The 70,993-nt window shown below is 37.7% G+C and overlaps 6 protein-coding genes across 8 annotated transcripts; 1 reads left to right on the forward strand and 5 right to left on the reverse strand.

The window, feature by feature from the left end:
* Positions 1-3,378: 3,378 nt before the first annotated feature.
* On the forward strand, positions 3,379-10,270 carry LOC107791147 (polyadenylate-binding protein 7-like). The gene is made up of 10 exons (XM_016613159.2): positions 3,379-3,682; positions 5,116-5,234; positions 5,347-5,540; positions 5,683-5,942; positions 6,037-6,143; positions 6,222-6,411; positions 7,692-7,969; positions 8,151-8,279; positions 9,236-9,439; positions 9,777-10,270. The coding sequence occupies exons 1-10, from the start codon at positions 3,496-3,498 to the stop codon at positions 9,954-9,956; spliced, it is 1,848 nt and encodes a 615-aa protein (XP_016468645.1). The 5' UTR covers positions 3,379-3,495; the 3' UTR covers positions 9,957-10,270.
* A 374-nt stretch (positions 10,271-10,644) lies between these two features.
* LOC107791149 (uncharacterized) lies at positions 10,645-15,944 on the reverse strand. 2 transcript variants are annotated; one of them, XM_016613162.2, is made up of 7 exons: positions 15,787-15,944; positions 15,582-15,696; positions 14,765-14,832; positions 12,598-12,810; positions 12,330-12,492; positions 11,076-11,222; positions 10,645-10,989 (listed from the first exon to the last, which is right to left on the reverse strand). In XM_016613162.2, exons 2-7 carry the CDS (start codon positions 15,654-15,656, stop codon positions 10,963-10,965), a joined length of 693 nt encoding a protein of 230 aa, XP_016468648.1. In that variant the 5' UTR covers positions 15,657-15,696; positions 15,787-15,944; the 3' UTR covers positions 10,645-10,962. The 2 variants fall into 2 exon arrangements, with proteins under 2 accessions (XP_016468648.1, XP_016468647.1); XM_016613161.2 differs by having other exon boundaries at positions 15,582-15,706; positions 15,787-15,941.
* Positions 15,945-18,675: 2,731 nt separating this feature from the next.
* LOC107791152 (wall-associated receptor kinase-like 20) lies at positions 18,676-21,167 on the reverse strand. The gene has a single exon (XM_016613163.2). It carries the CDS (start codon positions 21,079-21,081, stop codon positions 19,210-19,212), a length of 1,872 nt encoding a protein of 623 aa, XP_016468649.2. The 5' UTR covers positions 21,082-21,167; the 3' UTR covers positions 18,676-19,209.
* A 572-nt stretch (positions 21,168-21,739) lies between these two features.
* Positions 21,740-28,107, reverse strand: LOC107791153 (peptidyl-prolyl cis-trans isomerase FKBP16-4, chloroplastic). Its single transcript, XM_016613164.2, has 10 exons — positions 27,886-28,107; positions 27,637-27,783; positions 26,962-27,017; positions 26,819-26,874; positions 26,383-26,440; positions 25,772-25,846; positions 24,869-24,958; positions 23,938-24,015; positions 22,198-22,238; positions 21,740-22,065 (listed from the first exon to the last, which is right to left on the reverse strand). The coding sequence occupies exons 1-10, from the start codon at positions 27,956-27,958 to the stop codon at positions 22,038-22,040; spliced, it is 702 nt and encodes a 233-aa protein (XP_016468650.1). The 5' UTR covers positions 27,959-28,107; the 3' UTR covers positions 21,740-22,037.
* Positions 28,108-30,936: 2,829 nt separating this feature from the next.
* On the reverse strand, positions 30,937-34,241 carry LOC107791148 (protein CHUP1, chloroplastic-like). Its single transcript, XM_016613160.2, has 2 exons — positions 33,255-34,241; positions 30,937-31,443 (listed from the first exon to the last, which is right to left on the reverse strand). Exons 1-2 carry the CDS (start codon positions 34,092-34,094, stop codon positions 30,961-30,963), a joined length of 1,323 nt encoding a protein of 440 aa, XP_016468646.1. The 5' UTR covers positions 34,095-34,241; the 3' UTR covers positions 30,937-30,960.
* A 2,183-nt stretch (positions 34,242-36,424) lies between these two features.
* On the reverse strand, positions 36,425-40,950 carry LOC107791154 (uncharacterized). Of its 2 annotated transcripts, XM_016613166.2 has the most exons (7): positions 40,712-40,949; positions 40,003-40,070; positions 39,771-39,911; positions 39,090-39,131; positions 37,828-37,967; positions 37,107-37,208; positions 36,425-36,973 (listed from the first exon to the last, which is right to left on the reverse strand). In XM_016613166.2, exons 1-7 carry the CDS (start codon positions 40,786-40,788, stop codon positions 36,842-36,844), a joined length of 702 nt encoding a protein of 233 aa, XP_016468652.1. In that variant the 5' UTR covers positions 40,789-40,949; the 3' UTR covers positions 36,425-36,841. The 2 variants fall into 2 exon arrangements, with proteins under 2 accessions (XP_016468652.1, XP_075086283.1); XM_075230182.1 differs by lacking the exon at positions 39,090-39,131 and having other exon boundaries at positions 40,712-40,950.
* Between the last annotated feature and the right edge of the window lie 30,043 nt (positions 40,951-70,993).

Genomic DNA, 70,993 nt, shown 5'->3' on the forward strand with positions numbered 1-70,993 from the left:
CTGGGCTTGGTGGGTTTTTCTCCTACATGAACATGAGACTATTATCGCGAACGCGGAGCATTGGGAGGATTTCTCTACGCGAACGCGAATAGTCACACGCGAACGCGTAGCAATAGGCAGGCTAGGAAGGGAAATCAGGGGTGACTATATGCGAATGCGAGCCCTGTCTCGTGAACGCGAAGGTGTGGCGGGCTATACCTTTGCGAACGCGTTGAGTCTCCCGCGATCACATAAGTCATTAAGGCGCAACTCTTCGCGAACGCGATAGTGTTCACACGAATGCGATGAACACTGTCACCTAGTTATTCAAAACAGAACCTAAAATGGGATTTTGCCATTCTTTCAAAAATTTCAAAACTAGAAGACCTAAAGGCGATTTTCCTAAAAGATGTTCTTCCCCAATTTGTTGGTAAGTGATTCTAACCTACTTTCTTTCAATTACCCATTACATTTCATGAGTTTTTAACCTAAAATCTAGGATTTTCATGGTGAAAATTGGGGGTTTAGGTAAAATTAGGGATTTGGGTATAATTAGAATTTAGACCGCGAATTGAGGTCGGATTTCGAAAAAAATTATACAATCGGGATCGGGGGTGAATGGGTGAATGGATTTTAGTCCGAACCTCGGAGTTTGACCAAGCGGACCCGGGGTCGATTTTTGACTTTTGGGAGAAAGTTTGGGGAATCTAAATTTATGTATTTTAATTGATTTCTTTAGCAATATTTGATATTATTGGATCATTTATGGATAAATACGAGTGGTTTGGATGTGGATTCTAGAGGAAAAGCGGTAATTGAGCATTGAGTGGCCTTTGGAGCGAGGTAAGTGTTGTGTCTAACCTTGACTTGAGGAAATAGGACTTGTTTGTATATTTTCTACATGTTTAAATGTTGGGGAACAACATATATGTGAGGTGACGAGTACTTATGTGTTGTAGTTGGGTTAAAGCATGCGGACAGGGCTTAGTTTCTTGCAATTATAGCTTTCCTTGTTCATGTTATCCATGTTTAGACTAGTATTGTTAAATTGATCGTTCTTACCATGTTTATGGACCTTCTAGTGATAATTGAGTATTGATTCCGAAGTTGAGGTTGCTATTGTGGAACCAAATGTTGAAGTAAGGCTTGTACTTGTTATTCTATCTCCTTGTTGTTATTTGTTCATTGCATTGTGGTAAGGGAGAGTGTTAATGCACGAATGGTGATGCGTGCCATATTGTGAGTGTTAATGCACGAAGGGTGATGTCGTGCCATATTGTGAGTGTTAATGCACGAAGGGTGATGTCGTGCCATGTTATGAGAGTTAATGCACGAAGGGTGATGTCGTGCCGTTTCTATATTGATTTTATGGTGAGGTTGAGAGTAAAAGCACGAAGGGTAATGCCGTGCATTTTTCCGTTACTATGTTTACTGGTTCTTATTGATTCATAGTACATTAACTGTTCAAGTTGCCATTCTGCCGCAGTTCTCTATCTCGTATTTGCCTCAGTATATTTCCCCTCCCAATATTACATGTTTAGTTGTTACTATTATTTTCTTGTACATATACTGTTATCTGTACAGGTTTATTATGTGGGTGTCTTGTCATAGCCTCGTCACTACTTCGTCGAGATTATTCTCGACACTTACTAGTACATGGGGTCGGTTGTACTGATACCGCACTCTGCACTTCTTGTGTAGATTTTGGTACCGGTCCTAGCTGATCATGAGGCTTAGCAGCTTGGATTTGTTGTCAGGAGACCCAAGGTAGATCTACTGGCGTCCGCAGACCCTGGAGTCTCTTCCTAGGTTTATCATTTACTGTTTCCTTACTCCCAAACAATGTATTTTTCCTGTTCAGACTCTGTTTGTAGTAAATCATAGTAGCTCGTGAGTTGTGACTCCAGATCCCGGTGGTAGTAATTAATTAAGTTTTTATATTATTCCACACTCGTTGTATTCCATTTTAGCTTATTTGTTGTTATTTACTGAATTGAATAAAGATTGGTTTAATAATTCTCTAATGTCGGCTTGCCTAGCAAGTGGAATGTTAGGCGCCATCACGGTCCCGACGGTGAGAATTTTCAGGTCGTGACAATTAGACTTTTCGAAACCGTCCCAATCATGCCGGTTTCTCTTCGGTATCGGTACGGTTCGGTTAATTTTCGATATTTTTTTAAATAACATGTAAAATTGACCAGTAGAAGTAGGATGCAATAACATTATGTTCTTTTGTAGGACTTAGCAAATCTCTCTAGATATTTTTACTGTTTAAAGGGTGATGAATTAAAAAAATAAAAAATGGCTAGAGTATAGATCCATCAACTATTCTACAACAACGTAAAAGAAACCAAGCAAAGGCAAAAAAAATATAAATCACACGAGTGAAAAAATATTAACCAAGTTGGGACTCAAGAATAAAGTCTATAAAAGATTAAATATTCAAAAAGATAAATCTAAATTATATGAAAGGAAATATATTCAATACATTGTAGTTTGCTACTCATAATCGCTAGAATGCTTTGTGTCTTGCTAATAAAGATACTTGAAATAACTTAGTTTAAGTAGAAGTAGCATAATAGGTTTTAGGAATTAGTATTTTGAGTTTAATTACTTGTTGGCTTGTAACAATTTTCATAATTCCAAGGCTCAAAGAAAAGTTTAATGCATTATTATTTTTAAACTTACTATATAAATATATTTTTCACATGTAAAATTTATTCGGTACGGTTCGGTATTTTTTCGGTTTATTTTCATAAAATAAAAAATCTACCCTAATTATAGGTGCGGTTATAGATTTATATAAAAATCTACAGTTTCTTTAAAAGAAACCTAAAAATTGATTTGGTGCGGTACAATTCAGTCGGTTTAGTCGATTTTCGAATATCCATCGACACCCCACCTCTACTAACATCAAAGCATTTTATCTTTTGCTTTGGCTCGAGAAGAACTTAATTTGGTTTTTGTTTTTGGAAAAACACTATTTAATTTATGCTTATTTTGTTTTTGGGGTTAGTATTACTAGTGATTTATTATTTATTTGTCGGCACTCCAAACTTTGAAGAATTAACACTAAATTTCAAGGACATTATTAGAGGCTTTTATATGATACTAGTAATTACAAGAAATATAAACGTATTTATTCATTGATAAGCTAACTTTAAAGTAGGTGAAAACTGAAAAGTAAAAATTTTAACCAGCCAAAGACACAAATTTTTTATTCATTTAGTGTTTAACCGAACCAAACAATTTAATCATGAGAATTATAATTTAAAATAAAATTATATATCACCAAACAGTCAATCAACCAAAAATAATAAATTTGCCTTTCCCTTCCCTTTCCCCTTATTCATTTAAAAATCTCTAATATATAAAGTACGAATTTCCACTCCACTCACTCTCTCTTTCTCTCTCTACAGACGCTTTTTCTCTCTCTACAGTAGTTATTCAGTTGCTTCTGCTGCACTCTGTTGTAAACGTAACTGAATTTTCCAACTTATTAACGCTGCCGTGACAATGGCGATTCCTCCTCCTCCGACGGCGTCGCTGTACGTCGGCGACCTTCACCACGACGTCACCGATGGCCAACTCTTCGACGCATTCTCGGAGTTCGAAAGCTTGGTTTCCGTTCGCGTCTGTCATGACTTAACGACCGGCCGTTCCCTCTGTTACGGCTACGTTAACTTCATTTCTCCTCACGATGGTACAGTTTATACTATTTCTTCCTATTTCTTTTTCTTTTTTCATTTTCGCTTAACATGCATGTATTTTATTGTAGTGTTACTTCTTTCCGTTCGGTTTTATTCATTTGAATTTTGATGCCAAATTGATCAGTTGATTTTTATTTGCTTCGCGAGTTCTGATTAGAATTTCATTTTGAATTCGTATATGACTGATAATGTACTACGGAGTATATTTTATAAGCACAAAAAAATATATTTTATAGGTCAGCTAATTCTTCGTTTTTTTTTTCGTGTTTCTATCTCGGCCAATATGTATCCTGTATGTGTGTAAATGAATTTTCTTGATGTATGAAATATGAAGGACAATAAGGGGATTGGATTTCTAGTCATATGAAAGAAAGTTAAGATATCTTTGTCCTTTGATAGCTAAAGTATGAGCTAACCTTTTTTTAAATTGTACAAGTTGTATTATCGTTTTTTTATTGCTTGAGAAGGCTGTAGTTTTTTTGCGCTGTGAGTGGAACAGATCAGCTCATGCATGCTATTTCTTCAAGATATGCATCTACTACTATATGATAGTTCTATCTTGCGTTCGAGGGAATTAAGATATTTAGTAATTGAAAGTCAGGAGGATTTTATGATGTTGATTATAAGTAATGAATTGTTTTTCTCTGTTTGTGACTCGTCTCAGTGGGCGCTCGATGAAATTAGTTGTTAGTTGTTACTATGAATTAGTTGGTGATGTGTTAAGGGAAAATTAATTGTAATTTGAGATTTTTGTTAAAATTGATCAATTTGTTTGTTTTTGTGGTGTGAGTCGTCTGGCTAGTTCTTTTAGAGAAGTCCATCAGTGACTAGTTTGGTCTTTTGATGGACCGTTATGGCAGTAAGCCCGTTGTTTTATGGGCTACTGGTGATTCACTGATGGAGGTTATCTGAATGATTTGTCTTGGTTTATTTATCCTAGTTTGATTGATTTGTCGTCTAATTGCTGTTTTATGGAATATTGAGGACCAACAGATTACTCATTTTGTCTATTCATTAACTGTTGTTTTTTTCATTTTGCCATTTAATGTTGTGTCCATTCATGAAACATTGTCCATATCATCTGATCTATGATTTGATAGCGCAAGAATGCACTAACCTTTTTTAAAATTGTACAATTTGTATTATCGGTTTTTTTATTGCTTGAGAAGGCTGTGGTTGTTTCTGTTCTGTGAGTAGAAGAGAACAGCTCATTAAGATTTTATGCTGTTAGGATTTATTAAGTTTCATGTTTTGGACCACGATTCAAGGGACAATGATTGCAAATGCAGAGTTGGTCGATAACTTTGTCTAATTCTTTTGTTGCTTATGAGTTGTTATCGTGTATTTCTGATTATTTTTCCTGGGAATTCTGTGTGAGTTGACTTTTCACTTGGAAAGCTTCTAACATTTCATAAAACGTAAGCAGTTGTGCGTGCTATTGAGATGAAAAATCATTCCACTCTCAATGGAAAAGTTATAAGGGTTAGTTGGGCTCGTCGTGATTCTGATGTGAGAATTAGTGGAACCGGAAATGTGTTCATCAAGGTACATTTTAAGGACTGGATAGGAGTCACTTGTTTTGAGATCTTAACAGTTTCTCTTTTTTTCCTTATCGCTTTGATCCGCATGTGAAAATGCTTTTGGGATTTTGCTGCAGAATCTAAATGATACAATTGATAGTGCAAAGCTCCAAGAAATGTTCCAGAAGTTTGGAAATATCTCTTCCTGTAAAGTTGTCGTTTCTGAGGATGGAAGGAGTAAAGGATATGGCTTTGTCCAGTTTGAGACTGAGGAAAGTGCAAACGCTGCTATTGAGAAGCTCAATGGATCTGTGGTTGGAGGAAAGCAGATGTATGTGCAATTATCTCTCTGTTCTAATATATTACAATCATGATGAACTTCGATGGATTATATAGAAACAATTGTTTTTCTTGCATGCTTTTTATCTTATTTTGTCCAAATACACAAATGTTTTACATGTATCTATGGATAGGTATGTAGGTAAGTTCGCCAAAAAGAGTGACCGGATTCTGCCCAACCCTGATGAAAAGTATACAAATTTGTTTATCAAGAACTTGGATCTTGACATCTCAGAAGAGCATCTTAGAGAAAAGTGCTCTGAGTTTGGGAAAGTTAGTAGCTTGGCCATTGCAAAAGATGAGAATGGAGTTTCAAAAGGTTTTGGTCATGTGAACTTTGAGAATCCAGATGATGCTAGGAGAGCGATGGAAGCTATGAATGGATCAAAACTTGGTAAGTTATGACTTTGTCATGCCATCGTATTCTCAAATGTAACTAACAGCTGCAATGTTCAAAAGTTTGTATATGACCTGCGTGCATTTGGCAGGCTGCAAGATCTTGTATGTAGCCAGAGCACAAAAGAAAACACAACGCGAACAGATATTGAGGCATTTGTTTGAGGAGAGAAGGAAGGCACGAATTATTAAGTACCAGGTATATTTCCTTATTCAAAAGATATATGTTACTGTATTTTATTATCCACTTTTTTTATCACAATTGATGTTGTCATAGGGTTCAAATGTGTACGTCAAAAATATTGATGGCGATGTCACGGATAATGAGTTGCGTGAATTGTTTAGTCAATGTGGCAACATCACTTCTGCAAAACTTATGCTAGATGAGAAAGGAGTCAGCAAAGGCTTTGGATTTGTATGTTTTTCTACACCAGAGGAGGCCAACAAAGCGGTGAATAGTTTTCATGGTAAGTCGGAGTATATCTTTTTACACGGTCAAGATCGCGATGAATACCAAGGGACTGAACGTTGTTTCACATGAGCTAGCACATAGAATAAATTTTGGTGCTATATAACCACCTTTCACTTCTCTCTTATGACGCTTTTGAGCACAGATATCCCAGCTTAAATAAATCTGTAAACAATTTATGCTGTTTTCTAACTTTATAAAAAAGGGTAAATAACGAAGAAGCATTGCAGTGTGAACAAGTCGCTGAATGACTTTTCCAATATGGATATACTCATAAAATTCAAGGTTGAAGGATTAGAACTCTGTGGAATTTCAATGCAGAAATATATTGTACAATGCAGAAATGCAAGTTTCTGTCGAATGCCTCAAGACTTAGCCTTAGATTTCATAATGACTATATGGGTATCATGTCAGGCAAGAAATCTAAATTCTAATGATTCTCTATTGGTTGCTTATTCTAGTTGAACTGAGGCTCACCGCCCCACATACGGTGAGTTATGGTGTTTGCTGCACGTGTCAATAGACAAGGCTTCTGAATCATGTTAAATTTCTAGTCTAGTTTTTCTTTTTTCTTTTATGGTTCCTTTTTCCCTCTTTCCTCTTCATGCACACTGGATTTTTGGTATTTGCTTTCTTTTTAATGCCTCTGCACTAAAGGTTTAACCTTTGACTAAGCTCGTGGATGGTACTGTCAGAGACTCACAGGTCATCATGGCAGTCTCCATTCTCTGTTCTTTTAATTATTAAACTGAAATCCTGGAGAAAACTAGAACTATTCCAGAAAATTGCAAACAATAAACGTAAAATTTAATGACAAATCACTGCCATGCTTGCCTAGATTATTTGGTCAATTACATAGTGATCAGCAAGATGTCTTTATGTCCTGCCATGCTTGCATCAGCAACATTGTCTCTCATGAACTGCTGCAAAATTCCTTACTGCTATAGCGTGCCATTTTATGGGACTCAACATTAAGGTATTTCTTGAATGAAAACTAACAGGTGTCTTTCCATTTCGTTTTCCCTTTAGTTTTCTCTCATATTATTCATCTGCTCATCAGTTTGACGGCTTATATTCTTGTAATGTTAAAATTTAATTATCATATAATTAAGTTGGTGGCTTCATCTTTTTTAGTGCATCTACTTGCTCCTGTTGAGTCTGTACAAGATGAGATGATAGTTTTGTTGAAGTCTTGCCTCAAAATTCTCTGTACTGAAAGTTAGAAGATTCTCTCTTAAGGTCCTGTTAAGTATATTGATGTTGTTAGACATTTCACAGGATTTATGTTTGGCCAAAAGCCATTGTATGTGGCTGTTGCTCAAAGGAAAGAGGAAAGGCAAGCTCAATTGCAGCTTAAGCATGCACAAGGCATTGCAGGACTCACCGGATCTTCAGCTTTTCTTCCTGGTGGATATCCCCCTCTTTACTACCAAACCCTTCATGATCTACAAGTACCTGCACGACCCAGGCTACTGTATCAGCCTCTGAGTATGAGGCGCGGTTGGATGGTTAATGGATTCACAAACTCTATTAGACCTGCTTGTCAAATTTCCTTGGTTAGTAAACTGCAAATTGTCATAATACTCAGGCAACCCTATCATTTTGTTCAAAAGTCATTGATACAGTGCTAAACTAGATAAACAGAATCTTGAACTGTTCAGCAGTAGTAGGGAGGTACTAAATGCATTGGCATATTTCAGGTTTAAACCTATGATGAAGTTGCTTCTCGTTTTTCAGATTCCAAATACTTCACAATATAGGCAGAGTAGGGAAACAAAGAATGGACATATGCCAGTTCCATATGTGCCTCATTTGCAGCAATCGACTCAATCAGTGGCTTCATTAAAACAATCTAGCAATGCCCAGGTGGTTAAATTTCCTTGTTATCCTTTTCCATAAATTGGAATCTTGATTGATTGAGTTTCTATTTGTTGATTGATCTGCACAACAGAGTTGTTCAAAAATTCCAATTTAGAATGCTCAAGTTGAAGAAGGTTTTCCAAGACTCCTCTCTTGAAATGTGTGACTTGCCTTTACCTCAATGGAAAAAGATAATTTCTTCAAATGCCTATTTTTGTAACGATTAATCCTTTTGCTAGGATGAGGATAAAGATTTCCTTTTATTTGACTACCAATTTTGTGAACTTACTTATGTTTTCTTTTCTAGTGTTCTTCATATAATCTTTTTATCTGAATCTTATTAAGTCATTGTTCATGTATTTGAAAAACTAGGCCTTCCCTTAACTAGTGTTAAGTCCATGATTTATAGCTGGAAATTGTTTCATTGATTTGAATTGTTCTTGCAAGTGTAACCACAAGTATTGGAGTATCATAAGTCATTAATCCCATATTTGCTTTATCTTTAACTCAAGCAATATTTTGGTTTTCTTAACTTGTATGACATAAAATTGCTAATCTCACCTTTAAATTACTTAGCACTGTGCATTGATTAACCTGAGGTTGCTTAATGAATCTGCATGGTAGTTAGTGCAATTTCTCATTTCTCCTTCTGTATTCATCTGGATGAGTAAAGATGGCTGAGAACATACAACAGATATTCCTTTGTTTCACTCAATTTTATGATTAAGATCCTGTCATGGAAAAGAAATTGAACTTATATTTCAAATTGTTGTCAACTATAACTAAGTGCTTCTTTGTTCATTTACTAATTTGTGTACATTGATGAGCTTCAAGTTCCTATTTTGGTGCATGCCTTAACCTAGGTGAGAATCATTCTGAGAAAATGCAAATTGTTCTTTTGAATGATGGATCATAGTAGCATCCACAGCTTAGTAATCCCATAATTTATGTATGCTTTGCAGCAAGCTTGGCAGGTCAAATATACACCAAATGGTCGTTTGCGTGATATGAAAAAAGGATTTGTTGTATCCTCTTCTGGCACTAGTAAAGTAGGATCTTGCTCTTGGGGATCAGAAAACCTGAGTAACACGCTTGCAGCTGCTCCTCCTACGAAGCAGAAACAGATACTTGGAGAGCACCTTTATCCTCTAGTTAGTCAACACAAGGTGAACTTATTTCTTGCTTTCTCTTCAAATAATACCTACCTTTGTGTACAAGTGCAAAATAAATTTGCTGTTGCATTTGTTTTGGTTCTTCATAGAGAAACCAAGGGGGTATATAAACACTTGAAAGAGGACCTGCTCCATCTCTGACAACTTTATAGATGTTGGTGTTATGATCTGTCAAGGAGCTCTTCGAAGCCATTTCGTTGTGTTCTTCTTTATCCTGGGTTGTATAGAACTGTTCTGGCTTCTGTTAATAGACAGTGGTCATGCTCTGATTCCAGTCACCCTGAGAATTAACAAAACTAATTTGTTAATGAAACCTATGTGCTTTTTGTAGCCCAATCTTGCGGCAAAGGTCACGGGAATGCTCTTAGAAATGGACAACTCAGAGCTTTTATCATTGTTGAAGTCACCAGCATCTCTGGCAGCTATGGTGGAAGAAGCTGTTAAGGTGGTCGAGCTCTCTAAGACTGAAGTGTCAAATCAAGATTCAATTCAGAAGTTGCACTCAATTTAGCAAGGTTTCTCCGATAATTTTGTCTTCAGTAAAGATAAGAGGTTTCCGCCAAGGCTGTATCACTAGGAAATAGAGCTAACAGAAAGTTTTGTCAAAGTATCAGGCGACTGTCCTTTACCTTCGATAGAGGAACTCTTTTCAGTTTTAACATGATCTCACGTTTCATCCTAATACAAACTTATGGTACACTGTACAATCAGATTGTGCCTTTTGCATTTGTTTACTTGAAAAATTGCCCGTCCAGCTAGTTAGTCTGGATGTTCAGCATAAAAAGTTCTGTGGAAATTTTATCCTGAGCCAGGTTAACATGGTAGCTACTTGTATCTTAGTGTTGTGGCTGTTAATACTTTTCTTGACATTCTATCCTATACAGCATGAAGAAACAAAAATCTTTGTGAGTTATAATACAGCTTTCTGTCCTTCACTAAAAGGGAAACTGTGCTTTTGATATAGCAGTTGGTTGGCAATGTTCTTGGACCATTTTGATATACTCGAAATCTGACTTCAATTTGAAAACAGAAGTCTAGGAAACCACTGCTTAGGTAGTGTAGAAATAGTGTATCTAGTTTTCCTTGGTTGGTGAGGATATGCGGAATCTGGATGCTATTCCTGTTTGTCATAAACACTGCAACCATGAATGGATGTTAAGATTCTAACTTGTTTACATGTTATAGGTGTATTCAGATGATAATTGAGACACATGATTGGTTCTGAGAACAGAGTATTTTCCCACATATTTGTGAATTTATCAACTATGTTGAAGTCTAAATTACAATATTCTGGTTTAGATGCCACTTAAAATCAAAAACCCTCTTTTATATCAGACGCATGGATGATTATGAATCAACAATTCCCTTCAATTCTCCAATGCCTTCTCAAACTTGATTGCTCGTCTTTGAATTAGCTAACATTCACCTTCAACCTCCAGATAGCAGTCGCCCTACCGCTGCTGGTTTTGTTAGAAGCAATGCATAATCAGAATCAGCTTGTAACATAATACTTGGAATCAACTTGTGAGTTCTTCCATTAAACCCTGTCATTCAAGCCAACAGGTGAAGTATGAGAAAAAGGTGAATGCATTAATTTCCAACACAATCCTGTGTTGTAAAGGAAAATCACCTGAGAAATGTACTGCTCTGCATCAGTTCGTCTAATGAAAAGAATTGCATGACGAGCAAGGTTCGCTAATTGGTCGCTCAGGACAACATTACCAATGTCATCGAGGACCCTCACTTTGATATAGGGATCTTTTGGAGGCACCATATCCTGTGAAATCCGAACATAAGGAAACTACACTAAAAGAAAGTAGGAAAAAAATTGAACCTAGCTGGTCTCCCAGAGATAAAAAAATATACAAGGAAATCAGTCCCTTGCAGATACATCAGATATTCGAGAACTTTTGGCAATAAATGTTAAATGGAATTAAAGTTTCCATGAACCTTTGGGGATCAGTTTGCCTACCTCAAAAGCCCCCCAAACCCTAGGGAAAAAAAGAGCAAAAACGCAAAAGAACGATACCATTTGTGCTAGTCAATTTAGTTTTTCATCTGAGCACATTGAACATCTGATAATCTTTTCCAAGATTGTTCTAATCCAATGACTGATATAATTATCCAAAGCTTAAAGTCATGCCAATGAGCAGGAATTTGGTACTTCCTACTCACAAGAGCAACAGAAAAGGAAATATTCGCCACCCTCCTTACAGATTACCACTCACACCAATCTGAGCTGACTTCCCTTGCCTCGATGGCACAACAACATGGATGAGAGCACAACAATGGGGAAGCTGTGTGGATATTTACGGAGGGTGAGTGTCCTTTTGCACCCAGCCTAGAGCTAAAATATTTATTGGAGGGCCTCGTTGTGCCAGGACCCCTCAATGTTACAGTACTTCAAGCAATAACTTTAGCTTCTGATGGATATATCAAGTTTCAGACTTTCTGACACTTCATACAAACCAGAGATCAATGAGCTAAACAAAATAGGCACTAAATAAAGTTTTGTATCAACACAAGGAAAGAAAAAAGAACAATACACTATTTAGAAGTGAATCACACAGCTCAATGGATAGTTACCCTTTTTTCTGCTCTGTTTGGGTTCAAGTAAGAATAAATCATGACCTATAGAATTGTTCTCTTTCCAGCTGCCCCCAGATATTACAGGTTACAACAATTAACATTCTCAAGGAGGGCAGTGCAAAATGTTCTTCTAGGAGATAACACCATTTTAAGAATCCCAAGAGTACAAGTCTACTTTCTCCAATTTCAGGCATATTAGTATGACTTCTTTGGTGTGTGGATGTCTTTTCACCATAGCAATTTGAGCAATCTATTAGTATAGGAATAAGGAGTTTGTGAGAAAAGAACACTTTACCACCCCTAGATCAAGATCAAGTGCTGACATGTACGATTGGATAGTTGCAGCATGATTCTTAAAATATTCTTTCTCTGAGGTACTTAGCTTCTCTTCAATTTCTTCTGGGAGGACTCGCTCAAGGGTCCACCCCAATCTTCGAATGACTTCTGCTCGATTATATCTGAGGAACAGGAAGGAAAGTTGACAAACAACATAAGAGATGCAGGAAAAATCAGGAATATATGACCTTTTTTCAAGGACAACCCCGTATCTAATTGTTCCTCACACATAAGCCATCAGACAGCGTTTGTTGCGAATGAGAGACTGATGATGGATAAGCAGCCCATGGTAATTATCATCTTTGGGTAGCTCAGCATTTGCACTTGTATCAGCCTCAGGTGGCTCATTTTCATCAGGTGATTCGTTGTTTGAAATTCCATCATTTTGAGTTGGTCGGTTTGCATTTGAACTTTCAGCGGGAGTTTTTGAGTTCATTTTCCTGTGCCAAACTCAAGATGGATAAGATCAGGGACAACAAAACTGTACTCCATTTAGCACTTGGAGAAGAATACACATATGCATAATATCATGAAACCTCTAATAGTGATAAGTAGACTTCATGCAGATAAAATTAAGTACTTGAGATTTACTCTTTTTTTCAGGTATTTCAATTGTCTCTTCTAATTACTTTGACATATCTGCAGACGAGAAAAGAATAACTTTTGTCTTGAAATACACAGTCAACATGCTGGATTTTGATTCAGTTTCAGTAACCGAGTCCAACACCGCCACATAAAATGGGACGGAGGAGGTAATAAGTTAGGGTGTGATATTTGGTTGAATTATAGCCTTGAAGTTAGTGTACAACAAGTCGAGCAGTTCGTCATTTGGATACCCCTACAGCAAGATGTAGCCAATTTAATGGAATGTACAAGAAGCTAGGAGGACAAGCACCTAATGCTCAATACTTAGTTAGCCCAGAGGAAGCAAAGTAGAAAGCTTCAGAAAGAACTAACATAGCACCTAGGCACTATAAGACAAAAACCTTCAAAGAGCTTTGTGCCTAGGCACCAGCAGGACCAAACCTCAAGGCTTCGGTGGTTAGGTGCTGGACCACAGAGCATAGGTGCTATCAGAAAAATAGGAGCTCAGCCCCAAGTTGCTATTACACAAATGCCGGTTCTTAATCATGCTCTTACATGAAAACTATAATTAGACCCTTTCAGGGCTGAACATGGTTGCTGCAGGAGGACAAAAGGAGGGCTAGATCTATTTCAACTTGATTTTCTCTTCTACTTTCATCTTTTTTTTTTTCTTTTATCTTTTCATCTTTAAGATTTTGTTAGGATGTTCTTTGTTTTAGCTAGAACTAATTCCTCTTTCCTAGGATTGTAATGGATCTTGATGTGCAGTTTGGATTCTTAGTTACTTCTTTTTGTTTATTGTTGATGGTAATTGAGTTGTTTATTCAAACTCTTAATCTTATGCTTCTTATTGCTTGGCCATCAACTGGATTGTTAAGATGGATAAATTAAATTCTTGTTTGTCATTTAAATTTCTCTCGAAGAGCGACCCATCTTCATTTGATCTTCAAGGAAGAGGTTAAATTTCTTGGGACAGACCGATAAAGGAAAGGATGCAAATTTTACCTGGGATACAGAGAGTACTTTCTTCCTACCACTTTCCCTCTTTAATTCTTTAGACCCAATCCCTGTGTTTTCTCCTTCCACATTAGTTGGTCTTCTTAGTTCTAGTTCTTAGATAGTTTGGACTTGAAACATCAACAAGTTAAAGAACCTTTTATTTCTTTTCCTGCATTCGTTGAGATAATAAGGGAGATTATTAATTGCTCTCTGTACATTTTTCATGTGAAATAAAGAAACAAAAACTACAAAAAAGATGGCACCCTATCGAGGAATTTTTATTGTATTGTATAATTGAAATTTTTTAGGTGCTTACCATCGAATTCCCAGCATGGTTTTGAGGGATGGAAATTGGGTAGAGAATTCTTAAAGGGAAAAAAAACACAGACAAAGACCATTATAAGAGTTTAAAGAGAGTTAACTAAACAAATGTAATTGCTGCGCCAAAGCAAGAGATAACTTCCAACGAGACCATCTTGATATTAAAGCAAGAGTTTTATGGAGAAGAAAAGTATACGATAGAGCAGTGATGAAGTACTACATTCAAGGCCTAGAGCAGTGGCAAGCTGGATAAGAAAATAGGTAATTTTGGAGTATAGTACAGAGTTCAGGATATCCAGTTAACCAAATACACCAGGTGTACTTGTTCTGTAAAATATTTACAACAAAAAGACATACAAGAATCACTAAGAAGCTCCCCTAACTGTAACAAATAGCATGTTATGGGTTATTCAGCAATAAGGATCGCAGAAAAATCAGAATAACAAACAAAGAAAACTTGGAAAAACACAAGAAAACTATTAAATATACCTCACCAAAGAGTTCAGGTGAAGAAAATGGCTGTTACATTCTTCAACTACTTGTGTAAATAGGTCAGTCTGCATTGAAAAAGAGATTACTCTGTAAGCATATAAAACTCTAAGTAAATGATTAACCACATCAGCCTAAAATAAGAAGCAAAACCTGGCCACCAAAATAGATAATGAATCAAAAATGTATATAAGATTCAAGTAGCAGCTAAGAAATGACCCCGTAGAACATCTTCTCTTAAGTCTTAATGTAGGAAGCACCAACGATCAGTCATCGTCTAAGAATATTTCTTTTACAAATTGCAATTTGAACAAAGTATGTAATTATCATAATAACTGGAACTGCATTTTGAATATATGAAAACCCAATACTGCAGTATAACATGCATGATTATGACACATATCTACCCAGCTATCTTATCTCTCCCCCCCCCCCCCAAATTTTCCCAGTAGATTTCACAGTGACCCCATGAATTCTAAATGCAAGATGTTTTCATGTTTATATTAGTATTCAAAATAATTGGTGCAACAGGATAATGTTAAATCTCAGAGACTCAACACCTATCATCCATCAAATTTTCACAACCTACGCAGGAACAAAGCTAGTAAAATTTATCCTAATGTCGTCAGCTTCAAAAATTATGTACTTGTGCAGTTGTGCCAAAAAAAAAAATCTACCTCAGTGGATCTTCTATGTAATTTGATATTTTGAATAGTGCATAATGATTAAAGTATAAGCAATATAATTTATCACATAAAAAAGGACAGACACAGAAAATAAATTAAATGTTGTAACAAATAAAGAATAAGTTGCACACATTAAAAGCCGCAAGCTGCCCAGGTTCACTCTCTGCAAATTCTTGAACTAATTCGCTCCCTTTCTTCCCGTACATTTCTTACAATTCAAACGGGTCAAGCACTGATCAAAATTTCCTGCAGTCACCTGAAGCATTTCATCAAACATGTAGAGCGCATAAATCCAAGAGCTGCTTAAAATGTAAAAATGAAATCGTAACTACGCACCTATTTGCTTAGATTGGAAATAGGGTAGTTCCCACACAAGAAGTTGAAGCGTAAATTGACTTTCTGCTTCGCCAAATTGGATTTGAGTGGTTTTGGAGGGAGTTTCTTCAAAATCAGCCGCCAAATTGGAAGTTTAAAATTGGTATAAATTTAAAATATCGGGAACGTACAAAGAGGTGGGTGATATTTTACCTGGACCTCATAAGTTTAAGAAAGAGGCAATAAGACGCACTTACTTTAGAGAAATATTCATTTGGGTCCTTAGATTTAGTAAATAGATGATTCCAAGCATATTTTAAAAGATGAAAATGTTAAGTATAGTAGTAATAATTAGGAAAAACTACACAGTATAGCCCACTCTAAATAATAATAGCCCTCAAAACGCATAATTTTTTATATCAATATATGCCATACAAAAATATACATATTTTATACATAATCAGTATATATTTTTTGTATATTGGTTAGTGCATATAACTAATTTTGGTTGACCGGCCAAATATGTAATTTTCCTTTCCGGTTTCTCTTATGAGTCAGACTATAAAAAAACATTATCATAGAATATGTGGTTAACGTTCTAAAGCCTTTTTAAACTTGATTTGAGGTGTTTTAGATTAGGAGATTGATATTTTCAAAAAAAATAATAAGAATTGTGCTCCTTGTAGCGTTTGTTTTTGTTGCAGTTAGGGAATTTTGGAGAAAATTAGTTTTCTCTTGAAGATAATTTTGGAAAAATATTGTGTTCGAGAAGCTATTTTTTCGATAAAATTTGTATTTCTGAAAATCTATCTTTAGAATTGTTGTTAAAAGTTTTATTTCCATAATAGAATAGATATTTTTCAAAAACAAATTCAGTTTTCAAAAACTTTCTAAAAGTTGTACTAACTTCGTTCCAGTTTATTTGAACATATTTCCTTTTTAGTGCGTTCCAAAAAGAATGACCTTTTTTTACATTTAGAAACAATTTTGCTTAAACTTACAATTCTACCCTTAATGATAAGCTTTTATAACCACACAAATACTCTGGGGCCCCTTTTTAATTGTTTAGGACCACAAATTCCAAAAATTTTCATTTTTTCTTAAACTTCGTGTCCAATCAAACAGGTTCATATAAATGGGAATGGAATGAGTAATGGTTATTACATTAAGCAAAACCAAATCATGATTATGCCACTTAGTTAATTTATTTGCTTTTTGATTATGTCCATTCTCAAAAAGCTTATGCCTTTTTTCTACGACAAAGAGCCAAATATACCTCGTTACTTTCGAAAATGGTCTAAGAATACCTCTCGATATACTATTGGATTATTTATACTCCTGCAGTCATACTTTGAGTTCAAATATACCCCTCATTTAAACGGAGGGACACATGTCATCATCCTGTTGATCAATTCTAAATATCTCCTAATTAATTAAAAAGAACCATTACTCATACCCGAAAAATAATTTTTAAAGTAAATTTTTTTGTATAAACTGAAAAAAAACTGAAATTATTTTTACTAAAAACTGAAAAAAACAAAAAAAATTTTTTCAGTTTTTACAAAAAAACTGCTTTAGAAAAAACTGAAAATATTTTCTAAAACAATGTTTTTGTAAAAACTGAAAAACAAAAGGCTGAAAATAAATTTTTTAAAGCAATATTTTTTGTAAAAACTGGAAAAAAACTGAAATATTTTTTTACTAAAAACTGAAAAAAAATAAAAATATTTTTTTCCAGTTTTTACACAAAAACTGCTTTAAAAAAAGCTGAAAAATATTTTCTAAAATAATATTTTTGTAAAAACTGAAAAAAAAACTAAAAAGTAATTTTCTAAAGCAATGTTTTTTCAGTTTTTAGTTAAAAATATTTCAGTTTTTTTAAGTTTTTAATTGCTTTAGAAAATTGCTTTTCAGTTTTTTTTTCTAGTTTTTACAAAAATATTGTTTTAGAAAATATTTTTCAATTTTTTTAAAGCAGTTTTTTTGTAAAAACTGGAAAAAAAAAATATTTTTGTTGTTATCAGTTTTTAGTAAAAAAATAATTTAGTTTTTTCCAGTTTTTATAAAAAATAATTATTTTTCGGGTATGGGTAATGGGTCTTTTTAATTAATTAAGAGATATTTAGAATTGACCAACAGGATGATAACACGTGTCCCTCTGTTTAAATGAGGAGTATATTTGAACCCAAAGTATGATTGCAGGGGTATAAATAACCCAATAGTATAATGAGGGGTATTCTTAAACCATTTTCGAAAATAGAGAAGTATATTTGGCTCTTTGCCCTTTTTTATGTCACTCGTGATGAATGCCTTTAAATTTTTGTCAAATTGTTATGATGAATATTTTATCTATACCCTTTCCAAATTCCAATCTTCTTTATTGAGGGAAAGAGTGACTACGTGTCAAATTGCCAATGGAGAATTTCAACAAGTGGCAGTTTGTGGCCTGTGGTCCTCTTTAATTGGGACTCCACCGGTCCACCCAATAGCCTATCAAAATCTAAAAGAAGAACAATCTTGCTAAAAATATTCTAAAATAAAAGAATGTTTGATATAGAATCAAATAGAATAAGCGCTGGGAGGGTGTTGAAGATATAATAACATAATAAAAATGTATTATTTCTAACAACTTCAATTCTTAGATGAGGTGATCACATATTTTTAGCAAAAGTCAATGAGTTTTTCTAGATTAGCATTCTATTTTGAATTAAGATAATTTTGCTATTTGAGATATTGTATGATCTCCCCTTTTGTTTATACTTTGATAATTTGTTTTAGATCTGAAATTAATCTGCAGGATTGTAATTTTCTCAATAATAGATACTGAGCAGCTCGGTGCACTAAGCTCCCGCTATGGCGGGATCCGGAGAAGAGCCCGACTATAAGTATCTATTGTACACAGTCTTACTCTATCTCAATATTAGGTACTGTTATATGATAAAAGGTAGAAATTGGTACACCATGTCAAGTAAGGAGAGAAGAAAGAACCAAAGGTTTCAAATCAAAGTTTCAGTATACACTAAAATGGCAATGATTAGCCAATAGCCACTTAAAGTTATGGTTGCCAATTTGCCCGGAGAACGGGAGTCTTGGAGCAACAATAAAGTTGTCTACGTGTTACCTATAGATCACGGGTTCGAGCAGTGAAAGCAGCTCGAACTCTCCCGGACCCTGCGTGAACGCGGGATGCCTTGTGCATGGGGCTGAACAACTTTCACATAATTGGAAATCCATGACTTCATTATTATTCATGCTTTCTGGTCAAAGTAAGGATCTCATCCCAACCTCAAACCTCCTTTATATCTTCTCAACTTCTCAAGTGTAACAAAACACTATAGTCTTTTCCAGGCATCATTTTCAGTACAATCAAAAGATCAATGCCTTCTACAAATTCAACTTTACACTAACTAACCTCAATTGGAAGGCTCTTCTTGATCAACTATTTCACTTAAGCAGCGAATTAAGATGCTGAACGACATCTTTCATGCACGGTCTCTCTGCCTTTTTTTCTCTTAAACATGCAAGTGCAAGCTCCAAGAATGTATTCATACCAGTCATTACCCGAGTCAAAGGCTCCTCCTCGCCAAGCAAGCGTCTGTCCACCACTTCTGCAACGGAACCATTGTTTGCTCGCTGAATAACATAAACAACCAAGTTGACACTATCTTCGTCTCGTGAGAAGTCAACTGCCTTCTGAGAAGTAAGAAGTTCTAGTAACACAACCCCGAAACTGTAAACATCACTTTTATCAGTTAGCTGGTAGCTACGAAAATATTCAGGATCCAAGTACCCTAACGTCCCCTGAGCACAAGTGGAGACGTGACTCAACCCCGGACAAGCCAATCTTGATAGCCCAAAATCTGAAACTTTGACATCGAATTCTTTATCCAGGAGTATGTTTGTAGATTTGACATCTCTGTGGTAGATAGGAGGGTAAGCAGCTGAGTGAAGATAAGCCAATGCTTCTGCAGTTTGTGAAGCAATTTTTAACCTTGTTTTCCAGTCAAGAAAGGTCGAATACTTTCCATGTAAATGATCATGTAGGGTACCATTGGAAATGTATTCGTAAATCATCAAAGGCTGTTCAGCTTCGACACAGCAACCTAAAATCTTGACCAAGTTCCTGTGATTGACTTGAGAAAGTATCTCTACTTCATTGAGTACTTGTTCAGTGCTCTTCACATTTCCTACTTTGGCTGACTTTACTGCTACAATAGTTCCATCGCGAAGCTCTCCCTTATAAACTTCTCCAAAACCACCATGACCCAAGATTCTGTCTTTTGAGAATCCATTTGTAGCTTTCTTTATCTCCTTGAGACAAAACATCTTGGCTGGTTTTCCGCCGTTGTTTGATTTTAGTATGTCTTCTCTTGTCTTGGCAAGTCTAGCCCTGGTTGAAAATCTACCTGATCTTTTCAAGGTCACTGCAATCATCACAATAGTGAAAGCCAAAAACAAAACAATCCCTATAGACATCTTTAATACAATTCCAGAATGTTTCTTCTTCTTCTTCTTCATGCAAGTTCCTAAGGTTTGGTTCCAATAATAGTCACGATTGCAAAAGCAGCAAAAGACACCATTTTTACCAGAAGGTGAACATGTAGAAGCACCAGAGCAATCAGATTGTGATCTACAGTGTGGTTCAGGTGGTGGAGACCATTGAATTTCCAATCCTTCCTCCCATTCATTAGCCGGCTTCTCAGCATCCAAGTGTAGAATGCTTCTAAATGCTCTGCACCCTGAGCTATGAAGGCGTATCTTGTACGCCGAGGGCATACCTCCAGCGACAAAAGTGCAGCATGGATCAAGACCACTTGCACATTGAAGTTCCCTTTTAGCATCTACATGTCCAGAGCTATGCAGATATTTGTGGCACAAACTAGAAGGTGTGCAATTTAAAGGAGATATCAGAAGCCGAGGAGAACAATTAAATAAGAAGATAGTGTTAGAAGAAGTAACGTTAAAAGGAAGAGTCTGGTTCAACCATAGTCCTTCACTAATTGGCATGTCTTGTGTAACACATGTACCAGGTAGCCAGGGTGATGGTTGCACCACCATACGCCGGAATGAGGCCATAAATCTGAGGATGACATAAGAGCTTCCGTTAAGTGTATCAAGATAGAGTTTTTGAGAGTGAGGATTACAACGAATAGAATAGTCACGGTTGCCACAGTCGGGATTTATGCTCAACGGATATGGTACTTCTAGAGAACCACAGTTTGGACATGTCTTCTGGGAATAAGAGTAATGAAAGAAGTGGAGTAACAGTGAGACATACAAGTGAGTTTTCCTCATGTGAAGTATAGTCATGGTCATATTGAGAGCAATGAACAAGGTGAAAAGATTGTGGTAGAAAGGATGTCAAAGGTAGGTAAATATAGGCAAAGAAAAGAGAATAAAGTGGGTACTGCCAAATACAACAAAACAACTATGCCTCAGTCCCAAACAAGTTGAGGTCAGCGATATGAATCCTTTCATTTAGCTCAACTCATATCATCATCATTACCAAAATAAAATAAAAGTGCAAGTGAAAAAAAATATAATAATAATAGTGGAAATTTTTTACCAAGTCTAAAACTTGTTCGCAACTAGTAGGTATCACCTATATGGATTTTTCTCTTCCATTGGGCTTTATTTTTTTGGATTTTTCTCTTCCATAAAAGTAGGTATTCCCTTTTAACGCCTTCCCCAATAAAAGTTTCATACCTACGTACCGGTGTATCTATAGGTCGGCGCAGGACAAAAGAGAATAAAGTGGGTGAATGATTTTTTTCCAGAAAAGGTAGTAGAAAGAATCCAGTTAGACAAAAAGATTTTGGCAATCATTGGGCTAAGGGATTCTTATCTGAAGATGACAAAGGGCAGAATATTGATAGTATATCTGCAATTCAATTACCACTTGCGCGGAATGAGGTCTCTAATCTTTGCTTATTAAAGAAAGAACTTTGTCTAAAAAAGGAGAGTGACAGAGAAATGAATTCTAAGGATGATTTCAGTTGTTCATAAAGAATTCGTAAGTTATCAACAAATATACATGTCTAGCAGTTCACAATTACTTTATCATTGTATAATTGCAGCCTGCGAGAAGTATGTCAACAACTGTGCCAATAATAAATAATGAGTTTGAACTATACAATATAGGAGTAACATATTTAGGGACATTTTCCTGGTAAAATACCAAATCAGGAGCAGATCTCTAAGTATTCTCAAAATTTATACAATGGCTGTGCACTTCTGCAGGCGACAAATCAATTATAACATGAGTATAGTGGTTATCCTTCAACGACTTTTACAGCAGTTCTGCACCAAAAGAAGAAGAAGAAGAATGTACAGTAAATACATCAAATGCTGAGGATAATGAAGCTAACTATTGAGTTCAATCAAAGAAATAAGTCAATTAATTTTTGAATGTTCTAAAAGCTGACTACTCACCCGAATGGGCTTTGTTTAATAGATAGCAGTTCAATATCCATCTGTAGATTAAAAAATCAGTAGGTGAGAAGTAATAAAGATACAAGAGCCGTATAATAATGTTAAACAGATAAAAACGTTCATTTAGAGAATAAGAAAATAATGACAGATAAAACTTGCAAAAAGGTATATGATAAATTTTGAGACGTCCATTTGGTGTAATGGTATTTGGGGGCTTATATACGACATTACAGTCTCAGCACAAATTTAAATCGAAGTTTTCTCTACATTCGTTCGTAGCTTGAGGTTTTCATTCAAGCTACAAAGTTGCTAGTTTTATCAAGTTACTGCAATATAACCACTTCGTAGCCATATGATAAAAAACACAAAGACACACATTATCATAAGGGGGAGACGCTGTGTAAGAGAGAGCAACATTATTTCTTTGTCAAAAGAAGGATGTTATGTTTTCCATCTCTCTAAAAGGTTAAGAGTTCCAGAAATTGATCATTTGGTGCGAAAAATTGAAAATTATTGCATAAATAACATTTTGCTTCCAGTTGAGAACCTTGAAATGAAAGCGTCCTGACATTGTCCATCTTGTGCATATATTCTCACCGTCAGTGCACTTAACACTTTATAGTTTTGTTTTCACCTATGTGGTCCCAAACCTTTTTACGATACCTGGCCTAAACAAATTGGTGGCCACTTTTAGTAAAATGATTCTTTTTTTCAAAATGGACTATCCTAGCGGTATGATATCCTACTTTCTATTGAAACTTATTGTGGTTCCGTTTTCTGACAGATCTCTTCTCATCTGGAGAAGCCCGGTATTGACTAAAGTCTTCAATCTGCAAATGACCACTCTCGCTCAATCTAAAGAAAAACGTTTACAAAATAAACAGATGAAACAATATAGGCCATGGTTTATGTTCTTAAATCATGAGATGGATCCTTGTACCACTATACTTGACTAAGCGTGCAACAACAACAACAACAAACCCAGTGAAATCTCACAAGTGGGGTCTGGGGATGGTAGTATGTACGCAGACCTTACCCCTACCCTGGGGAGGTAGGGAGGCTATTTCCGAAAGACCCTCGGCTCAAGAGAAACTCGACTAAGCATGCACTTGTTATATTTCACAAGTCTGAAGAAGCGCATTAGTATATCACTTAAACCTGAAGAAAAATAGTCAGTGTGGGAAAGACTTAAAAGGATGTACATATAACATTTCTTCTGGAACATTCTTTTCCACTAAGAACAAAGCTACCCAGTGTCCCAACTGTCCATATAACAAAGAACATCTTAAAGATTAGGCTATCTTTGTTTTTGGAGGTTTACACTTTGATCCCACAAAGCCATTTTATGAGGCTGATGTAAAAAGAAACTTTTGCACACCCACATTGTTTTTCCCATAAAGTTAGAATGCTGTACATGTCGAATACGCTTTTCTGTTGATAAGAATGTTCTGCATCTGTTAGATGCCAATAAGAGTTTCTATCAGCACAACCTCTAGTTTATGGTGAAGAGACTCCCACTAGAAAGGTTTTCCGCTAGCCACATATTTGATTCTGATAAGTATTACTACTAAAGTAATGACGGTAATGATCTTTATTCTTTTGTAGCCAAAAATTATGACAGCAGTCAGCTGCATTCCGCAAACCAACTAAAAGGTAAAAAAGACCATAATAGATGCAAAAAACAGTTGAATTCAAACGGCATTCAGAAACTATTTGTAACACATGAATGCAAGAAAATACCTCAATTGTTGCATTTGGAGGAATTTCTTGCACCCCCTTTTTCCCATAAGCTAGTTCTGGAGGAACTATGAGCAGGCGCTGCAAAAACAGAATATTTTGAGTTCAAATGTTTATGGTAGCCATTAAAGTAAATAATCCATTATTATCAACGAAACTATGGAAGGGGAGCCTTGGCGTAACTGGTTAAATTGATGCCATGTGACCAGGAGGTTACGAGTTCGAGCCTTGGAAACAGCCTCTTGCAGAAATGCAGGGTAAGGCTGCGTACAATAGACCCTTGTGGACTTGTGGTCCGGCCCTTTCCCGGACCCTGCGCATAGTGGGGGCTTAGTGCATCGGGCGCCTTTTTTTATCAATGAAACTATGGTAAGTTAAATTTCATCGTCAGAAGGCATGATACACTGAGTTATGACCAAGTAGTTGTGGTCCAGGACTCTCAGCTCAGGGGAAAAACATGAACCTTAAGGACCTTCTGATAATAAAGTGCGCGATGATCACATTAATTTGACCACAGTTATACTTTCAATAAATTATGCCTCAGTTCCAAACTAACTACTTAGGGTTGGCTGTATGGATCCTCTATATCCATTTTGCTCTATTCGGCCACATTTCATTTCAATATTGAATAATGCATTCTTATAAGGCAAATAGAGTTTCTTTAAAACTAGAGATTCTCTAACTCTCACATTTATTCTTATATTGACACATAAGTCTCCATTAAGATCAGAAAAACTCGCACAAAAACCAAACTTAATGAGAGTGTAACAATAACAACTAAGCCTTATTATCAACTAAAATAAAATAGAAAACAAATTCAAGTTTTAGCATGTTCCTCTCCTCAGGGAACAGCATAAGAGAAGGTTGTGCCGTCCTCTACGAAATAAAAAAATACCCTGCATGTGATGAAAGTACAATAAGCTAAATGCCCCACCTGTCCTCCTACTCGCATCCCTTGAACACCGAGATCTAATCCTTTAAGTACTGTTCCCCTCTCTGATTGACCAACGTCAAATCCATATGGCTACAGGAAGTGAAGGATATTGTATAATAAACATGCTGATATCCCAGAAACAGAGAAAGTAAGTCATATAGCTTCATATACAATAGATGCTCAGAAAACCAATCCATGACAAAAACAAACTAATCCCCCCAGATTTTGGGATTATAATCAAATCAAGTACACAACACCATAACCATAATGTTGGCAAACACAAGCAGTTCGAATTAACGATATCGTAAATCAAAGCAGGCAAAGTAACTGTAGAGAGTAAAGTAAGAAAAGCTTCTACAGCTCTTGATCCCTCTTAGATAATGGATGTTCCCGCTAACACTTTCAACGGGATGAATACAAAGACTCCAAAAATTGGCATCGCAAAAAGGGCAATATACTTTTGGGCCCTTGCTTTACTCAATGTATTCAGAAACTCATAGTTTTCTAAGAAATGGTTGCTCCTGGAGTAGACATCATATAGAACGGGATTATGAGAATTGACAAAATTTCCAAATCAAGGACCAGAAAATAAACATGAAGTGGAAGGATTCCAATACATTGGCATTGTCTGGTGGTACGGAAATGACATGGATCTATTAACTGAGCTAACAGGAATGTCATAACACAATTATCGGTAAAGGAAGTTTTAAACAAATTATTTCAAGCGAAGGTGCATGAGTTTCTATTGTACTAATTGCTACTTTTCCAAAGTGTAACTTGACTAATCATGCAATAGTATTCATTGTTTTACACGTCCCAGGTTTCCACACATTGAAACTTGTATCTGATATTGCCATACAAATTCTGAATACAAACTGAAAAAATAAAGCGGATCAGTCTTACTGTTCCCCCACCAACTCCCATTCCTTGTCTACTTGTCATGAACGTGATGTTCCTCCATTTAGCAACATAGTGGACCTACAATTATTACATAATACAATTCAGATTTTAAGAAAGCAGTCTGTAAATCAAGATTTCTGACAAATATATTATGCTTAAGTATGAATGAAGAGACTGTAAAGCACATCGAGACTACATACACTACATTTCCAAATATATCATATAATTAAAGACTCAAATTCTAAGGTTTTGGGGGCAACATCACCATGTGACATGTCTAACTATTACGATAAACAAAGCGATTACCAACATAGTAAATAATTCATTGAAGGTCCAACGCAGTTCTGGTAAGCTATGAACTAAATAATTTATATTGATGAAGCAATCCCTGAGATGTTGTTTTTAGCTTCATTTGACCTCTTGGTAAAGGTTTGGAAGTTCTGGAACTTCTATCTGAAAGCTCAAAATAAGAAGTTACATTTTACATATACAGTGCGCTTGATGGTGGATTATTAATAATGTGATGTTGCATATTTATCCTATAGACACATGTTTTTAGAGATAAATAAAACATTGTACTTAGATAACTCAATTCAACTTTGCCACAACCGTACTGCAACTCTAGATCCCTTCACGGCTTCAGCTCCATTGCCGACCTTCAAGTCATAATACCTGAGATATTTACATCAAAGAATGAAGTGAATAATCAACACATAAGACAGTAGTGGAAAAAATCGGGCTACTTCTAGCCTCGAAACTAGACTGGATAAAGATATGTATTTCTTTTTTCTTTTTCTTTTTTTTTTTTTGGGGGGGGGGGGGGGCAATTAATGCACATAGATAGAAAACAGGAAAGGCACAATGTCTTGGCATGAGCAAATGTGTACATTATATGTTGAACTAAGATATTGCATTCCTGGACTCGAGTTAGCTACACTTATATTGTTGCAAGTCCAAGGCTTTTATATTCTGTTAACAACTAACAACCAAGTATAGGAAATCCAAATGCAGGGAAAACAGTGATTCAATGCTTCAAAATTGTATACTAACTTTAGACCATTAGGAAGGGTTGTGTATTCACTCTCTGGTATTTTTGCTCCCCTAAGCTGCAGAAAGAAAAATATAAAAAAAATCCATAAATACAGAAAAGGAGATTTCCAACAGTGAGATATAAGGTGGTAAGTTATTCTTACAGCTCTTCTGCTTGTGCTAGCAGCTTCAGCCACATCACTAAGACAAAAGGCAGCAGCTGAATAGTGAAAGAGCCCAAATAAGTAACACAATTCATTAAAAAAAGTTTAGCCAATCGCAAAAAATATGACCTTTTTTTATATTCAGAAACAATTCTTTTTAACTTCTCATTTTAATCTTAACGAGACAGTTTGTATCCACAGAAATATCTATAACTTGTTTTAGATCACAAATTTCAAAAGTATTTATTTATTTCTTAATATCCGTGCCCAATCAAATGCAACAGGTAGTATCTTGAAAAGAAACTTGAAGCAACTACCAACACTCTGAATACTAATTTCATTCAATAAATACCAATTATAACACATTATACAAAATCTAGAATGCAATGTATTAAAATGACGATTAGCAACAAATTTCAAGAAATATTGATTTTACAAGTCTATGTGCATAAATTTGAAGACATTTAACCTTAGTTATAGTCGAGGCGGAGCTATGATTTGAAGTTCATGGATTCTTATTTTGTAACCGAACTCATAGCTCGTCTTAGTTATTGGGTTTGCAATTAATTATTTATACATATTTAATGAATTTTCTTAATACAAATATAGGGTCTAAGCAAAATCTATTGGGTTCGTCCGAACCCGTAGCTAGAAATAGAAATGAAGGGAGCAAACCAGCTATAAGAAAAGAACCCATTAAGGCCCTTCTTCCTTCATTCTGCAAAGAAGGAATTTTGGGTGAAGCTTCCAATGGTGATGATGTTGAAGAGCAGACACAAGGTAAAGCTGTTCTACTCCAGTTGGTGGAAAAGGGTCTGTTTCCTGTCAATTCAAGAATCAAAATTTAGCTTCAGTTAATTAATAACATTATCATCTTCTCTTTCTTTGAGTGTGAGTGTGTGTGTGTGTGTGTGAGAGAGTTACTTGAGAGGGAAGTGGAAGGGAGAGAGTGGAGAAAAGGGGTGGATTTGAGAGGATGGTAGAGGAGAAGATCCATTGAAGAGCAAAAGAGTGTTGACAGTTGAGGAAGTAGGAACAAAATTAGTTATGGTTCATATTGAGTTTTTTTTTTTCCTTGTCATGTTTTTTTAGAGAGGGAAAATAGAGATAACATCCTTAATATGAACCACAATTTGTACACAGATCACTTGGGACAACCCCATGACAATATATTCCCGTCTTTCCTCAATATGAACTTCCAATTGTACATTTTGCTCTATTCTTTTCCCTAAGAAATACATTAAAGGTCCCTAAACTTAGAATTTCAACTGTAGCTATTCGTATCCGATCAAATCTTGATAGACAAATTTATTTGATTGTATGGAAAAGGGTCAAAAATGGCCTTTTAACTTATTGAATTTGGTTCAAAAATACTCTTCTTTCACCTATTGGATCATAAATGCCTTCAACTTTATTTTTTGGCTTAAAAATACCCTTAAGACTAACAATTGACTTGTTTTTCCGTATTCAGATGCTTCAAGTGGAAAATTGTGTAAAGTTTTAGCTGCCATTACCAAAAATACTCTTCCCTTCTCCGAAGATCTAAACAAATTTTCCGTCTTCTGCCTCATTTTTCATATTCTTGTTTCTTGTAATTAGGATTGTTCATTTCCCCCAATCTTATTAGCCAGTGGCGGACGCACATGGTGTCAAGCGGGTTCAAATGAAATCACTTGAGTACTACTATTTTACGACTAAAGTTATGTACTTTTAATATTGAACCCGCTTGCATAAAATCCTGGATCCGCCACTGCTTATTAGAATATTCTGATTTCATAGATGGATAGATCTTAAACGTTTTTTTTTTTTACTGTAATTTCAAAAAAACTCAATTTCAACTTATATTGTGATATCAATATCTTCTAGACCTCAATTTTTGGTACGACTGCAGAAAGATCGATTGATCAACTTAATTCTTATCCACTTTACCGATGTTTCTTTATTGGATTTCCGCACTTACTAGGAGAATAGAATTTGAAAACAGTAAAGGGTCAAAATGTCCTTTAACCTGTTGAATTTGGCCAAAAAATAACCCTTCACCATAAATGCCCTCAACCTTATTTTTTGGAAATGTCCCTAATACTAACGTTTGACTTGTTGGCTAGGTGGGTTTTTATAAAAATACATGTGTCGCTTCTCTAATGGTCCACATCAAAGGTTAATTTTATTTAAATTTAACATGTCGTTAGCAGGGGTGTCAAACGGACGGGTCGGGTTGGATATGAACGAGTCGAAAACGGGTAATTTAAAAAACGGATAAATTATCCGACCTGACCAGTATTTGAGACGGATAAAAAATGGATTATCCGGCGTATAATATGACTATCCATATTATCCATGGCTTCTTGAATATGATCAATTTGAGGAGAATTATTAGTCTTCCAAACTTGAGCAACCACCAATTTGAGGCTTTACAAATGTAAAAGTTAAACGCATTAGTTATCCATTTAGTTAACTATTTTCTAAGTGGATAATATGGTTATTATCCATATTCGACCCGTTTTTAAAATTTTTATTATTCTAACTTATTTTTTAATGGATAATTTGGGTGTATAACTCTATTCTTTTAACCATTTTACAATTGCTCCGGTCATCCTCTTCACCTCGTAATTCGACATAAGTAGAGTTTGGAGAGATTGATGTATTGTGAAAGATTTAACCCAATTATTGGGCGAAAGGAGACTTGGGTCACAACCGATGCCTGCTCCTCATCCGTTGGATTTTTCTTTCTTGTTTAATTTTCTTCTTGTTGTATCTGCTCTGAATATTGAGGGTATCTAAATATTAATGGTCTACTGCTTCTTCTTTTTTACTCAACAGATACTAATTGGTATTTTCAAATTCTATTCTCCGAGTAAGTGCGAAAATCCAATAAAGAAGCAAGTGGCAAAGTGGATGAGAACTAAGTTGATCAAAGGAGGCACATATGGGTAAATTTAAGACAATCGATCTTTCTGCAGTAGTACCAAAAAAAAAAAGGCCTAGAAGATATTGATATCACAATATAAGTTGAAACTGAATTTTTTTGAAATTACAGTAAAGAAAAACGTTTAAGACCTATCCATCTATGAAATCAGAATATGCTATTAAGATTGGGGGAAGTGAACAATCCTAATTACAAGAAAAAGAATAGGAAAAAAAGAAATGAGGCAGAAGACGGAGAATTTGTTTAGATCTTCGGTGAAGGGAAGAGTATTTTTGGTAATTGCAGCTAAAACTTTACACAATTTTCCACTTGAAGCATCTGAATACGGAAAAACAAGTCAATTGTTAGTCTTAAGGGCATTTTTAAGCCAAAAACTAAGGCTGAAGGCATTTATGGCCCAATAGGTGGAAGGATGATATTTTTTATTAGTAGGGTAAGGGTATTTTTGACCCTTTTTCGATTTGAAAATACCAATTAGTATATGTTGAGTAAAAGAGAAGAAGCAATAGACCATCAATATTTAGGACCATCAATATTTAGGTACCCTCAATATTCCGAGAAGAGACAAGAAGAAGAAAATTAAACAAGAAAGAAAAATCCAATGGTTGAGGAGTAGCATCGGTTGTGACCCAAAGCTCCTTTCGCCAATACTTGGGTTAAAATTTTTCACAATACATCAATCTCTCCAAACTCCATTTATGTCGAATTACGAAGTGAAGAGGATGATCGAAGCAATTGTCAACAGGATGTGTAAAGGATGATTGGAGCAATTAGAAGAAAAAAGCTACTAGTTCGATCGAATGGGTTCCAAATGTCACTGAATAACATTGACTATTTGAATTACTGGGTTCGAGATTTAGTATATATATATATATATATATATATATATATATATAGTCTTAGTAAAAAGCTACTAGTTCGATCGAATCCGTAGCTTATATACTACCTCCGCCCCTAAGATCTCACAATGCATTTATAAAGTTTTGGCTCATTTTCATTAGTTAGGAGCTACATAAATCTAACCTCCAATATTGCAAGTAGACAAATCATGAATGAATGACAAATACACATAATTAGGCACTAGAACATGATTTTCTAGCAGGAATCATTAATTCCTCAGTACAATCAGAAACAGTCTGCCTTTTAAAGCAATTGGTTTCATGTTTCATTTTATCACTTCCCTCTACCCATTTCTTGAACTTCTGTATTAATTTTCTCCTTTTGGAATGATCATTTGAATGGCCTTCATTAATAGGGGAACTTAAGCAAGATTCATTGTGTCCCATTGATGAACTCCTCCTCATAATTAATTCATGTTTTGGTACAAATTCTGTTACAATTTCTGTATTTTCTTCTCCCAAATTCAATTCTTGATCATGGTTTTTCTCTTGTTCCATTTGTTCTTGATTCCTCCTCATTAATTCATGCCTTAAACATGCATTGCACCACCTTAAGTATATTAGTTCTTTGTCTTCAGTAGCTTTATCCTTCTGCAGTTGCTCAAGTTCATTTGCCAATTCTTTGTAATCTTCTACTGTTACCACTTCCACATCATTCTGCAAAACAAGGAACTTTTCAATAATGTATTCATAATCTCATGCGAAAAAATCAGAAATAGCTTGATTTACAATTGTTAATTAAAAATTAGTCATAATTTTTTTTTAAAAATAAAAATTTAGTCACTTTTTTCATGTAAAAATAAAATCTACAAAACACCCTTAAAAATCCGAAAAAATTCCAGCATAATATACTGGAGTTTGAATTTTTTACATACGAGATTTTAGCATAATGTGTTGGAATTTCAGAATGTGCTGGAGTTCCAACATAATATGCTGGAAGTTTATACGTATGTGCTCCATAATCCAACATATTATGCTGGAATTTTCCGTATTTCAACTATGATATTTTCGTCCAGATTTTATCTCTGCATAAAATAGTGATTATTTTTCAAGGACTTTACAAATTCTGGCTATTACCCGTCTAAAAATTGGCTAGCCAATGCTATTTTGACTAATCTCATGTATATAATATATAGGCCGGTTAATTTCACGGATGGTTATGCAACTATAGATTTATTGCACTAGGTTATAAAACTAATTTTTGTAATGAAAACATAACTTAACTATGTCGATATGTCACATAAAACAAGAAATGGCGGAAAAAATGCCAAGTGAGTAGATAATATGTAAGTTGAGTTATTTTTCTAAGAGATGCCAAGTGGATATTATGTAAAGTAAGTTGCTCACATGACTACACTTACACGACAATAATATATATGTGGCAGTCTACTTGCATTTTTCGAGACCAAATTCAGTATTTTTCAGACATATTTTTATGGGGGAAAAAAGCCAAATATAGCATTTTACTTTCATATATTGTCTGTATTTAATCTTTGTTATGTTATCGGGCCGAATTTATCCCTACTGTTATATTATCGGGCCAAATTTATCCCTACAATAAGCAAACTTTTAAAAATACCAATTGATTTGTTAAGTAATCCAAAATCTCCCAAATTCCTTTTATTTAAATTACTTGTTGTTCTTCTTGGTCCACTATTTTAATTAAAAAAATTACTATTGATGTGAATGCTAAAGTTACTAGACTATACAAATTATTTATAATTTTTTTTATTACCAATGCACTCATTTCTCTTTTTGTAATAAATAATAAATAAAATTGGTTTAAAATTTATTTATTTTTCAATCATATACACATCGTAGAATTTAGTGAGTATATTTATTGTATATTATATGCAGATGATCATCATGTATGTACATATATATTCAAATATATTTTATCATTATCTGGTTAGTATAGAGTTCGATCGACTAATTTAAGAGTGCAAAATGTATAGGCATTTAATTAAAGCAAAGTTTAATTAAACAATGTAAAGTCTCCGAGTAACTTCAACTTCAATCACTAATACTTGCAAAGTCTCCGTACATTTGGTGCAACGAATTAATTAAAATTGGGATGTTGTAAATACTTTTAGAATTTAGAAAAACTACCTAATTTAAAATTTTTAATTTACTATACTTTGTTTATTCGTTTGTATTATTTAATATTTTTTCTTTAATCCAAAAAGCAGGTAAATGCCAATATTATTTCAAAAATAGCGGACCAAGAAGAACAACAAGTGATTTAAATAAAATAAATTTAAATCAAAGTTGAATTAAACAATGTAAAGTTTTCGAGGAACTTCAACTTCAATACTTGCAAAGTCTCCGTACATTTGGTGCAACGAATTCATTAAAATTGGTTCATTTACATGTAGATATTACTTAAGTTATTTTTTTCGTTACAAAATTTAGTTTTATGAGTTTGGTTCAATAAACTATGAATAGGCTTATTGCAAAAAAAGGCTTACCTTGGATGGATTTGAATTCTTTCCCACTTCTAGCTTTCTATGTAGTCCAGTCTTCTCCTCTTGCAATTGCTCAATAGCCATTTTCAACTCTTCAATATGTAATTCCATTTTCTTGATAATATGATCTTTCATTTCTAGCCCTTGTTGATTTCTTGAAATTTCTGTTTCTTTAGCTTCAAGTTGAAAGTTCTGCTCCTTCAAAACAATTGAATGTTCTTTGATCTTCTTCAAAAGCTTCTTAACCTTTTTGTGAAGCAATTTATTTTCTGATTGTGACAAGTCAAGAAGTTCCATAATTCTCAAATATTCAATTACCATATTCTGAAATCTTTGGTTTTCTCCCTCCATTAGTGTTATTTCCTTATCAAAGAACTCAATTTTATTGATCTCTAATAACAACTTGTTTTGCATATCCATAAGTGCAATTTCTTGATCTTTTAAGTGAGTATATTGTTGAAACCTGGCCTCTAATTGATGTTCCCTCTCTTCAATATCATCCGTTCGCCTTCTTAAGCTTAGCAAATCTTCTTCAAATTTGCATTTATCTTGAAAATGAAAACTTTCTGCTGAATCTTTGTAAATGGTATGTGTAGAAGAATGATCATCTTCATATTCTGAATAATCAAGATTTTGATTAAGGCCAACTTCATCTCTTGAGATATCATGTTGATCAGTTATAATTTCTTGAGAATTTTCTTGATTTGTTGAATGTGTCAAAATTGAGCTTCTTTTTGTTGTGATTTTGGCAATAATATATCCAGCCAAAGTTATGGCTATAGGAATTCCAGCTTTGAGAAATACTGGCTTTATCATTTCCACCTTTGTGCTATTGCTTTCCATGTTTTGAATTGGAATTCTATTGATGAATTCAAAAAAATTTCAAAGGCAAGAATTGAAATGGAATATCGAGATTTTATTAGTGGAGTTTTTGGTAGGTTGTAACATTGTGAAGAAATGGTGTTTATAACAATATAAAGCTATGTTTAGATTCTTTACCTATGTGTTTGCTTTAAGCTATCTTTTGTCAAGTAAAATAGTGATTTTCTTTGCTTTTTGACCACTCAATAGTCCCTTAAACCACTTACATCTCTCCTTCATTGTGCTTTTGTGGGAATCTAATTCCTTTAAGGCTATGATATTTAACATTTTCTAGCACGTGATTATATATGCAATAGCATGTTGATTTAGTGTTAAATTTTTTGGCTATATTTTTAAATGTTTGTACTTTTTCAATTGGTTTTTTTTTTTCCCGACTACTTTTCTTCTCCAACTTTGGTTCAATGTGTAAACGCGTGTACATTTTTGTAATGAAAGTAAATGGAGGGGCAACCTTTTCCTTATTATCTCCACTTTCTAAGATTGTATTGGAAGTAGTAGGGCAAAATGAGTGGCTTTTGTTTTTTCAGTAGCAAAAATTGATACTCACTCCGGTCCACACTCAGTGATTTTTTTGGTTGTTTTCAAACAGATTAAGAAATTCATCTTTTAATATTAATTAGTAATAAAATTAAACATATTAACCTTTACTATTTATTCACATATTTGACAAGAATGGATTGCTCTAGTGGTAAGCACCCTTCACTTTCAACCAAGAGGTTGTGAGTTCGATTCACCCCAAGAGCAAGGTTGGGAGTTCTTGGAGGGAGGGAGCCGAGGGTCTATCGGAAACAACCTCTCTATCCAGGGTAGGGGTAAGGTCTGCGTACAAACTACCCTCCCAGACCCCACTAGTGAGATTATACTGGGATGTTGTTGTTGTATTTATTCACATAAACACTCCTAACACATACTCCAACACTATTTATTCCAAGGACAGTGTAGGAAAAAAAGAAATAATTCATTTTGAAATCTGAAAAAATCACTTATTTTGAACCATAAAAAAAAATAAAAAAATTACTTATTGTAGACCAGAGAGTATTAACTTGTCATAGCATTTGGGGGAATGAATAAATTCTGTCTTTCCAATCAACATGTTTTTTGGGAAGCAAATTAAGTGGCAGACGTGCTGGCTCAACATGGGAAATCAAAAACAATCTTTGGCTTGGAACCTTTGGGACTTTTCATCTTTACATGCTTTGTTTAAATTTCACAAAGACTTTATCGGAATTGTTCCGATAAGATCAATTCTCGTTTGTAATAATATATTCCCTCTGTTCACTTTTACTTGACACGTTTTGATTTTTTACGCCCCTTAAAAAATAATAAATAAAGTGCATATTTTACCATGATACCCATATTAATTGATGCATATTCTATTGGATTTGAGAAAATAATTTGAAATGAGTAATAAATACCGTGGGTATAACATGAAATTTTTTTTATCATTCTTTTGATATGTGTAAAATGACAAGTAAAAATAAAAATCTATTTTTAGTATACTCTAAAATAAAATAATATATGCCAACTAAACTCCTTTTACTTTTACTTTTGCCAAGTAAAAGTGAACGGAGAGAGTATACTCTAAACTCCTTTACTGCTTTTAATAATATATGCATCTTTCAGCCCAAAAAAAAAAAAAAATCGTACGAAATGCTGATTTAATTCAACTAGTGAATTTCGAATACCATATAATCAAAAGAAAAACTTGTTATAACATACTTTCCCTTGTTACATAACAAATACGAGTTTTAAAAGATTTAAAATATTATAGCTTTCCTGGAAAAAAGGTTACCTAGAGAAGTGATAAGCGTTGAAATATTACATGAAATGAAATTTTTCTTAATTGCAAATCGGCAAAAAATTGTTTTATAATTGTTAGTCAAATTCACTTGTTTATCTGGGTACGTTGTCATACCGTGCCAATTTCCCTTTAATTGTTTAGCTCGCAGACTCAACAATTTAGGTTACAGCCCAAAATTCTTTTAACGACCCGATACTAACAAAATTTAGACCTGATTTTATTTATTTATGATTTTATTCACCATAAAGCAATTACACATCATAAATTCATAATATGGAGAATATAATAATTGTAAGATTTCATGAGAAGAATGGAATGAAGATCTTTGTTACATTTACTTAAACATGACAAATGTTAAATGACAAAAAAAGGATTGAAAGATGAATATATTGCTTGATTAATAGCAGTAAGCTATAGTAAATCTTGTCTGATACAGATAAAGCTGTTTGATGATATTTGAAGGAATGTTCCACAATCACATACTAAGAAGTAAGAACAGAAGGCAACATTTTTAAGTGAAAGTAGACAGTCACTATGTGACTTCCGAAAGACAGAAATCAAACAGAAATTCAGGACGATTCCCATAAAAAAAAAAATTAAAAAAAAAAAGAAGACGAAGAAGAAGAAGACAGAAGTCAATGTGTTGAATGTTGATTCAGTGCAATGGCAGTCATAAACATTGAACCAATAATTAACAAACAACAATACTAGAAGATTCACATATTCTTCACCCCATCCCTACTGTTCTATTTCCTTTTCCTGTCATTTTCCCTTTAGTACCAGACGAACAGCGTCTCCTATTGCTTCAAACAAATTTCCAGAACGATGCTATAGTAAAGCTTATTCGACATGGATAAAGATATTTGAGGATCTTTCACCAAAATAAGAAACAGGAAGAGAGAAAGAGTTAGCGGCCTACAAGTTTCCAAGCTTTATGCATGATTTCATCGTCTATGTAAGGGCGCAACGACCACATGCTGGAGTAGCTTTCCAGTTGTCCAGAAGATGAAGTAAGGTTAAGCGAAGAAACTATCTTTTCCTGTTACAGGAAAAATGCTTGGCTAAAGTCAGTAACCACCTAATGTCCTGATCATGTATGAATATATCCACTACCATAGACAGGCAACTAACTCTATTAACATGAATATCTTGGAACGGAAAAGGATTATTACCTGCATTGTGTAGTCATGTTTCAACATGCCGTATAATATTGCCATCATTGTTGCGATATCAATGACTTCATGTTTCAAAACATCAACAGGCAGCCCTTCCTCCTACATAGGCATATTATTAAAAATCAATAAAATTAAACAGTCATAAGGGAAACATATAAGGTTCTACGTCAGCCTAAAAAACATGATTGACTTAGATATTCAGAAACACCACTGCCATGTACTGTGATATTCTAGCAATCTAATGCAAAATGATATTTGGTTATGGTAATCCTAAGAATAGGCTGAATAGCAGAAGTAATAATGTGAACTTCATAACTCAGTAATATGACTAAGTTAACTTGATTTTAGTTTCTTTTTCTTTATTGGAACTTCTTCAACAAAAAAAATGAAAGGATTTATCTGGATTTCCAATATCAACTTCTTGCATTCTATTTTCTTAAGTTCATTCCAGAATAAAGAAAACTATTGATGTGTAATCCCACCTTTTTTTTAACAACTATTTCATAGAATACTCTTGATCAAGTCTCAAACATTCATCATGTAAACCAAATAAAACAACAGAATAGAGAAACAATATCTACTTTTAGGTATTTCCCAACAGAATGATTAGTGATTCAGTTCTAAGTGAAGGGGTAGCTAATAATGATTAGTGGTTTAGTTTTAATAATACATATTAAAAGCTCAAACATGCAAGTGGCTAAAGAAAAAAGGAACTTACTTCATAATTAGAGGTTTCCAACGAATCTGTACCAGTGTCAACATTTCTTTCCCCCATTTGAGCCAAACTACAATTCATCACTTGCACTACAGCTTCCGCGTCCTTTAAAAGGCAGGCAAGTTCATCAACTACACATTTTGCTGCAATTAAATATGAGCATTTTGTAATCTAAACTCCAACTCCAATTGAAAAATTCAGATAACTGTTTCACTTAACATAAAAGCTGTAACGAAAAGTAGGACATTCAACTATGCAGGGTAAAGCTAAATGAAAAAACCAATAGTAGCGTCGAATAAGCTCAAGTAAAACTTCAATTAACACTCATTCTGAATGTAGCACATCTTGGTTATTCAAGTAGTGTTACTCTGTTCACACTCTTATATACAGTTCTGGATATAAAATCGTACATTGCACCATATGTGTTCCAGATCAAGAGACTTAATTAAATTTTGTAAGTTGAATTAACCTTTTCACCCCTACGGTATTGTTAATCTTAACTCGAACCAACGTGTGTCTATGTTGCTCAAACTGTACCTTTTTACCCCTACGGTGTTGTTAATCTTAACTCGAACCAACGTGTGTCTATGTTGCTCAAACTAGGAGGGGATATCAGATCCTGGGGCATATCTAGAGATCGGATCCTTCATAATCTAAATTTTAAGATTCGGGGATACAGTTCCAGGTACGGATACGGGTGCGGAGATTTAGCTAATAATAATTCAAAATTCTAAAAATAAATCAATAAAAATATCCTAAATTATGAGAAATATTCTGTGGAAAATTTATAGGTTGTGGATTGAAGCCAATAATTCAATCTTTCATTTTGGGAATTTCTTAAGTTGTAGGCACTAGGCACTAACAAGCAACAACTAAAATTCAATCTTTCATTTTTCATTTTTCCTTAAATTTGTCCATGGATTGTGGTCAAAGTACCCGATCTAGATTGACCACACCAGGTACGAATCCCCCACCCTTACCAGTACTAGTGTCGTATCGATACGGGTGACAACTAAAATTCAATCTTTCATTTTTCCTCAAATTTGTCCATGGATTGTGGTCAAAGTACCCGATCTAAATTGACCACACCAGGTACGAATCCCCCACCCTTACCAGTACTAGTGTCGTATCGACACGGGTGAGGCGGCTAAAATGAAGAGTGCGTGCAACATAGACGTGTGTGGTGTGTGGCAATGAAGAAGGTGTCACTTAACATACTTAAAGATGATATGCAAAAAATTATTAATTCAGGGCACATGAAATACCTTTGTTTATGTGATCCTGAAGTCCAAGATGGCATGTATGTACTTCTGTGCAGAAGCACAATCCATGTTATGAAGGTAAATAACACCAAAAAATCTAGTAAAAAATTTGGAAACAAAAAGGAGAAATTCGACTGGTCAAGATGTACACAAGAAAATTAAGGGAAGGCAGCAACAACAACAAAAATCAAAATCAAAAAAAGATCAATTTGTCACTCCTCTTTTTAATTTATAGATATATCAAAAATTAGTAACAAGATATTTCAATAGCCTACTATATAGAAAGGTTATTAGCGGAACAGAATTATACAACCTAAACTCCCTCAGCGACAAAGAAATGACAATATCATCATACATAAGTAGCACGTACAGTCAAACCTCTCTATAACAGCGACAAAGAAATGACATTTTTGGCAGTCATAGTAAGTGTTACTATAGATAACATATTTTATAACATAACATGAAAGATTGGTTCCAAAGAAAATTTGGCCGTGATAGTGAAATGATGTTATAGAGGATGGTTGTTATAGAGAGGTTTGACTGTATACACAATATGTATCAATGCAAAAAAACTCAATCATTGTAAAAACAAGAGAGAAAATGAACGACCTCATATAATTCCTTCACATTAACTATTTCTTTTTTCGGCTGCAGGTATAGATTCCAGATATGTAAAACACTTACACTTGGACATATTTTGTAGAGTGTCATGAGCATTCAAACATCCAGCTTCTACGTAGGAGGAAAGCCTCTTGGTTTCATTCTCTCTAATAATGCGCTCAACCAATCCGGAATTCTTTTCAATTGGTGGACGTCGCATATACTCTGACAAAAGCAGGCAAACAAGCAAGGTTCACTAAAGAGCATTTATGTATTCTTACAGTAGATTCACACAAATGGATGCTACAACACTTACCGAGTCCTTGCTGAAAACCAACTAGCAATCTACTTCCCACTTCCGCTAATTCATCAATTTTTGTAATCCTGAAATAGAGAAAACGAACCTAAGTTGCACAACAAAGCAGAAATAGCTCGATAATCAGCAATGGGAACCAAAGTTTCAACACTAGGTGAATTCTTACTATATGCCTAAACTTTGATGAACATAATAGTACTAGTGCTTGTCCTAAAAAGTTACAAAAAATTTATTTTGCAAAAAACGTTTGCAATTTTATTTAAAAAAATGTGAAATTTTTTTGGACAAAATACAAAATTGGCTGGTCGGCCAAAAATAATTACATCCCGCTAGCCAAAAAGTATATAAAATATGTATAACATACATAGATACAAAAAATATATATTTTGTCGGCTATTATTTAGGAGCAACAAAAAATATACATTTCACAAACTTTTTAACCACTTTCTTAATCTCAGTAAAAAGGAAAAGAAAAAAAAACTATGGCTTAACTTCAAGAAAATTCTCCAGAAATATCAGTTATTTTTTTATACAGAAATTTCTATTTGGCCATCTATTGATTAACGAACTATATTTACTTTTTAAAGGGTGTACAATGAAATACAGTAATTCTTGTTTGCTTGTAAAATAAATTTAAATGAAGAGGGAAATGTAAGGACAACTATGAGAAAGCATAAGTTTTTCAAGGTAGGCAGAGTTGGGAATAAACCTAATCATAAACTCTGAGAAAGTTTGGAAGATCTTCTCTTTAGCTTTATCCAACGAACCATTGTCTTGTATTTCCATGCTAGGAGAAACGAAAAACCTTTTGTTCTTCTAATTCAAGATGCCTAACAATTATAGAGGAGCAAAATCCAATTTACACAGGGAGGATCAATGAGTGAAGAAGAGAACAAATAGGGTGGCGTTCGTATTGTTGCTAATGAGGGCCAAGAAGGTAAATTGAGGAACGAGGAGTTCATTTTATATATATATATATATATATATATATATATATATATATATATATATATATAAACGTATCGAACAGAAAAAATAAAAAAATGACGTTGCATATTTTATCCGAGGTGGATACTGACATCAACCCATTGGGAGACACGTCAAAAGGGTTTAATATGTTTCAACTGTACATGTTAATCGGGCCGAGCCAGCCCAATGACAGCCCGGTCAGTTCGGGTCAGCCCGGTACACTAGGGGGTGGGACGGGTTGGGGAGGGTTTGGGGGAAGCCGGACGGGAACGAACATATTTTGGTAACCAGTGCCCCGGAACCCAGTTAGCCCGGTTACCCACTACAGGGTTTTTACTGGGCTACAACCCGATCCAGCCCGATTGCCGTTAAAATTTTTTATTTTTATTTTAAAATTTTTTGACCGTTGCCAACGGTCAAAGTCAAAAATGACAGTTGGGCAACAACCATTTTTTTACAAATTTGGCTATTTTTGCCTATCCCTTAAGAAAATAGCCCTCCACCCTTAATAATTGATAAATTACAATTTTAACCTTTTAAAAATTATAAATAGCCCCTCTTCTTCTTCATTTTTTCTCACAATTTGCTCTCTTACTACTCTAATTCTCTCTCAATTCTCTCTTGATAATATTGCTTATTGCTTTTAAATTCTCAATTACTTATTATTTCAAGTTTCATCAAATATTTACTTTAGTCACTACAAAATTATAATTATCAAATATCAAGTATTCAAGTGAAGTGTGGTATCAATATTCAATATTTCAATATCATCAAATATCAACTGAAGTGTGATATCAAATTTAGTGCGGCATCCGAAATCCCGGTACACTTGTTCCATATCTTTCTCTTCTTTGGTGTATTGTCATGACCCGAAATTCCCACCTTCAGGATCGTGATGGTGCCTAACATTTCACTTGCTAGGCAAGCCAATGTTAGAATAATTTTTACCATTTTTTTTAAAACAAATTAAATTAAACAGTAGTTCATTACTGAAATAAAGTGCGGAAGACCATAACAAACGAACCATCCAAATACATCCCCGAATCTGGTGTCACAAGTGCACGAGCTACTAGAATAATGCAAATAAGGCTCTAAATAAAATAAAGCTGTCTGAAAGAAAGCACACAGTTAAAATAAAGTAGAAGGGGACTTTAGAACTGCGGATGTTGTGCAGTTATACCTCAAGTCTCCTCTGGGTAGCTGAAATCCGAGCAAGTCTATGGTACGCCGCTGGGACCAACTCCAAAATCTGCACAAGAAGTGCAGAGTGTAGTATGAGTACAACCGACCCCATGTACTATGTAAGTGCCGAGCCTAACCTCGACGAAGTATTGACGAGGCTAAGGTATGCCACTTACATTAACTTGTACGCAATAATAGTAATAACAATAATAATAGAAATAAAACAGGTAACTCATTTCAACAGTTGAAGCCAACTCGGCAGTCATAACCAATTATTATTTCAATCAATTTCCGTTGCGGCGTGCAACCCGCTCCAACAAATATAATTCTTTAATAAATTTTCGTTGCGGCATGCAATTCGCTCCAACAATATAAATTTAAAATATAATATATTGCGGTGTGCAACCCGATCCCTCAATATATTCCTTTTCATTTCTGTTGCGGTGTGCAACCCGCTCCAATAATATAATTTAATAACTCTTAAATATAATAAAAATACTCCCATAAATACCACATTCAGTAAGAAATTATTAGGCAACAAGGCACACAATATTTATAAATTATTTAGAAAACAAGTAATGGCAAGTAGCAATTAATTATAAAAATCAAGGAGAAAATAGGCAATTTCATATTTAATATGCTAAATGTCAAGTAGCAATTAAGACAAATAAATCAAATAAGTACGTAACAATTATTGCATGAATTCAAGAATTAATATTTGACAATGAATATGAGAGAAACAATTATTATAACAATTAATTCGTGTCTTAAAACAATTTATGATTTTTTAATAATTATGCAAACAATTAATTTGACGACGTATAGACACTCGTCACCTCGCCTATACGTCATTACACATGAAATTCACTTAACAAATAATTTAAGGGTTCTATTCTCTCAAGTCAAGGTTAACCACGATACTTACCTCGCTTTGCAACAAAATTCAAGATTTCAATAAACCTTTGCCTAGCGAATTCGTATCCGAAATCTTCAAATCTAGTCATATACAATTCAATATACTCAATACAAATCGTAGGAATTGATTCCATATGAATTTACTAATTTTCCGGACTCACGTATCGAATCCCGAAAAAATTCAAGAAATTCGAACACCCGTTCCGATACAAGTTCAACTATACAAAAATTATCGAATTCCGATGTCAAATGGACCTTCAAATCCTAAATTTTCTTTTTGAATAGTTGTACAAAAAATCCAATTTCTTCCATCTAAATCCAAAATAATGATGAATATAGACATGGATTTATGAGATATTATCAATATATAATAAGGAACACTTACCCAGTCCGAAGTCGTGAAAAATTCCTTCAAATCGCTAAAAATCCGAGGTTTTAAAACTCAAACAAAAATGGCGAAATGACTGATTTTCGATCCCTTATGTTTCTGTCAATTTTCGCTTCTGCGGCGTCGCTTTTGCAATGACAGATGCGCATGCGCGCTGCTTTCCGCTTCTGCGAATGAAATGTCAGCTTCTGCGGACTCGCAGAGGCGTCCAGCTTTCCGCTTCTGCGGCTTCTTGCCCAGCTCCTCTGCTTCTGCGATGGACTTCACGCTTCTGCGGCGCGGCTTCTGCGGCCAAGGCTTCGCAGAAGCGAAGGCACCAGAAGCAGCAAAATTCCAGATTTTGCTTAAGTCCAATTTTTTATCCAATTTCGATCCGAATCACACTCGGGGTACTCAGGACCCTGTCCGAATATACCAACAAGTCCCATAACATAATACGGACTTACTCGAGGTATCAAATCACGTCAAACAACGTCAAAATTACAATTCACAACTCGATTCGGACGTTTGAGTTTCAAACTCTTCAATTTGCAAAACTCGTACCAAAACATATTAAACGAATTTGGAATGACTTCAGATTTGGCACACAAGTCATAAATGACATAATGGAGCTATTCCAATTTTTGGAATCTCAATCTGAGTCTGATATCAATAAAGTCAAATCCGTGGTCAAACTTTGGAAACCTTTAGCTTTTCAAACTTCAAATTTCCAATAAATGGCGATAACTCAAGCTAGGGACCTCAAATTTAAATTTCGGGCATATGCCCAAGTCCCAAATCACGATACAGACCTACCAACACTATCAAAATACTGATCCGGGTCTGTTTGCTCAAAGTGTTGACTAAAGTCAACTCACTTGAGTTTTAAAGTTCTATTTCACATTTTAATCCATTTTTCACATAAAAAATTTTCGAAAAATTATACGGACTGTGCACGTAAGTCGAGAAATGATGAATAGTTCTATTTGAGGTTTCAGAACACAGAAATAATTATTAAATTTAAAGATGACCTTTTGGGTCATCACATTCTCCACCTCTAAAACAAACGTTCGTCCTCGAACGGAATTAGAAAAGTACCTGAGCTGGTGAAAAGGTATGGATATTTACTCCGCATGTCCGACTCATACTCCTAGGTAGTTGTCTTAATTGATTGACCTCTCCATTGCACCCGAACTGAAGGATAACTCTTAGTCCTCAACTGTTGGACCTGCCGGACCTGCCGGGCTAGAATAGCTACCGGCTCCTTTTCATAAGTCAATTCCTTGTCCAATTAGACTGAGCTGAAATCTAACACATGGGACGGATCACCATGATATTTTTGGAGCATAGACACATGGAACACCGGATGAACCGCTGATAAACTAGGCGGTAATGCAAGCCTGTAGGCTATTTCGCCTACCCTTTCAAAAATTTCAAAGGGTCCTATATATCTAGGGCTCAACTTGCCCTTCTTTCCGAACCTCATTATACCTTTCATAGGTGAAACCCGGAGCATTACTCTTTCTCCAACCATGAATGCAATATCACAAACTTTACGGTCGGCATAACTCTTTTGCCTAGACCGAGCTGTGCGAAGTCGATCCTGAATAATTTTGACCTTATCCAAGGCATCCTGTACCAAATCGGTACCCAACAACCGAGCCTCTCCGAGTTCAAACCAGCCAACGGGCAAACAACACCATCTCCCGTATAATGCTTCATATGGAGTCATCTAAATGCTAGACTGATAGCTGTTATTATATGCAAACTCCGCAAGTGGCAAGAACTGATCCCAAGAATCTCCAAAGTCTATAACATAAGCGCGAAGCATATCTTCCAATATTTGAATAGTGCGCTCTGACTGTACGTCTGTCTAAGGATGAAATGATGTACTCAACTCAACTCGCGTCCCTAACTCACGTTGTACAACCCTCCAGAATTGCGAAGTGAACTGCGTACCTCGATCAGAAATGATAGACACGGGCACACCGTGAAGGCGGACAATCTCGCGGAGGTAAATCTCCGCTAACCGTTCTGAAGAATAGGTAACTGCTACTGGAATGAAATGTGCTGACTTGGTCAACCTGTCCACAATGACCCAAACTGTGTCGAATTTTCTCTGAGTCCGTGGGAGCCCAACAACAAAATCCATAGTGATACTCTCCCACTTCCACTCAAGAATTTCTAACTTCTGAAGCAAACCACCAGGTCTCTGAAGCTCATACTTGACTTGTTGACAATTTAGACACCGATCTACATATGGCACTATATCCTTTTTCATTCTCCTCCACCAATAATGTTGCCGCAAATTTTGATACATTTTGGCGGCACCTGGATGAATAAAATACCGGGAACTGTGGGTTTCTTCAAGAATTAATTCACGAAACCCATCCACATTAGGCACACAAATATGACCCTGCATCCACAGAACTCCATCTTTACCCACAACAACCTGTTTGGCACCACCGTGCCCTACCGTGTCCTTAAGGACAAGTAAATTAGGATCATCATATTGTCGCTCTCTGATACGCTTATATAAAGAAGACCGAGCGACTATGCAAGCTAGAACCCGACTGGGTTCTGAAACATCTAATCTCACGAACTGATTAGCCAAAGTCTGAACATCTGCAGCTAACAGTTTCTCACCAATCGAAATATACGCAAGGCTACTCATACTCACAACCTTCCTACTCAAAGTATCGGCCACCACATTAGCCTTTCCGGGGTGATACAAAATGGTGATATCATAGTCTTTCAATAGCTCCAACCATCTTCTCTGCCTCAAATTGAGATCTTTTTGTTTGAATAGATACTGAAGGCTATGATGATCAGTAAATATCTCACATGAGACACCGTAAAGGTAATGCCTCAAAATCTTCAGTGCGTGAACAATGACTGCCAATTCTAAGTCATGAACATGATAATTCTTCTCGTGAACTTTCAACTGCCGCGACACATATGCAATCACCCTGCCATACTGCATCAATACTGCACCAAGCCCAATGCGAGATGTATCACAATACACCGTATAAGATCCTGAACCTGTGGGTAATACCAATACTGGCGTCGTAGTCAAAGCAGTCTTGAGCTTCTGAAAGCTCAACTCACACTCGTCTGACCATCTGAATGGGGCACCCTTCTGGGTTAATTTGGTCAATGGAGATGCTATAGATGAAAATCCCTCCACAAACCGACGATAATAACCTGCCAGACCCAGGAAACTTCGGAGCTCTGTAGCTGAAGTAGGTCTAGGCCAATTCTGAACTGCCTCAATCTTCTTAGGATCCACTTTTATGCCTTCTGCCGATACAACATGCCCCAAAAAGGCAACTGAGTCCAACCAAAATTCGTATTTTGAAAATTTGGAATATAACTGGTTATTCTTTAAAGTCTGAATCACAATCCGAAGATGATGCCCATGTTCATCTCGACTACTGGAGTAAATCAAGATATTATCAATGAATACCACCACAAACGAATCCAAATAGGGCTTGAATACCTGGTTCATCAAATCTATAAATGTCGCTGGGGCATTTGTCAGCCCAAATGATATCACTAGGAATTCGTAATGCCCATACCGAGTCCGAAAAGCTATCTTAGGGACATCAGATGCCCTAATCTTCAACTGATGGTAACCAGACCTCAAATCGATCTTTGAAAACACCTTGGCACCCTGAAGCTGATTGAATAAGTCATCAATTCTTGGCAACGGATACTAGTTCTTGATAGTGACCTTGTTTAACTGCCGATAATCTATACACATTCTCATCAACACACCTTTCTTCTTCACGAACAACACGGGCGCACCCCAGGGCAAGACACTAGGTCTAATGAAGCCCTTATCAAGTAGTTCTTGTAATTGTTCTTTTAATTCCTTCAACTTTAGCGGGGCCATAAGGTATGGTGGAATAGAAATGGGCTGGGTGCTCGAAGCCAAATCGATACAGAAGTCAATATCTCTGTCGTGTGGCATCCCCGATAGATCTGCAGGAAATACATTTGGAAATTCATGGACAACTGGAACTGAATCCATAGAAGGAACTTCTGCGATGGGATCGCGAATATAAGCCAAATAAGCTAGACACCCCTTATCGATCATACGCTGAGCTTTCACATAAGAGATAACCTTGCTGATAGAATGGCCAAGAGTCCCTTTCCACTCTAGTGAGGTAACCCTGGCATGGCTACTATCACCGTTTTGGCGTGACAATCCAATATTGCATGATAAGGTGACAACCAATCCATACCTAAGATAACATCAAAATCTACCATGTCAAGAAGTAGAAGATCCACGCTAGTCTCAAGACTCCCTATAGTAACCACAGATGAATGATAGACATGATTTATGACAATAGAATCTCCCATCGGTGTGGACACATACACAGAAGCACTCAGAGAATCACGAGGCACAACCAAATATGAAGCAAAATAGGAGGACACATAGGAATAAGTAGATCATGGATCAAATAGAACTGAAGCATCTCTATGGAAAACTGGAATAATACCTGTGATCACGGCATCAGATAACTCGGCCTCAGGCCTAGCTGGACAAGCATAAAATCGGGGCTGAACCCCACCACTCTGAACTGCGTCTCTGGGACGGCCTCTAACTGCTAGCCTCTACCTCTAACTGCCTGACCTCCACCTCTAATGGCGCGACCTTCACCTCTAGCTGCCTGACCCCTGCCCCTAGCTGGCTGAGCAGGCGGTGAAGCAACCGGTACCGGTATGATGGTACGAGAATCCTGCCGAGATATGTTACTCGACAACCTAGGGCAATACCTCCTGATATGACCAATGTTCCCGCACTCATAACACCCATCCTGCTGGTGTGGCTGCTGAAGCTGACCCGAACAGGCCGGATAACTGCTGTAGTGACTCTGGAGTAAATGTGCGCTGATAGGAGCTGAATGTGCGCTTGATGCTGGCTACCAGAGTAAGGCATAATAGGACCGTGACTCTCTGAAGCACCGTGAGATGCCTGAAGTGCTGAATGAAATGGTCTGGGAGGATGACCCCTACCAAAATTACCCTTGCCTCCAGACGAGGCACCACTGAACCATCCGAACTGACGAGGCCTCTTATCGGACCCCTGCCATCTCTCATGTGCAAGAACTATCTCGATCCTCCTAGCAACATTAGCAGCCGCCTGAAAGGAAATCTCACTTCCGGTCTCCTTGGCCATCTGAAGCTTGATAGGGTGAGTGAGTCCATCAATAAACCTCCTCACTCTCTCTCCCTCAGTAGGTAGTAAAAGGAGAGCATGCCGGGCTAAATCCACAAAACGGGCCTCATACTGAGTAACAGTCATACTGCCCTGCTGTAGACGCTCAAATTGCCTGCAGTAATCCTCTCTCAATGTGATAGGGAGGAACTTCTCTATAAATAGTCGTAAGAACTGCTCCCAGGTCAATGCAGGCGATCCAACTAGTCTGGTTAATATATAATCTCTCCATCACCTCTTGGCAGAATCCGTCATCTGAAATACAGCAAAATCAACCCCATTGGTCTCAATTATACTCATGTTCCACAATACCTCATGGCAGCGGTCAAGATAATCCTATGGGTCCTCAGAAGGTGTACCACTGAAGTGAACTGGGAAGAGCTTAGTAAACTTGTCCAACCTCAATAAAGCCTCAGAAGACATGGCGGGCCTATCATCGACCTGCGCCGCAACAACTGGCAAAACTACCCCAACTGGCGGGGCTGCTGGAGCCTGATACTGGGGGGCCATCTGTTCCGTAGCGGGAGTAATGGGACTTTGTGCTCCTCCCCCGCCTGTGAGATAGCTGGTGCCACTGGAAATGTACCATTTTGGGCCACGCCCTCCATAAAACTCACCAAACGAACTAGAGCGTCCTGAAGCACTGGAGTAGCTATGAATCCTTCCGGAACCTGAACTGGTCCAATAGGTACAGTCTAAATTGGAATCTCCTCCTGAAGATCCACCTGAGGTTCTACAACAGGTGCTGCTGCTCGAGCTCTATACTAAGCTCTACCTCTGCCTCTACCTCGACCTCTAGTGCGATCTCGGCCTCGACCTCTACCCCTGGCCATAGTTGCCACCGGGGGCTCTGGACCTTGTCCGTCGGTAGATGTATTATGCGTTTTTGCCATTTGCGAGAGAATTAGGATAGAATGGTTCAATCATCAATGATAGAATAAAATCACATGGCAGAATAAGAAAGAGGTGATATTTTTCCTAAACTTCATAGCCTTTGAAAGATAAGTACAGGCGTCTCCGTACCGATCCTTCAGACTCTACTAAGTTTGTTAGTGACTCGTGAGACCTAAGTAACCTAGGGCTCTGATACCAACTTGTCACGACCCAAAATTCCCACCTTCAGGACCGTGGTGGCGCCTAACATTTCACTTGCTAGGCAAGCCAATGTTAGAATAATTTTTACTATTTTTTTAAAAACAAATTAAATTAAACAGAAGTTTATTACAGAAATAAAGTGCGGAAGACCATAACAAATGAACCATCCAAATACATACTCGAAACTGGTGTCACAAGTGCACGAGCTACTAGAATAATGAAAACAAGGGTCTGAATAAAATTAAGCTGTCTGAAAGAAAGCACACAGCTAAAATAAAGTAGAAGGGGACTTCAAAACTGTGATGACCCAAAGGGTCATCTTATGTTTTAGAACTCGAATCTGCACTATTAAGCCTTAACAATATCATTTTTACCCTCCTCGATTTGCATGCGTAGTCCAGGCATATTTCCGGAAAGCTTTTATGTTGAAAACTAATAAAAATAAGAAATTTTGCCTTAAAACTTGATTTTAGTTGATTTCATTCAATGTTTTTGGTAAACGGGCCAGAATCTATATTTTGACGGTCTCGGTGGGTCCGTATCGCATTATGAAACCTGGGCGTATGCCCGGAATCAAATTCGGAGGTCCCTAGCTCAAGTTATGAATTTTTGATGAAAGTTAAAAGTCTGAAAATTAATTATTTCTAAGAAATGATTGATGTTTGGCATTGTGATTACCGGGTCTGTATTTTGGTTACGGAGCTCGGTACAAGTTCATTATGATATTTAAGACTTGTCTGTGAAATTTGGTGAGAAACGGAGTTGATTTGACGTGATTCAGACGTCCAGTTGAGAAAATAAAAATTTTAAAGTGTTCTTAAGAATTTCATTTGATTTGGTACTAAGTTCATAGTTCTAGGTGTTATTTTGGCGATTTGATCGGTTCAGCAAGTTCGTATGATGTTTTTAGACTTGTGTTCATGTTTGGTTTGGAGCCCCGAGGGATCGGGTGAGTTTCGGATAGGCCACAGGATGTTTTGGACTTAGAAAATCTGGTATTTTGCTGCAGCATGTGTAATGGCATGTCCTTCTTTGCGTTCGCGAAGGTACTCTCGCGAACGCAAAGAGTAAACTGGGCAGCTGGAGTTTTCTTCTTCGCGAACGCGAAGGTTTGGTCCCGAACGCAAAGCAATGGAGGCGTTACCTTTTGCGAACGCGACCAGCTCCTCGCGAACGCGTAGTGTTAGGCACACCTGGGGAAGAGTCGATCGTTCCTTCATCACGAATGCGAGCAATGTCTGGTGAACACGAAGTCCAGGGGGGTGGTAGCCTACGTGAACGTGAACACGGTCTCGTGAACACGAAGGCTTGGCAGCCCATACTCTTCGCGAATGCGACAGTGCTCTCGCGAATGCGATGACCACCGTCCCCTAGCACTTAACAGAATCCAAACACAGGATATAGCCAAAATTTCATTTTTCTCAAAAACCAAACGGTGAGAGGCGATTTTCAAGAATCATCTTCTTCCCCAAAGTGTTGGTAAGTGATTCTAAACCATTTTCTTTTAATTACCCATTACATTTTATGAAATTATCAACCTAAAATCTAGAGTTTTCATGGTAGAATTAGGGGTTAGGGTAGAAACTAGGGATTTCGGGAATTTGGGGATTTAGACCTCAATTTGAGGTCGGATTCCAAAACCATTTACATATTTAGGCTCGGGGGTGAATGGCTAAATGGATTTTGGTCCGAACCTCGGATTTTGACCAAGCAGGTCCGGGGTCGGTTTTTGACTTTTTGGAGGAAAATTTGCAAAATTTAATTTATGCAATATAATTGATTCCTTTAGCAATATTTGATATTATTGAGTCATTTTTGAATAGATACGAGTGGTTTGGAGGTGAATTCTAGAGGAAATGCTGTGATTGAGAATTAAGTGGCTTTCGGAGCAAGGTAAGTGCCGTGTCTAACTTTGGCTTGAGGGAATAGGTAATATGTGTTTATTTGCTACGTGTTTGGTTGATAAATACGATGTGTAGGTGAGGTGACGAGCATGTATGCTTTTATGTCGAGTCATAGCATGCGAGTGAAATCCTATTCTTTGTAAATTTTGTAGCCTTTAATCCTACTATCCATGCTTAGCATTGTTATTTAAAATGTTGGGTGACTTATGCCTGGTTTCATCGAGATTTGGTAATTTTTGAATATTGGTTCAAGGTTGAAGTTTACATTATGATATTACACATTGGTAAAATACTGGCTTCTTTGTGAAACTTCTGTTTATCCGTTCTTATTGATTCTGTGATTTGTGAGGAGGAGTGTAAAACACGAAGGGTGATGCCGTGCATGCATTATTTATATTGTGAGGAAGAGTGTAAAGCACGAAGGGTGATGCCGTGCCATGATATGTGAGTGTTAATGCACGAAGGGTGATGTCGTGCCACGATTTATGAGTGATAAAGCACGAAGGGTGATGCCGTGCATAATATGAGAGGTTTAATGCACGAAGGGTGATGCCGTGCAGTTTTATTTATTATTTGGTGAGGTTGAGAGTAAAAGCACGAAGGGTGATGCCGTGCAGTTTTCCTTACTGTTTTAATTGCCTAATTTGTTTATGGATTACTATTTAATTTTGTCTTTTCGTTATTCTCACTCCTTATATTGAAATCCCCCACTGTGTGCCCCCTTCCCATTATTTTCTATTTTATTTCTTTATTTACTGTTATTTCCATTAGCATGATTATACTGTTCAGGTTATATGTGGGTGTCTTGTCCTAGCCTCGTCACTACTTTGTCGAGGTTAGGCTCGACACTTACCAGTACATGAGGTCGGTTGTACTGATGCTGCACTCTGCACTTTCTATGCAGATTTTGGTACCGGCTTGGGTTGATCGGGATTTTAGCTATTGGACCCGCTATCCGGAGACTCAAGGTAGATCTGTCCGCGTTCACAGACCTTGAAGTCCTTGTCTATCCTTTTTGCTTTACTGTTTCTTTCATCCAAACAGTTGTATTTATTTAGACTATTTCTTGTAGTGAATTCTAGAATGCTCGTGAATTGTGACTCCAGATCTAGGTGGTAGTAATTAATGCAGTTTCATTATATTATTCCGCACTCACTATAATTCATCTTAGCTAATTGCTGTTATTTACTGAATGAAATAAGAATTGGTTTAAATGATTCTCTAATGTTGGCTTGCCTTGCAAATGAATTGTTAGGCGCCATCACAGTCCAAAGGTGGGAAATTCGGGTCGTGACAGTTGGTATCAGAGCACTAGGTTACATAGGTCTCACGAGTCACGAGCAAGCTTAGTAGAGTCTGAAGGATCGGTACGGAGACGTCTGTACTTATCTCTCATAGGCTATGAAGTTTAGGAACAATATCACTTCTTTCATTCCTTATCGTGTGGCATTGATTTAGTTTGAAACATATATCTCGTAATTCCTTTGTATCCACTCGTGTATGACATTGCGCACTCGGTATCAGTTGTGTGTCAACGGTTCGTAATGCCGTAGATGGACTACGAGAAAGCCATAGATGCTCAAACATTGCCTCAACGTGAGTTTCCCACTGAAGATGTAGGCGCATTGAGAGACCACCCAGTGAATCATGTGGGGGGGGGGGGGGCCCCCCCCGCAACGGACCTTGGCATCTGGTTGATTTATACGAGCTGTGAAGGTTAATATTATGGATCATCGGGCGTGGTGAACTATGACTTCGCATCGAGTGGGGGAGTCCACTATCAATGGATGGATTGCGGGGTTATGTGTTATATCAGTTTTGGCCTGAAATGTATATATGTGGTACTGAAAGGTTCCCCCAAAAATATACATATGTTTAAGGCCAGAAATTTTGTAGAGGATAAGGTTGGGACTTGCAGTATGCCCACCTACTTAATAATCCTATACTTCAGTACCCAACGAGTTAGAGAAACAACTTTAAATTTACAGAAGGTCTACTCAGCGTGGACGCCATGGTTGCGGATTTTGGGGTGCTTCGGAAGAAGTACAGTAGTTGACGAGATTCTGGACTATGTGGTTCGTGCCAAGATTTGTCTGTATGGAGCTCTACTTTTATGATCGTTGTGTATAAATAGGGGTAAGGGTTACCTCTGAGAAGAATCGAAGAGTATGTTAAGAAATGAGTCAGCTCAACAGTGTTAAGTCAGCATAACAAAAGAAGAAATTTGCCTTAGGAGAGATAATTCTCCACCAGTGTTCGTGGCAAGCCTATGAAGAGGGCAGACCAGCCAATGCAACATCGCCCACTTGGCTCAGTTCTCAGAAATGCTTTTGAGAGAGTCTGTTTCCCGAATTCTCCGTAATGCGTGGCGCATAGGGTTTGAACGGTTGCGTCAGGTCACCATGATAGTGTCATAATATGCCATCAAGTTCAACAAGTTAGCCCGTCATATTCCTACTTTGCTTTCTACAACCAGAGAGCGAGTCCTCAGACTCATTGAAGGACCGAATTATAATCGTACAATTTTGTATGACTCGGGAGCTACAGGCTAATACTTCATTTCCGCTAGTGGTAGAAATTGCCAAGATAAGGAGACCAAGACGTCTCGAAGTTCTGGGGGATTTAGGGGATTATACTCTGTAGGTATAAATCATTATGGCGGGGGACTCCGGCAGTCCGCCAGCCAGTACGCACACCAGATTACCCAAGGTGCTCCAGTAAGTTCTTTTAATGCACCACTGACATGAGTTCCTACAAATGGTTATTCCAATTATCCGGCTCAAACTCAAATGAGCAGCCAAACCCGCAAAGGGGTTGTTATGAATACGGCGATACCAGGCACATCGTGAGAAAATTATCCCAAACTTGGGAGAGATATATTTCATCAAAGCACTCAGGCTACGTGCCCCATTGCAGTTACTACACCACCCACACGATCAATTAAGGGTGGAGGACAGGCGGGTAGAAGGCATCTTAGAGGTGGAGACCCAGCCATTGCTATATTTGTTTTATGGTATGGCGGAGGTCGCTACATCAGATGGTGTCGTTATAGGTACGACTTCGATTTAATATAAAGGAATAATTTCCTTAACTTAATTTGGTTCTGAGTATCAAAACGAGTCCTCCTATTGTGGTCCACTTATGAGTGAGCTTCTTGATTGTATAATCTACGTATGTGTTTACTCCTGTTGGGAGGTTCTATGGAGATAACTATGCCTATCATTCCATGTTGTTCACTAATAAGAGTTGTGAGGCTAAAGGTGGCTTTCTGTTACCCATTTCGGTAAGTTTTGATGTAATTTTCGGATAATTAATTACAAATCGTGAATTATGTGCCCTACCGGCATGGGGTTCATTATGCGTTGTGATTTGGTGTAACCAAATTTTTTTTTAAAGAAGAAAATGGATTTTTTGATTGGAACGATGTGCATATTACTTGTGATTCGGAACTGAGGATGAAATCCTCACACTTTAATATAAATTGATATGTTTAAATCGGGCTACGAGCTGCGGTGGAAGTTATATAAGGATGAGATTCTTGTGAGCAAAATTCTTGTGTTTAAGTTCTCCCTTGTGAAATTAAAGTCGTACTATAGCAGTAATAGGGAGTCATGCCTGTTAGGCCTAATTGAAAATTCTTGTATGAAATTCTCTGTGCATACTTGCCAAATTCGTGTTGTAATTATTGAGTTTCAACCTACGAGATAGGTGCCCGCCCAGGTGGTGTTAAATGTGACTCACTAATTCGGGTAAATAATTATGAGGTCTGATTACCATCAGTTGAAGATTAGGGCATCTGATATCCCTAAGATAGCGTTTTGGACTCGGTATAGGTATTACGAATTCCTAGTAATATCATTTGGGCTTACCAACGCCCCAACAACACTTATGGATTTGATGAATCGGGAGTTCAAGTCCTATTTGGGTTCTTTTGTGGTTATATTCATTGATGATATCTTGATTTACTCCAGCAGTCGAGAGGAGCATGGGCAGTATCTTCGGATTGTGCTTCAGACTTTGAAGAACAATCAGTTATATGCCAAATTTTCAAAATGTGAGTTTTGGTTAGACATAGTTGCCTTTTGGGGGCATGTTATATCGGCAGAAGGCATAAATGTGGATCCTAAGAAGATTGAGGCTGTTCAGAATTGGCCTAGACCTACTTCAATTACAGAGATCCAGAGTTTCCTAGGTTTAGCAGGTTATTATCGTCGGTTCGTGGAAGGGTTTTCATCTATAGCAATCCCATTGACTAGACTAACCCAGAAAGGTGTCCTGTTCAGGTGGTCAGACGAGTGTGAGGCGAGCTTCCAGAAGCTCAAGACAGCTTTGACTACGACACCGGTATTGGTGTTACCCACAGGTTCAGGATCTTATACAGTATATTGTGACGCATCTCGTATTGGTTTGGGTGCGGTATTGATGCAGGGTGGCAAGGTTATTGCATATGCTTCGCGGCAGCTGAAGGTTCACGAGAAGAATTACCCTGTTCATGATCTAGGGCTGGTAGCCATTGTTCACACGCTGAAGATTTGGAGGCACTATCTTTACGGTGTGCGATGTGAGGTATTCACTGATCATCGTAGCCTACAGTATCTGTTCAAAAAAAAAAGATCTCAATTTGAGGCAGAGAAGATGATTGGAGTTGTTGAAAGGCTATGATATCACCATTTTTGTATCACCTCGGAAAGGCCAATGTGGGGGCCGATGCTTTGAGTAGAAAGGCTGTGAGTTTGGGCAACCATGCGTATAATCCGGTTGGTGAGAGGCCGTTAGCTGCAGAGGTTCAGTCTTTGGCTAATCAGTTTGTGAGGTTAGATATTTCAGAACCCAGTCGGGTTCTGGCTTGCACAGTTGCCCGGTCCTTTTTTATATGAGCGCATCAGAGAGCGACAATATGATGATCCTCATTTACTTATCTGTAAGGACACGGTGCGGCACGGTGATGCCAAACAGGTTGCTGTGGGGGAGGATGGAGTTCTGCGAATGCAGGGTCATAATTGTGTGCCTAATATGGATGAACTTCGTGAATTAATTCTGGAAGAGGCCCACAATTCCAGGTATTCTATTCATCCAGGTACCGCCAGAATGTATCAGTACTTGCGGCAGCATTATTGGTGGAGGAGGATGAAGAAAGACATAGTTGCATATGTAGCTCGGTGTCTAAATTGTCAGCAAGTAAAGTACGAGCATCAGAGACCTGGTGGTTTGCTTCAAAAGATAGAGATTCCTGAGTGAAAGTGGGAGCGCATCACAATGAATTTTGTAATTTGACTCCCACGGACTCATAGGAAGTTCGATGCAGTTTGGGTCATTATGGACAGGCTGACCAAGTTAGCGCACTTTATTCCTATGGCAGTTACCTATTCTTCGGAGCGGTTGGCAGAGATTTACATTCATGAGATCGTCCGTCTTCATAGTGTGCCCGTATCTATCATTTCTGATCGAGGTACGCAGTTCACTTTACACTTTTAGAGGGCTATACAATGTGAGTTGGACACGCGGGTTGAGTTGAGTACAATATTTCATCCACAGACAGACGGATAGTCAGAATGCACTATTCAGATATTGGAAGATATGCTTCGCGCTTATGTTACATACTTTGGAGGTTGTTGGGATCAATTCTTTCCACTTGCGGAGGTTGCTTATTATAATAGCTACCAATCGAGCATTCAGATGGCTCCATATGAGGCGTTATATGGAAGGCGATGCCGTTCGCCAGTTGGATGGTTTGAACTGGGAGCGGCTCGATTGTTAGGTACCGATTTGGTACAGAATGCCTTGGATAAGGTCAAGGTTATTCAAGATCGACTTCGCATAGCTCAGTCTAGGCAAAAGAGTTATGCCGACCGTAAAGTTCGCGATATTGCATTCGTGGTTGGAGAAAGAATATTGCTTCGGGTTTCACATATGAAAGGTGTAATGAGGTTCGGAAAGAAGGGCAAGTTGAGCCCTAGGTATATAGGACCCTTTGAAATTCTTGAAAGGGTGGGGGAAGTAGCCTACAAGTTTGCATTACCACCTAGATTATCAGCGGTTCATCCAGTATTTTATCCAGTATTTCATGTTTCCGGAAAGCTTTTATGTTCAAAACTAATGAAAATAAGAATTTTTGCCTTAAAAGTTGATTTTAGTTGACTTCAATAAACAATTTTGGTAAACGGGCCCGTATCTGTGTTTTGACGATTTCGATGGGTCCGTATCAAATTATGGGACCTGGACGTATGTCCGGAATCAAATTCGGAGGTCCCTAGCTCAAGTTATAAATTTTTGATAAAAATTAAAAGTCTAAAAATTAATTGTTTCTAAGAATTAATTGATGTTTGGCATTGTGATTACCTGGTCCGTATTTTGGTTCCGGAGCCCGATACAGGTTCATTATGATATTTAAGGCTTGTCTATGAAATTTGGTGAGAAACAGAGTTGATTTGACGTGATTCAGACGACCAGTTGAGAAAATATAAATTTTAAAGTGTTCTTGAGAATTTCATTTGATTTGGTACTAAATTCGTAGTTCTAGGTGTTATTTTGGCGATTTGATCGCGCGAGCAAGTTCGTATGATGTTTTTAGACTTGTGTGCATGTTTGGTTTGGATCCCCGAGGGATCAGGTGAGTTTCGGATAGGCCACAGGATGTTTTGGACTTAGAAAATCTGGTATTTTGCTGCAGCATGTGTTATGGCATGTCCTTCTTTGCGTTCGCGAAGGTACTCTCTTGAACGCAAAGAGTAAACTGGGCAGCTGGAGTTTTCTTCTTCGCGAACGCGAAGGCTTGGTTGCGAACGCGAAGCGATGGGGGCGTTACCCTTCGCGAACGGGTAGTGTTAGGCACACTTGGGGAAGAGTCGATCGTTCCTCCATCGCGAACGCGAGCAATATCTCGCAAACGCGAAGGCCAGGGGGTAGCCTACGCGAACGCAAACACAGTCTCATGAAAGCGAAGGCTTGGCAGCCCATACTCTTCGCGAACGCGACAGTGCTCTCGCGAACGCGATGAACACTGTCGCCCAACACTTAGCAGAATCCAAACACGAGATTTAGCCAAAATTTCATTTTTCTCAAAAACCAAACGGTGAGAGGCGATTTTCAAGAGTCATCTTCTCCCCAAAGTGTTGGTAAGTGATTCTAAACAATTTTATTTCAATTACCCATTACATTTTATAAAATTATCAACCTAAAATCTAGAGTTTTCATGGTAGAATTAGGGATTAGGGTAGAAACTAGGGATTTTGGGAATTTGGGGATTTAGACCTCAATTTGAGGTCGGATTCCAAAACCAATTACATATTCAGGCTCGAGGTAAATGGGTAAATAGATTTTGGTCCGAACCTCGGGATTTGACCAAGCGGGCCATGGGTCGATTTTCGACTTTTTGGAGGAAAATTTGTTAAATTTAATTTATGCAATATAATTGATTCCTTTAGCAATATTTGATATTATTGAGTCATTTTTGAATAGATACAAGTGGTTTGGAGGTGAATTCTAGAGGAAAAGCTGTGATTGAGAATTAAGTGGCTTTCAGAGCAAGGTAAGTGTCGTGTCTAACTTTGGCTTGAGGGAATAGGTAATATGTGTTTATTTGCTACGTGTTTGGTTGATAAACACGATGTGTAGGTGAGGTGACGAGCATGTATGCTTTGCTGTCGAGTCATAGCATGCGAGTGAAATCCTATTCTTTGTAAATTTTGTAGCCTTTAATCCTACTATCCATGCTTAGCGTTGTTATTTGAAATGTTGGGTGACTTATGTCTGGTTTCATCGAGATTTGGTAATTTTTGAATATTGGTTCAAGGTTGAGGTATACATTATGATATTACACATTGGTAAAATACTGGCTTTTTTGTGAAACTTCTATTTATCTGTTGTTATTAATTCTGTAATTTGTGAGGAGGAGTGTAAAGCACGAAGGATGATGCCGTGAATGCATTATTTATATTGTAAGGAAGAGTGTAAAGCACGAAGGATGATGCCGTGAATGCATTATTTATATTGTAAGGAAGAGTGTAAAGCACGAAGGGTGATGCCGTGCCATGATATGTGAGTGTTAATGCACGAAGGGTGATGCCGTGCCACAATTTATGAGTGATAAAGCACGAATGGTGATGCCGTGCATAATATGAGAGGTTTAATGGACGGAGGGTGATGCCGTGCAGTTTTATTTATTATTTGGTGAGGTTGAGAGTAAAAGCACGAAGGGTGATGCCGTGTAGTTTTCCTTACTGTTTTAATTGCTTAATTTGTTTATGAATTACTGTTTAATTCTGTCTTTTCGTTATTCTCACTCCTTATATTGAAATCCCCCACTGTATGTCCCCTTCCCATTATTTTCTACTTTATTTCTTTATTTACTGTTATTTCCATTAGCATGATTATACTATTCAGGTTATATGTTGGTGTCCTGTTCTAGCCTCGTCACTACTTCGCCAAGGCTAGGCTCGACACTTACCAGTACATGGGGTCGGTTGTACTGATGCTCCACTTTGCACTTTCTGTGCAGATTTTGGTACATGCTCGGGTTGATCGGGATTTTAGCTATTGGACCCGCTATTCGGAGACTCAAGGTAGATCTGTCCGCGTTCATAGAACTTGAAGTCCCCGTCTATCCTTTCTGTTTTACTATTTCTTTGTAACGACCTGACCAGTCGTTTTGCAAATTAGAGCCCCGATCCCCTAATATCTGCTTTTCCCACATTTGTTTTTGCTTTTTGGATTTTTCGGAGTGATTGGTTATGGAATTCGGTGAGTTTTGGGACACATAGTCCCTAGTTGTGCGTTTAAGCCTTAGAAATTGGACTGTAGTCAGAACTGTGTGAAGACGGATCCATAATGGAATTTCGTCAACTCCATCAGCTCTATTGAGTGATTTTGAGCATAGGAGCGCGTCCGAAGTGTGTTTTGGGGGTTTGTAGTAGATTTAGGCTTGAATTGGCGAAATTTAGATTTCCGGCGATTTCGGCCGATAGTGAAATTTTTGATATCGAGCTCGGAATGGATTTTCGAAAGTGGCTATAGGTTTGTAGTGTCATTTGTGACCTGTGTGTAAAAATTGAGGTCATTTGGACTAGATTTGATGTGGTTCGGCGTTGTTTGTAGAATTTGGAAAATTCTAAATTCTTAGGCTTGAATCCGTGCTTAATTCATGATTTTGGTGTTGTTCGATGTGGTTTGAAGGCTCGACTAAGTTTGTATGGTATTGTAGGATTGGTTGATAGGTTTGGTTGAGGTCCCGGGGGCCTCGGGTGTGTTTCGGATGCTTAACGGAATGAAATTGGACTTAGGAAAATCTGGTGCCTTTGCTGGTTCTGGTGTTTCGCACCTACGGAAGGGAGGCCGCAGGTGCGAGAGCCGCAAGTGCTGAGGGAGTGCACAGATGAGGAACTGGTGGGGCTGGTGATGGAGCGCATGTGCGCAAGTTTGGGCACAGGTGCGAAGCCTGGCTGCTTTAATGAAATGCACATATGCGCCGTTTGGACCGCAGGTGCGAGAAATGGCCGCAGGTGCGAGGATCGCTGGGCAGAAAAGGGGATTTCGAGGGTTTGAAATTTCAAAACACAAAAATTCGATTTAGAGCTCGATGGGAGACGATTTCTTGAGGTATTTTGAAGGAGAACTATTGGGTAACTAATTCTAACTCTATTTTGATCATAATACATTAATCTATTATTGTTTTCCTCGTCTAATTAAGGAATTTGAGGGTAGAAGTTTGGAAATGGGGGAAAAGGTTCCCCAATTGAAAATATGAGATTTGAATGGGAATTTGACGTCGGATTTAGATGATATTTGTTCGAGTGAACTCATGAATGAATGGGAGTTCATAATTTATAATTTTTACCCGATTCCGAGACGTGGGCCCGGGGAGACTTTTTTGGGCGTTTTTCCTAATTTCACGATTTAGCTTCGAATTAATTAGTTAAATTAGTTACTTGTAGTTATATTTACATTATGCATTTAATTTGAATAGATTCAGGCCCTTCAGAGTTGGATACTCGTGGCAAGAGCGTGGTATCGAGTTGATTTGAGCGGTTCGAGGTAAGTGGCTTGCCTAACATTGTGTTGGGGACTTTCCCCTTAGGATGTTTGATATTAATTGATGTGTGGGTGCTGTGTACGTGAGGTGACGAGTATGTACACGGACTATTATTGCAAAAATTCCGTTTTTCCTTTCTAAATCATAAACTGCTTTCCCTTATTAAATTGCACTAATACGTTTAATTGTTTAGCTTTGATTAGAGAAGCATGCTTACGTGTTTTAACTGCCTATTTGACATTCTGTGTGCCATGCTTAGTTAAGTCCCTACTTTCCTTATCTGTGTTCAGTGTAAACTGCATAACTCGATGCCATACCTGTCATTTCATCTTGCGTTGCATATTTAAATTGGGACTACAGACTTATTACGAGAGATCCCCCTTTCTTGCATATTTAAATTGGGACTACAGACGTATTCCGGGAGATCCTCCTGTCTTGCATATTTATTTTGGGACTACGGACGTATTCCGGGAGATCCCCCAGCACTGCATATTTACTTTGGGACTATGGACGTATTCCGGGAGATCCCCCTATACTGCATATTCATTCGAAACTACGGGACGGTATCCCGGGAGATTCCATATTGTGTTTACCTTGTTCTGAGCCGAGGGTTCCCTTGACTGTTAAATTTTCGAGATTTTCTTTAACTGTTTACCGTAAAACTTACTTGTATCTTTTACTGTTTAATTTATTATATTTACTCCGGTAGGGCCTTGACCTGACCTCGTCACTACTCGACCGAGGTTAGGCTTGGCACTTACTAGGTACCATTGTGGTGTACTCATGCCCTTTCCTGCACATGTTTTTCGTGTGCAGACCCAGGTACGAGCTATTAGCCTCGGGGTTAGTGTGTGCTGCTGATTCTAGGAGACTTCAAGGTACTTCTGCTTGCGTCCGCAGATCCTCGGAGTCCCCTTCTACTCCATCGACTAGAGACTTTCTTTATTATCTTCAGACTTTTGTATAGAGCTACATAGATTATAGCAGCTTGTGACTTAGTGATATTCCGGGTCTTGGGAAATTATTTTGTATATGCCGAGTGGTACTACTTTTTGTTATTCACAATATGCTGTTTATCTTTAAAATGTTGTGTTTTCTTTACATTTTTCGTAATATTAGGCTTACCTAGTCGTAAAGACTAGGTGCCGTCACGACACCTTACGGAGGGTTAATTTGGGTCGTGACAAGTTGGTATCAGAGCACTAGGTTCACAGGAGTCACAAGTCATAAGCCGGTTTATTAGAGTCTCACGGATCGGTGCAGAGACGTCCGTACTTATCTTCGGGAGGCTATGTAACTGTTAAGAACAATCATATTTCTTTGATTTCCTTGTCGTGCGAGTTATTGACATCAAAAATTCTAAAATTCTATTCTATTCTTTCTCACAGATGGTGAGGACCCGTACTGGAAGGACCGATGATCAGGCACCCGAGCCCCCTGCCAGAGCCTCCAGAGGCCGGGGTCAAGGTAGAGGACGACCACGCGGCGCAGCCGGAGCACCTACGAGAGCTGCGTCAGAGGAGCCCCCAACATCTCCAGCTGGAGGGACAGCACCGGAGATCCCTATTGCTACTCCAGCCCTACAGGAGACTTTAGCTCAGTTCATGAGCATGTTCAACACTCTGGCTCAGGCTGGACTATTTTCGATAGCTCCCGCCACATATCAGGCCGGGGGAGGGGCACAGACTCCCCCAGCCCGTACTCCTGAGCAGAGGGTCCAGGTTGATCAGGCCTCAGAGTATATTCCTATGCCCCCAGTGGCTCCGGTTCAACATGAGACCAGGGTAGCTGCTTCTGAGGCAGAGCAACTCAGACTTGAGAGGTACAAGAAGTACCACCCACCTACTTTCAGCAGACTAGATTCAGATGATGCTCTGGGTTTTCTTGAGGAGTATCATCGTATTCTCTGCACTATGGGCATTGTGGAGACGATTGGGGTTTCTTTCACGCTTTCCAGCTGAGGGGAGCGACATATTAGTGGTGGCGTGCCTATAAGCTGAGTAGTCCAGACGAGGAAGCCTCACTCACTTGGACTCAGTTTTCATAGATGTTCTTGTGTGAGTATGTTCCTCAGAGCCTCAGGTATGCTTGGCGCATGATCGTTGTGTATAAATAGGGGTAAGGGTTACCTCTGAGAAGAATCGAAGAGTATGTTAAGAAATAGGTCAGCTCAACAGTGTTAAGTCAGTGTAACAAAAGAAGAAATTGGCCATGAGAGAGATAATTCTCCACCGGTGTCCGTGACAAGCCTATGAAGAGGGCAGACCAGCCAATACAACACCGCCCACTTGGATCAGTTCTCAGAAATGCTTTTGAAAAAGTTTGTTCCAAGACTCTCCGTAATGCGTGACGCATAGTGTTTGAATGGTTGCGTCAGGTCACCACGATGGTGTCTTAATATGCCATCAGGTTCAACAAGTTAGCCCGTCATATTCCTACTTTGCTTCCTAAAGCCAGAGAGAGAGTCCCCAGACTCATTGAAGGACCCAATTATAATCGTAAAATTTTGTACGACTCGGGAGCTACAGGCTAATACTTCATTTCCGCTAGTGGTAGAAATTGCCAAGATAAGGAGACCAAGATGTATCGAAGTTCTAGGGGATTTAGTGAATTCTACTCTGCAGGTATAAATCATTATGGCGGGGGCTCGGGTAGTCAGCCAGCCAGTAGGCACACCGGATAACCCGGGGTGGTTTAGTAAGTTCTTTTAATGCACCACTGATATGAGTTACTACAAATGGTTATTCCAGTTATCTGGCTCAAACTCAATATGAACAGCCAAACCCGCAAAGGGGTTGTTATGAATCTGACGATACCAGGCACATCATGAGAAAATTATCCCAAACTAGGAAGAGAGATATTTCATCAAAGCACTCAGGCTATGTGCCCCATTGCAGTTACTACACCACCCACACGATCAGTTAAGGATGGAGGACAGACGGGTAGAAGGTATCTTAGAGGTGGAGACCCAGCCGTTGCTATATTTGTTTTATGGTATGGCGGAGGTCGCTACATCAAATGGTATCATTACAGGTACGACTTCGATTTAATATAAAGGAATAATTTCCTTAACTTGATTCGGTTCTGAGTATCAAAACGAGTCCTCCTATTGTGTTCCACTTATGAGTGAGCTTCGTGATTTTATAATCTGCGTATGTGATTACTCCTGTTGGGAGGTTCTATAGAGATAACTATGCCTATCATTCCATGTTGGTCACTAATAAGAGTTGTGAGGCTAAAAGTGGCTTTCTGTTACCCATTTCGGTAAGTTTTGATGTAATTTCCAGATAATTAATTACAAATCGTGAATTATGTGCCCTACCAATATGGGGTTCATTATGCGTTGTGATTTGGTGTAACTGAATTTTATTTTTTAAAGAAGAAAATGGAAATTTTTGATTGGCACGATATGCATATTACTTGTGATTCGGAACTGAGGACGAGATCCTCACACTTTAATATAAATTGATATGTTTAAATCGGGCTATGAGCTGCGGTGGAAGTTATATAAGGACGAGATCCTTGTGAGGAAAATTCTTGTGTTTAAGTTCTCCCTTGTGAAATCAAAGTCGTACTATAGCAATAATAAGGAGTCATGCCTGTTAGGCCTAATTGAAAATTCTTGTATGAAATTCTCTATGCATACTTGCCAAACTCGTATTGTAATTACTGAGTTTTAACTTACGAGATAGGTGCCCGCCTAGGTGGATTTAAATGTGACTCGTTAATTCGGGTAAATAATTATGAGGTCTGATTACCATCAGTTGAAGATTAGGACATCTGATATCTCTAAGACAACTTTTCGGACTCGGTATGAGCATTACGAATTCCTAGTAATATCATTTGGGCTTACCAACGCCCCAGCAACACTTATGGATTTGATGAATCGGGAGTTAAAGTCCTATTTGTGTTCTTTTGTGGTTATATTCATTGATGATATCTTGATTTACTCCAGCAGTCGAGAGGAGCATGGGCAACATCTTCGGAGTGTGCTTCAGACTTTGAAGAATAATCAGCTAAATGCCAAATTTTCAAAATGTGAGTTTTGATTAGACTAAGTTGCCTTTTTGGGGTATGTTGTATCGGTAGAAGGCATAAAGGTGGATCCTAAGAAGATTGAGGCTGTTCAGAATTGGCCTAGACCTACTTCAGTTACAGAGATTTGGAGTTTCCTGGGTTTAGCAAGTTATTATCGTCGGTTCGTGGAAGGGTTTTCATCTATAGCAAGCCCATTGACCAGACTGACCCAGAAAGGTATCCCGTTTAGGTGGTCAGACGAGTGTGAGGCGAGCTTCCAGAAGCTCAAGACAATTTTGACTACGGCACTTGTATTGGTGTTACCCACAGGTTCAGGATCTTATATAGTATATTGTGATGTATCTCGTATTGATTTGGGTGCGGTATTGATGCAGGGTGGCAAAGTTATTGCATATGCTTTGCGGCAGCTGAAGGTTCACGAGAAGAATTACCATGTTCATGATCTAGGGCTGGCAGCCATTGTTCACGCGCTGAATATTTGGAGGCACTATATTTACGGCGTGCCATGTGAGGTATTTATTGATCATCATAGCCTACAGTATCTGTTCAAACAAAAAGATCTCAATCTGAGGCAGAGAAGATGATTGGAGTTGTTGAAAGGCTATGATATCACCATTTTTGTATCACCCTGGAAAGGCCAATGTGGGGGCCGTGGCCGATGCTTTAAGAAGAAAGGTTGTGAGTATGGGCAACCATGCATATAATCCGGTTGGTGAGAGGTTGTTAGCTGCAGAGGTTCATGCTTTGGCTAATCAGTTTGTGAGGTTAGATGTTTCAGAATCCAGTCGGGTTCTAGCTTGCATAGTCGCTCGGTCTTTTTTTATATGAGTGCATCAGAGAGCGACAGTATGATGATCCTCATTTACTTGTCCTTAAGGACACGCTGTGACACGGTGATGCCAAACGGGTTGCTGTGGGGGAGGATAGAGTTTTGCGAATGCAGGGTCATAATTGTGTGCCTAATGTGGATGAACTTCGTGAATTAATTTTGGAAGAGGCCCACAGTTCCAGGTATTCTATTCATCCAGGTACCGCCAGAATGTATCAAGACTTACGACAGCATTATTGGTGGAGGAGGATGAAGAAAGACATAGTTTCATATGTAGCTCGGTGTCTAAATTGTTAGCAAGTAAAGTACGAGCATCAGAGACCTGGTGGTTTTCTTCAGAAGATAGAGATTCCCGTGTGGAAGTATCACAATGGATTTTGTTGTTGGACTCCCATGGACTCAGAGGAAGTTCGATGCAGTTTGGGTCATTGTGGACAGGCTGACCAAGTCAGCGCACTTCATTCCTATGGCAGTTACCTATTCTTCAGAGCAGTTGGCAGAGATTTACATTTGTGAGATCGTCCGTCTTCACGGTGTGCCCGTGTCTATCATTTCTGATCAAGGTACGCAGTTCACTTTGCACTTCTGGAAGGCTGTACAGTGTGAGTTGGATACACGGGTTGAGTTGAGTATAACATTTCATCCACAGTCAGAACGCACTATTCAGATATTGGAAGATATGCTTTGCGCTTGTGTTACAGACTTTGGAGGTTCTTGGGATCAATTCTTGCCACTTGCAGATGTTTCTTATGATAATAGCTACCAGTCGAGCATTCATATGGCTCTATATGAGGCATTATACAGAAGACGATGTCGTTCGCCAGTTGGATCGTTTGAACCGGGAAAGGCTCGGTTGTTAGGTACCGATTTGGTACAGCATGCCTTGGATAAGGTCAAGGTTATTCAAGATCGACTTCGCATAGCTCAGTCTAGGCAAAAGAGTTATGCCGACCATAAAGTACGCAATATTGCATTCATGGTTGAAGAAAGAGTATTGCTTCGGGTTTCACCTATGAAAGGTGTAATGAGGTTCAGAAAGAAGGGCAAGTTGAGCCCTAGGTATATAGGACCCTTTGAAATTCTTGAAAGGGTGGGGGAAGTAGCCTACAGGTTTGCATTACTACCTAGATTATCTGCGGTTCATCCGGTATTTCATGTACCCATGCTTTGGAAATATCATGGTGATCCGTCCCATGTGTTACATTTCAGCTCAATTCAATTGGACAAATATTTGACTTATGAGGAGGAGCCGGTAGCTATTCTAGATTGGCAAGTTTGCTAGTTGAGATCAAAGAGTTACCCTTTAGTTCAAGTGCAGTGGAGAGGTCAGTCTATTGAGGCAGCTACTTGGTAGTCTGAGTCCGATATGCGGAGTAGATACCCCCACCTTTTCACCAGCCCAGGTACTTTTCTATGTCCGTTCGAGGATGAACGGTTGTTTTAGAGGTTGAGAATGTGATAACCCAAAGGGTCATCACATGTTTTAGAACTTGAATCTATGCTCTTAAGCCTTAACAATCTCATTTTTACCCTCCTCAATTTGCGTGCACAGTCCGGGCATGTTTCCGGAAAGCTTTTATGTTAAAAACTAATAAAAATAAGAATTTTTACCTTAAAAGTTAATTTTAATTGACTTCAGTCAACATTTCTGGTAAATGGGCCCAGATCCATATTTTGACGGTCCCGGTGGGTCCGTATCGATTTATGGGACATGAGTGTATGCCCGGAATCGAATTCGGAGGTCCCTAGCTCAAGTGATGAATTTTTGATGAAAATTAAAAGTCTAAAAATTATTTGTTTCTAAGAATTAATTGATGTTTGGCATTGTGATTACCTGGTCCGTATTTTGGTTTCGGAGCCTGGTATAGGTTCATTATGATATTTAAGACTTGTCTGTGAAATTTGGTGAGAAACAGAGTTGATTTGACGTGATTCAGACGTCCAGTTGAGAAAATAGAAATTTTAAAGTGTTCTTGAGAATTTCATTTGATTTGGTGGTAAATTCGTAGTTCTAGGTGTCATTTTGGCGATTTCATCATGCGAGCAAGTTCGTATGATGTTTTTAGACTTGTATGCATGTTTGGTTTGGAGCCCCGAGGGACCGGGTGAGTTTAGGATAGGCCACGGGATGTTTTGGACTTAGAAAATCTGGTATTTTGCTGCAGCAGGTGTTCTGGCATGTCCTTCTTCGCGTTCGCGAATGTACTCTCGCGAACGCGAAGAGTAAACTGGGCAGCTAGAGTTTTCTTCTTCGCGAACGCGAAGCGATGTGGGCGTTACCCTTCGCGAACGCGACCAGCTCCTCGCGAACGCGCAGTGTTAGGCACACATGGGGAAGAGTCGATCGTTCCTTCATCGCGAACGTGAGCAATGTCTCGCGAACGCGAAGGCCAGGGGGGGTAGCCTACACGAACGCGAACACGGTCTCGCGAACGCGAAGGCTTGGTAGCCCATACTCTTCGCGAACGCGATAGTGCTCTCACGAACGCGACGAACACTGTCGCCCAGCATTTAACAGAATCCTAACACGGTATTTAGTCAAAATTTCATTTTTCTCAAAAACCAAACGGTGAGAGGCTATTTTCAAGAGTCATCTTCTTTCCCAAAGTGTTGGTAAGTGATTCTAAATCCTTTTCTTTCAATTACCCATTACATTTTATGATATTATCAACCTAAAATCTAGAGTTTTCATGGTAGAATTAGGGATTATTGTAGAAACTAGGGATTTCGAGAATTTGGGGATTTAGACCTCAATTTGAGGTCGGATTCCAAAACCAATTACATATTCGGGCTCGGGAGTAAATGGGTAAATGGATTTTGGTCCGAACCTCGGGATTTGACCAAGCGGGCCAGGGGTCGATTTTTGACTTTTTGAAAGAAAATTTGGAAAATTTAATTTATGCAATATAATTGATTCCTTTAGCAATATTTGATATTATTGAGTCATTTTTGAATAGATACAAGTGGTTTGGAGGTGAATTCTAGAGGAAAAGCTGTGATTGAGAATTAAGTGGCTTTCGGAGCAAGGTAAGTGTCGTGTCTAACTTTGGCTTGAGGGAATAGGTAATATGTGTTTATTTGCTACGTGTTTGGTTGATAAATACGATGTGTAGGTGAGGTGACGAGCATGTATGCTTTTATGTCGAGTCATAGCATGCGAGTGAAATCCTATTCTTTGTAAATTTTGTAGCCTTTAATCCTACTATCCATGCTTAGCATTGTTATTTGAAATGTTGGGTGACTTATGCCTGGTTTCATCGAGATTTGGTAATTTTTGAATATTGGTTCAAGGTTGAAGTTTACATTGTGATATTACACATTGGTAAAATACTGGCTTCTTTGTGAAACTTCTGTTTATCCGTTCTTATTGATTCTGTGATTTGTGAGGAGGAGTGTAAAACACGAAGGGTGATGCCGTGCATGCATTATTTATATTGTGAGGAAGAGTGTAAAGCACGAAGGGTGATGCCGTGCCATGATATGTGAGTGTTAATGCACGAAGGGTGATGTCGTGCCACGATTTATGAGTGATAAAGCACGAAGGGTGATGCCGTGCATAATATGAGAGGTTTAATGCACGAAGGGTGATGCCGTGCAGTTTATTTTAACTTTTAGAATTCCGTTCACTAAAATAAAACTCTCCGAACATGCTTTTATTAATTTATGACTTACGGGGATGGTTGGTTCGGGATTTGGAAGCGTTTGGGTTGAAATCGGAACACTTGGTTCCTTAAGTTAACTTTAAATGGACAAGTTTAACTTCGGTCAATATTTTGAGAAAACGACCTCGGAATCGGGATTTGACGGTTCCAATAGGTTCGTATGATGATTTTGGACTTGGGCGTATGTCCGAATCGGGTTTTGGATAACCCGGGAGCGTTTTGACGCTTAGTAGTAAAAATCAACTATTTGAAGATTTAAAGTTATTTAAATTTGGTTTGGGGTAGGTTTTTGAGAAATTGAAGTCCGTTTGGAATTCCGAGTTTGGGAATAGTTTCGTATAGTGATTTAAGACTTGCACGCAAAATTTTGTGTCATTCCGGATAGTTTAAGCACGTTTCGGCGTATTGGAAGTAATTTGAAGAACTTGAAGTTCTTTAGTTTGATTCAATTTGGTTTGGGGTGTGATTCTTAGATTTGATGTTGTTTTACACGTTCCGAGAGTTTGAGCGAGTCCGTTTTATGATTTCAAACCTGTTGGTATGTTCGGGCGGGGCTCCGGGGGCCCCGAGTGTTAACCGGACGAGGCTCAGATCAATTTTGGAATTTTGAAGAAGAGCTGAAGCTTCCAGCTTCTGGTATGATCGCACCTGCGCATGGTCAGCCGCAGGTGCGAGCTCGTAGGTGTGAGCCACCAGCCGCATGTGCGAAGAGGGAGGATCTGCCCGGCCATCGCATATGCGAAGAATTGGGCGCAGGAGCAGACGCGTAGGTGCGGTCC

The sequence above is a fragment of the Nicotiana tabacum genome, chromosome 2 (assembly GCF_000715075.1).
Source record: "Nicotiana tabacum cultivar K326 chromosome 2, ASM71507v2, whole genome shotgun sequence".
Lineage (NCBI taxonomy): Eukaryota > Viridiplantae > Streptophyta > Magnoliopsida > Solanales > Solanaceae > Nicotiana > Nicotiana tabacum.

Excerpts from the sequence above, each read along its gene's own strand:
- LOC107791149 (XM_016613162.2), bottom strand. The coding sequence starts at position 15,656 with ATGTACGGGAAGAAAGGGAGCGAATTAGTTCAAGAATTTGCAGAGAGT. Across the intron at positions 12,811-14,764 it reads CACCTGAACTCTTTGGTGAG|GAAAATGAACTCAAAAACTC; the intron begins GTATATTTAATA and ends AGTTTGGCACAG. Across the intron at positions 10,990-11,075 it reads CAGAGCAGTACATTTCTCAG|GGTTTAATGGAAGAACTCAC; the intron begins GTGATTTTCCTT and ends CTTGAATGACAG.
- LOC107791153 (XM_016613164.2), bottom strand. The coding sequence starts at position 27,958 with ATGGATCTTCTCCTCTACCATCCTCTCAAATCCACCCCTTTTCTCCAC. Across the intron at positions 27,018-27,636 it reads GGGTTCTTTTCTTATAGCTG|CTGCTGCCTTTTGTCTTAGT; the intron begins GTTTGCTCCCTT and ends TTCACTATTCAG. Across the intron at positions 25,847-26,382 it reads TGAAGGGATCTAGAGTTGCA|GTCCACTATGTTGCTAAATG; the intron begins GTACGGTTGTGG and ends TAATAATTGTAG.
- LOC107791148 (XM_016613160.2), bottom strand. The coding sequence starts at position 34,094 with ATGGAAAGCAATAGCACAAAGGTGGAAATGATAAAGCCAGTATTTCTC. Across the intron at positions 31,444-33,254 it reads AGAATTCAAATCCATCCAAG|AATGATGTGGAAGTGGTAAC; the intron begins GTAAGCCTTTTT and ends CTTGTTTTGCAG.
- LOC107791147 (XM_016613159.2), top strand. The coding sequence starts at position 3,496 with ATGGCGATTCCTCCTCCTCCGACGGCGTCGCTGTACGTCGGCGACCTT. Across the intron at positions 5,541-5,682 it reads GTGGTTGGAGGAAAGCAGAT|GTATGTAGGTAAGTTCGCCA; the intron begins GTATGTGCAATT and ends ATCTATGGATAG. Across the intron at positions 6,144-6,221 it reads CACGAATTATTAAGTACCAG|GGTTCAAATGTGTACGTCAA; the intron begins GTATATTTCCTT and ends ATGTTGTCATAG.
- LOC107791152 (XM_016613163.2), bottom strand. The coding sequence starts at position 21,081 with ATGACCATGACTATACTTCACATGAGGAAAACTCACTTGTATGTCTCA.
- LOC107791154 (XM_016613166.2), bottom strand. The coding sequence starts at position 40,788 with ATGGAAATACAAGACAATGGTTCGTTGGATAAAGCTAAAGAGAAGATC. Across the intron at positions 39,132-39,770 it reads TCTACAAAATATGTCCAAGT|TACATACATGCCATCTTGGA; the intron begins GTAAGTGTTTTA and ends TCTGCACAGAAG. Across the intron at positions 36,974-37,106 it reads AACATGACTACACAATGCAG|GAAAAGATAGTTTCTTCGCT; the intron begins GTAATAATCCTT and ends TTCCTGTAACAG.